Source organism: Coregonus lavaretus (assembly GCF_964263955.1).
Source record: "Coregonus lavaretus genome assembly, chromosome: 11".
Lineage (NCBI taxonomy): Eukaryota > Metazoa > Chordata > Actinopteri > Salmoniformes > Salmonidae > Coregonus > Coregonus lavaretus.
The window spans coordinates 16,333,565-16,405,653 of record NC_139998.1 but is presented as its reverse complement, the minus strand read 5'-3'; the positions used below and the strand labels follow the sequence as shown (position 1 = coordinate 16,405,653).

Sequence of the window (72,089 nt, the reverse complement as noted above, 5' to 3'; positions counted from 1 at the left end):
CAGCTGTAAAGCAAAGAATTCACTGGCTTTCAAAACATCTCCTGCCATGTCACTGATGCGTCGTGAAACAGTGTTGTTTGATGAAGGCATTGTCTGTATAGTTTTTTTGGCCTTTCCCCCAGCCATATCCACGGCAGCAGGAAAAATTAAGTCCTCCACAATAGTATGGGGCTTGCCTGTCCTAGCCACTCAGTAGCTCACCATATAAGACGCTTCTAGCCCCTTCTTATTAATGGTATCTGTTTCTTTTATACATGTCTTGCTACTCGAAAGTTGTCTTAATTCTCGCTCAAAAAACTCCTGTGGCTTATTTTTCAAATTGGCATGTTTAGTTTCTAAATGTCTGCCCAAGAGTGACGGTTTCATCGAGTTGTGAGATAGTACTTTTGCACATATAACACACTGTGGCTGAGGAAAGGCACTACTCCCAATATAAGTGAACCCCAAATCAATGTAGTTCGCATCATATTTGCGCCTCTTCGATGGTCCAACGTCCCAGTCTGTTGTTTGGTGCTTTCCCAGGTAAGGGGGCAGTAGCTCTTCGGCTGCATCAGATTCACAACTGCCAGTGTCCATGCTAGCTGGGCTAGCAACAAATGTAGAATTACTGATGCTAGCATTGGATGTGCTCGTGGAAGCAGAACAACTTGTGTCGTCGACAGGTGCAGGTGTAGTACTGCTGGTAGTAGCAGTACTACCAGTAGAGCTGGTATGTGTCTCTATGGACACGGGCCTTACTTTTTTTAACCATTTATTTTCGAACAAACGGAATGAGCAGCAGCTACGTTTGGCTACATACGGACCGTTAGTGGAATTCCCCCGAGAGAGTAATGGTTAATGTGATTGGATGTTAATTATTTGACATTGTGACATTTGACATTGTGTTGTTATTTCGCTGAACACTAGATGGTTTAATTGTATTTTTGGCAGTGAAACGAGGCTACTCAGGCGAGAAAAAAACATCACCCAAATGTATAGCCCCGTTGGAAAATCTAAATGGACTTGTTGAAAATGTGAATCACATTTTTATTTGGCATACTATCCCAGTTTGGGAATAGCCGGTTTAGTACATAGCCTCACATGTGAATCCTTAAAGAGATGGGTGGGGCTAAAGCTTAAAAGGGTGTGAACGATGCTGAAGGGGTGTAGACAAAGAAGAGCTGTCCAGTAGGTACCAAAACATTCAAGGGCCATTTTCTCAAAAGGGAGGTTACAATTTTATCAACATTCAAAGCAGAATTACTTTCCCATTGTTCCTCAACTGCAGTGTATGATATGCCATTTTCTAGCTCTGAGTCTCTACTAAAAAACACAATTTCAAATTTTGCTACAGAAGACCGAATCAAGCCGGTCGGTCACATATACAAAGCATGGAGCTAAATTCTAAGCATAACACTTAAAGACGCAGCTTGTGGGACAAGAGTCATTATAAATTTACATTTCTTGGAAACATTGAAATGGTTTGTGAATTGAAATGCTTTTCACCTCTATTTGTGAATAAATGACTAACTGGTTGCCCCTCTCCCGGGACTAGGCGTCCAAGTCATTAAAAGGTTGAATAGTTTGGTGTGCGTATGTGTGAACGGGGAGGGATATGGTCTGGAGAAAGAACACTTTGGATAATTAAGACTAATTAGTTCTCAGCGACGCCTCTCTTTCCTGCTCAGGGAGGAGGACAGCATGACATGTTTTTAGTGGATGACTTTCAACATCACCTTCCATGGAGGAAGTCTCTCAGCACTTTAGATGGGAGACTGATTTACTTTAACTATAAGTGTAGCCTAATATCTGTAAGCTAAAGATTTATAAAAAGAGCAATTAAAAACCTTGGTATGAGATACGTACTGTTTAGCATATTAGTAAAAAAAACACTCAAACTAATCTCTCATTAAGGCCTTTAACAGAGTAGCTAATTTGGTTCTAGGTGCCGAGATTACAATCAAACTGACATTACGTTTTTACAACTATTATTCTAGTTGGTCTCAAACGGTGTCAAATGGAACAGTAATATTATCCTTGCCCATATTGTTTGGTGGTTACGACATACATGCTTCTAATATTCAAACAGTTGTAATAATTTTTGCAATCATATAAATGTCAAGACAAGCCTAAACCTCTAACCCCCAATATTTTTTGGAACTGTACTAAGATAGGAGTGTAACATTTTGCTTTACAGCTAAACCACTATTGGATTTTCTTAGATATTCAAAAGAGAAAAGAAAAGCAACTTGAAATTGTTATTAAACATATGTCTATGGTTATGCCGAAAATAATGGCATAAAGGTCTAAAATTGCACTGGATTTGCAAAACATCTTATGATCAACATTTGGAGCTTCAGGCAGCCAACACAAATCAATATCAAATATTTCACAATGGCTGTTTAATCTTCTTGGTATAGTGGTTGTAAGAAAAATCTATTGCAAGCAAAACGTCAAACAGGACCATCCTCCTGATGTTAAACTTCTGGGATGACAAATCCACTGAAATCCCCCCCAAAAATCGTTTATTTTTCCAACAAAGAAACAACCATGCATTTTCATACTGAATGACATTGATTTTGCCTGATTTGTAACCTTGTATTTAGATTGTCAGCTTCCAAGATACTGGCCAAGGATATACAGTTGGTGACATAGCCTCTGTGCTGTGGAAACGTATAGATGATAAATTACCATACTGGGAGGATGGAGTGAGTGAAATATGTGTCCTATTTGTTTAACTTGGAAAATGCGCTAATCTTAGCACATTTTGGAATCCAATAATATTTCCATCTTTGACAATATGCATCTCATCTCTTACAAACAATTAGTCTGAATGTGTTTTAAAAAAGAAATGGCCTTGCTACTGGGAATTAGATTTCCAAGGCATTGCAATAATGTTTTATGAAGAAATGTTTCCCTGAATGATGTATACTGCTTACTGCCTGCCAATTCATGCCCCTGCTCTGGTTAACTGAATGAACAAATCCAGCTGGGGTCTGTTTTGGACTGCTATGGATTTTCAGAGGTTTGTAAAAATGTCCTCTAACGCTGTGACCTGGAGGAGAAGTTATAAATGCTACCCTACTCAGGCCCAATGGGTGCAATGCAAATCCACACAGCTCTAAATGGTACCTAGTTGTACTGCATAAACTATATTCAGACAGCCTTTCTGATAATTTCACACACCCATTCCCAACTTCTGTAAAAATTCTCATTGACAAAGCATGAATTAGAAGGCATTTATTTTCCCATAAAGCATCTTCTTCACAACACAGATCTGTAACATGGGCAACCACATCGGCCCAGATCTCTGCTCTGTGGTTCTGCTCTTGTTTCTGCTACATGGAAGACTTCCATGATGTCATAGAGTCAATGACGTAGACCGATATCATCTCCAGAGTGATGGGGGTTGTTTACACACACAATGGAAAAGTCCTTGTCGGTTTTGTAAATGTGTCAAAGTTTAATGTCACGCTCATAAAACAGGATGAGGTCTGGTTTGGATTATGGTCTGATCTGACACTAGTATTGCAAAACCATTCCTTATAACAGGTTTTTAATGGCTGAATTTGTGGCACCTACAGCAAATATACATACATGTTATACATGTCGTCCTCACTACATGCTCACACACTGACACACACTTAATCACAGTCATACTTTACACACACACACGCACGCACGCACGCACACACACACACACACACACACACACACACACACACACACACACACACAGATCCCTCTGGGACTAATGAACTGATTTGCGTGTTTGCTTTGGCTCATTCGACCTTCCTCATTAATCAAACAGGGAGGAAACATCCCCTGGGCCTTTGAACGCTCACGTAAAGAGTCCAAGCACAAATAAAAGTGAGACTCTGAAGAAAAGAAAACACAGTGAAAGTTTGCCTCAGAAAGGCTGAGCTGGTGAACTTCAGCAGCGTGGCTGGTGTTACTGCTCACGTAGATTTATGAGATAAATGATTGTCCAGAGTGTTCTCTGTAATGCATATCCACACTACTCATCACCAATAGGCCGGGAGAGAGGGACGCCAGCCCTGGAGACCATACAGCTGGCCTCCCAGATCACCTTTCAATACCACACTGAAAGCCCTGCTCTCTGAACTGCTAATGTTTGTGTAAATAACTTGAAAAGGAAATGTTCTGTTCACCACAGAATGTTAATCGATTTAACTAAACAATGTATTGAATCACTGCATAGCCAGCCAAGAGTATATGAGAGACTAACATTTTCCTTTATAGAATAATTTGGATGACATTGCATTTCACTGTAAAAGCATTGATGTCTTGATTTTGTTTAGTGGCAGCAGAGAGATGAAATACAGAATGCTTGCTAATGCCTTTAGATCATTTGTGTAACCCACTGTTTGGTGGGTAAGCTACACATTGGAGCTGGTGTGATGCCTTTGATGCGTTTGATGCTTTTCCCATTGAGTCAGCAGGGCAGAATGCACCTTGACCCACATCTTCCAGTAAACCTTAGACAGTCAACACATTGTAACTGGAATACAAGGACAGTCAGGATCCTATATTTAAGCACATCCTATTGCTCATTTCCTTGTTTTTCACCTTGGCCAAACAAGAGTCATATAACAATCTGACGCTTTTCGGCCACAAAAATGTATTCACTAAAATCAATTGATTTCACATTTAAAAGTTCAACTTCCCTTCATTACTTAGTAATTTAATTATAGTCTGCTGATAATAGACTGGGTACATTGACTTGTTAGTTCATTATTAAATAGATCTAATGACCTGCAAACGCTAAATTATGACGACTAATTGACCCTCTGTAACCATAGAATACTAAGGATGCTTGTTTTGAAGGGGTCTGTTGAAGTTCATTGCAAAGGGAGGGACCTACCTTCTAACAATCATCTCCTAATGTCTGTGAAGCAGTGTCAGTCAGGCAGTCAGTGGTGAGACCAGATCACATGGCAGTGAGTAGCTCAACATTCCCAAACCACAGAAAAGTTGTTTTGATTTAACCACTATTGCATGTGACTTCAGAATTATCTTCGATACGATACAAGTCTCCTTCCCGAAACTCTTGAGCCTTGGCGTGAGATGCCTGTTACCAAATCAGTTTGTCAGCATTTAGTCAGCCAGTGCTGGCACAAGCAGACATTGCCTAAGTCTATAATATAATACTCAGTGAACGTCAAGATTCTTTCATTCACTTTCTTGTTCGAAGGCGTAGCACACTCACTAGACTTTATTATGCTCTCACTCAAACTTGAGTGTTTTTGTTTCCATGGCTTAGTGGGAATAACAACAGATGCCATGTGCTATTTCATAAATCAGGCTACAGTATAACCACTCTATATTTATGCAGGACACAGTATTAGAAGTTGTGTTGAGTGCTGTGTAACAAGTGGCTCTTGTAATGGGGAATTTCATAATATATGAATGTCTGGACTTACAGTATGTTGCATAATTTGTCTAGACTTATTTTGCATAATTTAACACACAAAGCGCTCAACCTAAGCTTGTGGCGGGACTGTGTTGACCTGCTAGATGTCTTTGTTTCTCTGAATGGTTGAAAGAGATTACAACACTATAGCGATGGTGGAGATCAGAGGACATAACAAGAGAAACAAGCATATTTCACTTCATTTCTTCATCAATGCTGAATCTCAAATAATACGAGCTTTGAGGTTTTGCATGAAATACTTCTCTCAACCCCTGGGTTCCACATAGGGAATTCCTCTCCCTGTATGGGGACATTAGACTTGGAACCAGCACTAACATCATTACTTAAACTGCATTAGAGCCTCAAAAAGCAATCCTAGCATTTAGCACTGGACTAAGATTTCATTACTGATGCTTTATTTGATATAAACAACTTAGACGTCTACGAGGCCACAAATCGATGACTGCAAGCATCCCCATCAATCTCCTCCTAACCTCCCCTCTCATCTCGGCTCCTCACCAACTCACCCTGCCCAACACACCATCCATCCCTGCTAACGGCCTCCTCATAAAGTCTATCCCTCTCTTGAACTGTGTTTGCCTGACACATACCATTTACTCCAGCCTAAAGCGTTGGCGCCAAGTGCACAGCTGTGAAAACAATAATTTCACATGTATTTCCCAATTTAAGAACTTGAAATCATTTTAGATTTGGGGTCCTGTGTATGTGTACTTGTGTAGGCTTAGGGAGGACAGAGACTGAGTGGATCATCAGATGGAGACAGATATGATAAGACTGGTCCACTGGGGACCAGAGATCAGAGAACACCTGTCAGAGAGAGAGAGAGAGCAAAAGAGAGAGAGAGAGATCTCAAAAGTAAATTACAGAAAGACAGAACCATTTTAACTTAATTTCAGTGACAGCCTTTTAGAACATAGATTACTGTCAATACTGCATCTATGCAAATCACTGTTTGTCAAATAACTGGCATTGCTTTAGTGTGCATGTGTATATGTGTGCTCTAATGTGTGTGTGCATAACGGCTGACCTGGCCATATCATCCAGGTTCTATGTGATAATGCTCTGTTTGGCCATTAAAAATGGGATTTCCTCCTTGGCCAGCGTGTCAGGAAACAGGCCCAAGTCCCAGATCCCAGCAGGAGATGCAGTCGTATCCAAAGTAATGGCCTTGGACTGAGGCTTCACAGCCCATAATAGTGCTTCAAGGTCACTCTCACTGAGGCTTTAACCGTTAATACCCTTAACCAGGAAAATGATGAGTTCAGGACTAGGTTTAAGTGATAGATTTGAACGGGCCATAAATTTAAACATGCCCGGGCAGCTCTGACATTGAAGAGGTAAAGGAAAACAAACGACACTGGTTTTTTTTCTTCTTTTGTTTTCTTGCCTGTCACCTTGGGTATGATGTAATGGCCCTCTCTGTGTCTCTTTCTATCTCTTTCTCTTTCTATCTATCTCTCCTATTTTTCTCTTAATGTCTCTCTCAGGAAGCAAGACAACAGTAGGCAGGCCCAGGTGGATGAGAGGAAGTTGTGAAAGCTGGGACAGAGCAGAGGAGGATCCAAGGAGAGAGGAGTAGGAAGAAGAGACCTTGGACCTGAGTAAATAAAGTACTGGCTGGCTAGAGGTCTGGACTCATATCCATAAAGTTTATCAGAGTAGGAGTGCTGATCTAGGAACAGTTTGACCTTTCAAATAACAATAAATGCACATGTGGGGGGGGGGTTCTGATACTAAATCAGTACTCCTACTCTGAGGCGCTTTATGAATACGGGCCCTGGTGTCTTGTGTGCTGAGAGGAGGTGAGAGACGCTGGAACCTCGTGGAGCCTCTGGCACTGCAGCAGGATCATCTATCTCCCCCGGAGAGCGGAGGAGGAGAACTGTGGGGGGATGAGACCAGGATGTTGAGGAGAGCTTCACGGTGGAAAGGGTAAACAATACAGTGTGGTTCTCAGAATTTCCCCTATATTCGCCCTTTGAAGTCTCCTTTCTTAAATGAAATACAAAGGAAAGGAAAGTATTTACAGTACACTTGTAGATGGGAATCATAAAAATTAAGACTAAATCAATATAATATTGTTCACAAATCCCAAATATTTGGTGTCTCATAACGGTTTAACCACTGAGAACCTTTGTGTAAAATATGTTCCCTTCGACGGAAATGCTTGTACAGAGGCTGAGGGGCTCAGTGTGAGATGAAGTTATCTTTATAAAAAAGAATGACAGAAACAACATACAACATTATCATCCATCCACACCAAAGATTTCATATTTCATATTTCCCTTAGTAGATATGGAGGAAAGTCATTATTTGAGTAATCTGAACTGCGTCAAGGTAGAGTATTGTACATATTTGACAAATCTGTCTACTTTGGAATATTGTTTTGGACACATGTATTTTCCGAGGTTTAATATAGAAATGTTGTTGTTAAGTCTGTGGGGGATTTAATATTGTAGCGAGTAAAAACCATTATGGAAAAAACAAGTCATTTGTCAGAGTAATTGTGCTCAGTCAGTGCAGTATCCAGCATATTTCCACAATGCTATTTTCGGTGCATATTTGATACAGCAAATATGGCCTGTCCTAGAAAGTCACGTTTCTACTGGAGTCTGTGGGGATTTCTTTACTTCTTCATGCGGCTAATTACGGTGATCATTCTGCTGTCTATGAAGAACAGATGGACAATGGGTTTGATGGTCATGCTTGGTGAAGTGTGAGTGCATAAAGGGACATTTGTTCAGTCCAAAAATTCAGTGATGGGAGTTGGTAGGGTTTAAAAAGGAATGGTGGAGGCAGGAGGGGGAGGAGGGTTTCACCAACTGAATTTGTCCTAAGGATAGAGTACTGTAATGATGACAGATGGCTTCTGTAGAGATGATGATCTCTCTGGAGCCAGATTGGGTAGTGCCTACTGTGTACTGTAGCTAGGATAAAATGTGCTGACATGTAGTTTTCAGCCCACCATGAAGCATCACTATATGAGAATTATGAATTATATTGGTTTACCTTAAGTTACAATATGCTGTTCTAGATAGATTTAGGCATATTATTCCCAAAACAGTAGACTATTTGCGTGATTTTCCAATGAGAATCATATTTGCTAATCTTGAAAATATACTCACTGTACTTCTATTTGTGTGCTATTGCTTTATAAATAAATAATACGCCATTTAGCAGACGCTTTTATCCAAAGCGACTTACAGTCATGCGTGCATACATTTTGTGTGTGGGTGGTCCCGGGGATCGAACCCACTACCTTGGCATTACAAGCGCCGTGCTCTATCAGCTGAGCCACAGAGGACCACAATGCTTATGAAGCAAACAGATAATCAGTGGCAATTGTAGTTGAGGGAATTAACTTGAAAGGTTATATTATGTTGTCTACTGTCATCTAGTGGACATTTGAAGGTAGCATTGATGGTCTCAGTACATTTTCAAACAGATCCTAAAGGAGAACGGTTAATTTAAGTTGTAGTTTTTGACTGGCAGTATTAGAATTGACTGGGAGTCATCTGGCATTAGTTTGAGAAGACTGCCATCTTCTGGCACATTGCAGTAGGACACAGAAGTTGATTCCGTATGTAATCTTGTCAACCAGATGTTGTGTGCATGCTGGCCAGCTAGCTACTTAACGGTAACAGTATGTCAGGAGAGACTACTTCAGTAGAGGATAGAAGCAGAGAGGCTCAAAGAGCGTGGCAATATTACAGTAGAAGTGCCTGAGCTGGGTGAAAATGTGGACAAGAGGCAGTGGCCCTGGCAATATAACTGTGCTTCCATGAAAAGTTCCTTAGATAACACATTGCAATTGATTCATCATAATGATTTAAGGGTTTGTTCTTACCATATGTTTCCCCCTTATGGTTTTGTTGCATAACTACAGTTCTATAATTCTGTCAGTACTGATGAATGTTGCTCACATATTTTAGTTCTTCAATAGACAACTTAAGTACTCTTCCATATTTTCTACATTTAAGGACACAGCTACAGTGGAGAGAACAAGTATTTGATACACTGCCGATTTTGCAGGTTTTCCTACTTACAAAGCATGTAGAGGTCTGTAATTTTTTATCATAGGTACACTTCAACTGTGAGAGACGGAATCTAAAACAAAAATCCAGAAAATCACATTGTATGATTTTTAAGTAATTAATTTGCATTTTATTGCATGACATAAGTATTTGATACATCAGAAAAGCAGAACTTAATATTTGGTACAGAAACCTTTGTTTGCAATTACAGAGATCATACGTTTCCTGTAGGTCTTGACCAGGTTTGCACACACTGCAGCAGGGATTTTGGCCCACTCCTCCATACAGACCTTCTCCAGATCCTTCAGGTTTCGGGGCTGTCGCTGGGCAATATGGACTTTCAGCTCCCTATTGGTTTCAGGTCTGGAGACTGGCTAGGCCACTCCAGGACCTTGAGATGCTTCTTACGGAGCCACTCCTTAGTTGCCCTGGCTGTGTGTTTCGGGTCGTTGTCATGCTGGAAGACCCAGCCATGACCCATCTTCAATGCTCTTACTGAGGGAAGGAGGTTGTTGGCCAAGATCTCGCGATACATGGCCCCATCCATCCTCCCCTCAATACGGTGCAGTCATCCTGTCCCCTTTGCAGAAAAGCATCCACAAAGAATGATGTTTCCATCTCCATGCTTCACGGTTGGGATGGTGTTCTTGGGGTTGTACTCATCCTTCTTCTTCCTCCAAACACGGCGAGTGGAGTTTAGACCAAAAAGCTCTATTTTTGTCTCATCAGACCACATGACCTCCCATTCCTCCTCTGGATCATCCAGATGGTCATTGGCAAACTTCAGATGGGCCTGGACATGCGCTGGCTTGAGCAGGGGGACCTTGCGTGCGCTGCAGGATTTTAATCCATGACGGCGTAGTGTGTTACTAATGGTTTTCTTTGAGACTGTGGTCCCAGCTCTCTTCAGGTCATTGACCAGGTCCTGCCGTGTAGTTCTGGGCTGATCCCTCACCTTCCTCATGATCATTGATGCCCCACGAGGTGAGATCTTGCATGGAGCCCCAGACCAAGGGTGATAGACCGTCATCTTGAACTTCTTCCATTTTCTAATAATTGCGCCAACAGTTGTTGCCTTCTCACCAAGCTGCTTGCCTATTGTCCTGTAGCCCATCCCAGCCTTATGCAGGTCTACAATTTTATCCCTGATGTCCTTACACAGCTCTCTGGTCTTGGCCATTGTGGAGAGGTTGGAGTCTTTTTTATTGAGTGTGTGGACAGGTGTCTTTTATACAGGTAACGAGTTCAAACAGGTGCAGTTAATACAGGTAATGAGTGGAGAACAGGAGGGCTTCTTAAAGAAAAACTAACAGGTCTGTGAGAGACGGAATTCTTACTGGTTGGTAGGTGATCAAATACTTATGTCATGCAATAAAATGCAAATGAATCACTCATCACAATTCTGGATTTTTGTTTTAGATTCCGTCTCTCACAGTTGAAGTGTACATTTATTTCCTTACACTGTAAGCAGTTTTTGGACAAGGTACAACAGCAACTCATGCTTTAATTTTGTTTACCTGGCAACTGTTTCAAATGCTAACTTTTTTGCAATTAATGTTCAACAAGTGTTTAAAGGAGTTGATTGTTTAATTCTAACATTAGATTATTCAAATATGTAATACAAATCTCCAAACGTATTTTTGTTTTGTTTTATAGCAGTATTAAATGCTCCAGGGCTAATTTCATTAACATTTTGGCATGATTTTCTAGAATTAGAAAATAAATACTTCAATAGTTTAAGCGTATGTTGCAGAACAGTGATTCATTTTTTTCCTTCAGAATAATGACCCAAAAAAATCAATCTTAATGGGGTTAGTCATCAGTGACGGAGTTCACAAGCCACTGACAGAGTTGAAAACAGATACTCAACACAGACATATTTTTGCCTTTGTCCTCCTTTCTTTTTTAAGACATGTTTTTGCCTCTAAAAATGAAAGTTCAATACAAAACAATTCTAAAATATTTTTAAGATCCCCCAAAAAACAACCATTCTATTAGAACTTTCAACACTCTGACCGAGCTGACGTTAGACAAAAATCTGACAGGGTTGATGTTTTACAACGTTGACAACAATGTAATTTTCTTCTTAATTGAAGTTGTATACACAGTAGCAATTTAGATTTTCCACAATTGCTTTATAACTATAACATTTGAACGATATTATATACGCGATCGATTGTCTGCTAAATGACTAAAATGTAAATGTAAAATGATAAAAGACAGTACTGCGCAGCCGTCTTCATCGACCTGGCCAAGGCTTTCGACTCTGTCAACCACCGCATTCTTATTGGCAGACTAAATAGCCTTGGTTTCTCTAATGACTGCCTCGCCTGGTTCACCAAATACTTCTCAGAGTTCAATGTGTCAAATCGGAGGGCCTGTTGTCTGGACCTCTGGCCGTCTCTATGGGGGTGCCACAGGGTTCAATTCTCGGGCCGACTCTATTCTCTGTGTATATCAATGACGTCGCTCTTGCTGCTGGTGACGCTCGGATCCACCTCTATGCGGAAGACACCATTTTGTATACATCTGGCCCTTCATTGGACACTGTGTTAACAAACCTCCAAACGAGCTTCAATGCCATACAACACTTCTTCTGTAGCCGCCAACTGCTCTTACCACTAGTAAAACTAAATGCATGCTCTTCAACCGAACGCTGCTTGCACCCGCCCACCCGACTAGAATCACTACTCTCGGCGGGTCTGACCTAGAGTATGTGGACAACTACAAATACCTAGGTGTCTGGTTAGACTGTAAACTCTCCTTCCAGACTCACATTAAGCATCTCCAATCAAAAGTTAGATCTAGAATCAGTTTCCTATTTCGCAACAAAGCCTCCTTCACTCATGCTGCCAAACATGCCCTCGTAAAACTGACTATCCTACCGATCCTTGACTTTGGCGATGTCATTTACAAAATAGCCTCCAACACTCTACACAGCAAATTGGATGTAGTCTATCACAGTGCCATCCGTTTTGTCACCAAAGCCCCATATACTACCCACCATTGTGACCTGTACGCTCTTGTTGGCTGGCCCTCACTACATTTACATTACATTTACGTCATTTAGCAGACGCTCTTATCCAGAGCGACTTACAAATTGGTGCATTCACCTTATAGCCAGTGGGATAACCACTTTACAATATGTTTATTTATTAATTTTTTGGGGGTGGGGTAAGGGGGGGTAGAAGGATTACTTTATCCTATCCCAGGTATTCCTTAAAGAGGTGGGGTTTCAAGTGTCTCCGGAAGATGGTGAGTGACTCCGCTGTCCTGGTGTCGTGAGGGAGCTTGTTCCACCATTGGGGTGCCAGAGCAGCGAACAGTTTTGACTGGGCTGAGCGGGAACTGTGCTTCCGCAGAGGTAGGGGGGCCAGCAGGCCAGAGGTGGATGAACGCAATGCCCTCGTTTGGGTGTAGGGACTGATCAGAGCCTGAAGGTATGGAGGTGCCGTTCCCCTCACAGCTCCGTAGGCAAGCACCATGGTCTTGTAGCAGATGTGAGTTTCAACTGGAAGCCAGTGGAGTGTGCGGAGGAGCGGGGTGACGTGAGAGAACTTGGGAAGGTTGAACACCAGACGGGCTGCAGCATTCTGGATGAGTTGTAGGGGTTTAATGGCACAGGCAGGGAGCCCAGCCAACAGCAAGTTGCAGTAATCCAGACGGGAGATGACAAGTGCCTGGATTAGGACCTGTGCCGCTTCCTGTGTAAGGCAGGGTCGTACTCTCCGAATGTTGTAGAGCATGAACCTACAGGATCGGGTCACCGCCTTGATGTTAGCGGAGAATGACAGGGTGTTGTCCAGGGTCACGCCAAGGCTCTTCGCACTCTGGGAGGAGGACACAATGGAGTTGTCAACCGTGATGGCGAGATCATGGAACGGGCAGTCCTTCCCCGGGAGGAAGAGCAGCTCCGTCTTGCCGAGGTTCAGCATGAGGTGGTGATCCGTCATCCACACTGATATGTCTGCCAGACATGCAGAGATGCGATTCGCCACCTGGTTATCAGAAGGGGGAAACGAGAAGATTAGTTGTGTGTCGTCTGCGTAGCAATGATAGGAGATGCCATGTGAGGATATGACAGAGCCAAGTGACTTGGTGTATAGCGAGAATAGGAGAGGGCCTAGAACTGAGCCCTGGGGGACACCATATTCGTCGCCAAACCCACTGGCTCCAGGTCATCTATAAATCACTGCTAGGCAAATCCCCGTCTTATCTTAGCTCACTGGTCACCATAGCAACACCCACCCGTAGTCTGCGCTCCAGCAGGTATATCTCACTGGTCATCCCCAAAGCCAACACGTCCTTTGGCCGCCATTCCTTCCAGTTCTCTGCTGCCAATGACTGGAATGAATTGCAAAAATCTCTGAAGCTGGAGACTCTTATCTCCCTCACTAACTTTAAGCGTCAGTTGTCAGAGCAGCTTACCGATCACTGCACCTGTACACAGCCTTTCTGAAATTAGCCCACCCAACTACCTCATCCCCATATTGTTATTTATTTTGCTAATTTGCACCCCAGTATCTCTATTTGCACATCATCTTTTGCACATCTATCATTCCAGTGTTAATACGAAATTGTAACTATTTTGCACTATGGCCTATTTATTGCCTTACCTCCATAACTTACTACATTCGCACACACTGTATATATATTTTCTGTTGTATTTTTGACTTTATGTTTTGTTTACCCCATATGTAACTCTGTGTTGTTGTTTTTATCGCACTGCTTTGCTTTATCTTGGCCAGGTCGCAGTTGTAAATGAGATCTTGTTTTCAACTGGCTTACCTGGTTAAATAAAGGTGAAATTAAAAATTAAAAATGTAAATGTAACATATTTGAACCAAAATTCATATTCTCTCTTAATCTATCAGGCAGATGGAGTTGACAAATTATGGTTGTGATTCCAATATTATTTGTTTAAATCTACCATGAGTGGTCCTGTTCCAGTACATGTACAGTGGCTTGCAAAAGTATTCACCCCCCTTGGCATTTTTCCTATTTTGTTGCCTTACAACCTGGAATTAAAATGTAGTTTTGGGGGGTTTGTATCATTTGATTTACACAACATGCCTACCACTTTGAAGATGCAAAATAAAAAAATTTGTGAAACAAACAAGAAATAAGAAAACTTGAGCGTGCAAAACTATTCACCCCCACCAAAGTCAATACTTTGTAGTGCCACCTTTTGCAGCAATTATAGCTGTAAGTCTATTGGGGTATGTCTCTATAAGCTTGGCACATCTAGCCACTGGAATTTTTGCTAATTCTTCAGTGCAAAACTGCTCCAGCTCCTTCAAGTTGGATGGGTTCCGCTGGTGTACAGCAATCTTTAAGTCATACCACAGATTCTCAATTGAATTAAGGTCTGGGCTTTGACTTTGCCATTCCAAGACATTTAAATGTTTCCCCTTAAACCACTCGAGTGTTGCTTTAACAGTATGCTTAGGGTCATTGTCCTGCTGGAAGTTGAACCTCCATCCCAGTCTCAAATCTCTGGAAGACTGAAACAGGTTTCCCTCAAGACTTTCCCTGTATTTAGCGCCATCCATCATTCCTTCAATTCTGACCAGTTTCCCAGTCCCTGCCGATGAAAAACATCACCACAGCATGATGCTGCCACCACCATGCTTCACTGTGGGGATGGTGTTCTCGGGGTGATGAGAGGTGTTGGGTTTGCGCCAGACATAACGTTTTCCTTGATGGCCAAAAAGCTCAATTTTAGTCTCATCTGACCAGAGTACCTTCTTCCATATGTTTGGGGAGTCTCCCACATGGCTTTTGGCAAACACCAAACGTGTTTGCTTATTTTTTTCTTTAAGCAATGGCTTTTTTTCTGGCCACCCTTCCGTAAAGCCCAGCTCTGGGGAGTGTGCGGCTTAAAGTGGTCCTATGGACAGATACTCCAATCTCCGCTGTGGAGCTTTGCAGCTCCTTCAGGTTTATCTTTGGTCTCTTTGTTACCTCTCTGATTAATGCCCTCCTTGCCTGGTCTGTGAGTTTTGGGGGGCGGCCCCCTCTTGGCAGGTTTGTTGTGGTGCCATATTCTTTCCATTTTTTAATAATGGATTTAATGGTGCTCTGTGGGATGTTCAAAGTTTCAGATATTGTTTTATAACCCAACCCCGATCTGTACTTCTCCACAACTTTGTCCCTGACCTGTTTGGAGAGCTCCATGGTCTTCATGGTGCCCCTTGCTTAGTGGTGTTGCAGACTCTGGGGCCTTTCAGAACAGGTGTATATATACTGAGATTATGTGACAGATCATGTGACACTTAGATTGCACATAAGTGGACTTTATTTAACTAATTATGTGACTTCAGAGGGTAATTGGATGCACCAGATCTTATTTAGGGGCTTCATAGCAAAGGGGGTGAATACAGTCGTGGTCAAACGTTTTGAGAATGACACAAATATTAATTTTCACAAAGTCTGCTGCCTCAGTGTTTATAATGGCAATTTGCATATACTCCAGAATGTTATGAAGAATGATCAGATGAATTGCCATTAATTGCAAAGTCCCTCTTTGCCATGAAAATGAACTTAATCCCAAAAAACATTTCCACTACATTTCAGCCCTGACACAAAAGGACCAGCTGACATCATGTCAGTCATTCTCTCGTTAACACAGGTGAGAGTGTTGACGAGGACAAGGCTGGAGATCACTCTGTCATGCTGATTGAGTTAGAATAACAGACTGGAAGCTTTAAAAGGAGGGTGGTCCTTGAAATCATTGTTCTTCCTCTGTTAACCATGGTTACCTGCAAGGAAACACGTGCCGTAATCATTGCTTTGCACAAAAAGGGCTTCACAGGCAAGGATATTGCTGCTAGTAAGATTGCACCTAAATCAACCATTTATCGGATCATCAAGAACTTCAAGGAGAGAGGTTCAATTGTTGTGAAGAAAGATTCAGGGCGCCCAAGAAAGTCCAGCAAGCGCCAGGACCATCTCCTAAAGTTGATTCAGCTGCGGGATCGGGGCAGCACCAGTGCAGAGCTTGCTCAGGAATGGCAGCAGGCAGGTGTGAGTGCATCTGCATGCACAGTGAGGCAAACACTTTTGGAGGATGGCCTGGTGTCACGACGCCAGGACAGCGGAGTCACTCACCACCTTCCGGAGACATTTGAAACCCCACCTCTTTAAGGAATACCTGGGATAGGATAAAGTAATCCTTCTACCCCCCCCCCCCCCCCCCCCAAAAAAAAATTGTAAAGTGATTATCCCACTGGCTATAGGGTGAACGCACCAATTGGTGAGTCGCTCTGGATAAGAGCGTCTGCTAAATGACGTAAATGTGCCCTTGAGCAAGGCACTTAACCCTAATTGCTCCTGTAAGTCGCTCTGGATAAGAGCGTCTGCTAAATGACTAAAATGTAAAATGTAATGTAAAATGTCAAGAAGGGCAGTGAGGAAGCCACTTCTCTCCAGGAAAAACATCAGGGACAGATTGATATTCTGCAAAAGGTACAGGGATTGGACTGCTGAGGACTGGGGTAAAGTCATTTTCTCTGATGAATCCCCTTTCCGATTGTTTGGGGCATCCGGAAAAAAGCTTGTACGGAGAAGACAAGGTGAGCGCTACCATCAGTCCTGTGTCATGCCAACAGTAAAGCATCCTGAGACCATTCATGTGTGGGGTTGCTTCTCAGCCAAGGGAGTGGGCTCACTCACAATTTTGCCTAAGAACAAATCCATGAATAAATAATGGTACCCACAAATTCTGATAAACTCCAAGCATTGATTATGCAAGAATGGGCTGCCTTCAGTCAGGATGTGGCCCAGAATTTAATTGACAGCATGCCAGGGCGGATTGCAGAGGTCTTGAAAAAGAAGGGTCAACACTGCAAATATTGACTCTTTGCATAAACTTAATATAATTGTCAATAAAATCGTTTGACACTTATGGAATGCTTGTAATTATACTTCAGTATACCATAGTAACATCTGACAAAAATATCTAAAAACACTGAAGCAGCAAACTTTGTGAATACCAATTCTCAAAACTTTTGACCATGACTGTACATATGCACGCACCACTTTAATTTTTTTCATTTCACTCCACCAATTTGGACTATTTTGTGTATGTCCATTACATGAAATCCAAATAAAAATCAATTTAAATTACAGGTTGTAATGCAACAAAATAGGAAAAACACCAAGGGGGATGAATACTTTTGCAAGGCACTGTAATGAGGACATGAATAAGGGGTCCTTATGGTATAGCTGACCCTGCTCATTCCTGATTCATTTTGGATTTTACCGTTTTGAGCTAAATATTATATTTAAAGTCGCAAAGTATTTTTGTATCCTTTATTTAATTATGAAAGTCAGTTAAGAACAAATTCTTATTTACAATGACGGCCTACCAAAAGGAAAAAAGGCCTCCTGTGGGATGGGGGATAAAAAAATAATAAAAAAATACAAATATAGGACAAAACACACATCACGACGAGAGAGACACCACAACACTACATAAAGACAACAACATAGCATGGCAGCAACACATGACAACACAGCATGGTAGCAACACAACATGACAACAACATGGTAGCAACACAACATGGCAGCAGCACAACATGGTAGCAGTACAAAACATGGTACAAACATTAATGGGCACAGACAACAGCACAAAGGGCAAGAAGGTAGAGACAACAATAAATCACGTGAAACAGCCACAACTGTCAGTAAGAGTGTCCATGATTGAGTCTTTGAATGAAGAGACGGATATAAAACTGTCCAGTTTGAGTGTTTTTTGCAGCTCGTTCCAGTCGCTAGCTGCAGCGAACTGAAAAGAGGAGCAACCCAGGAATGTGTGTGCTTTGGGGACCTTTAACTGAATGTGACTGGTAGAACGGGTATTGTATGTGGAGGATGAGGGCTGCAGTAGGTATCACAGATAGGGGGGAGTGAGGTCTAACAGGGTTTTATAAATAAGCATCAAACAGTGGGTCTTGCGACGGGTATACAGACATGATCAGTTTACAGAGGAGTATAAAGTGCAGTGATGTGTCCTATAAGGAGCATTGATGGCAAATCTGATGGCCGAATGGTAAAGAACATCGAGCCGCTCGAGAGCACCCTTACCTGCCGATCTATAAATTACGTCTCCGCAATCTAGCATGGGTAAGATGGTCATCTGTATCAGGGTTAGTTTGGCAGCTGGGGTGAAAAAGGAGCGAAACCAAGTCTAGATTTAACCTTAGCCTGCAGCTTTGATATGTGCTGAGAGAAGGACAGTGTACCGTCTAGCCATACTCCCAAGTACTTGTATGAGGTGACTACCTCAAGCTCTAACCTCTCAGAGGTGGTAATCACACCGGTGGGGAGAGGGGCATTCTTCTTACCAAACCACATTACCTTTGTTTTGGAGGTGTTCAGCGTTGGACACTAAGAAAGCTTTGTGTAGAGCGTTTAACACAAAACCCGGGTAGGGGCCAGCTGATTATAAGACTGTATCATCTGCATATAAATGGATGAGAGAGCTTCCTACTGCCTGAGCTATGTTGTTGATGTAAATTGAGAAGAGCGTGGGGCCTAGGATTGAGCCTTGGGGTACACCCTTGGTGACAGGCAGTGGCTGAGACAGCAGATGTTCTGACTTTATTCACTGCACTCTTTGAGAGAGGTAGTTAGCATACCAGACCAAAGCCCCTCAGAGACAATACTCCTTACCCGGCCCACAATAATGGAATGGTCTACCGTATCAAAAGCTTTGGCCAAGTCAATAAAAATAGCAGCACAACATTGTTTAGAATCAAAGGCAATGGTGACATCATTTAGGACCTTTAAGGTTGCAGTGACACATCCATAACCTGAGCGGAAACCAGATTGCATACCAGAGAGAATACTATAGACATTAAGAAAGCCAGTCAGTTGATTATTGACAAGTTTTTCCAACACTTTTGATAAACAGGGCAAAATGGAAATTGGCCTATAACAGTTAGGATCAGCTTGATCTCCCCCTTTAAATAAAGGACGCACCGTGGCTGCCTTCCAAGCAATGGGAACCTCCCCAGAAAGGAGAGACAGGTTAAAAAGGTCAGAGATAGGCTTGGCGATGATATGGGCTGCAACCTTAAAGAAGAAAGGGTCTAAACGATCTGACCCAGATGTTTTTTTGTGGTCAAGTTTAAGGAGCTCCTTTAGCACCTCGGACTCAGTGACCGCCTGCAGGGAGAAACTTTGTAGCGGGGCAGGGGAAAAAGAGGGAGGAGCATCGGGGCTAGTCGCATTAGAAGGGGTGGGAGATGAGGGAATTTTGGACGGGCAAAGAGGCATGGCTGAGTCAAATAGCAATCCTAACTTAATGAAGTGGTGATTAAAGAGCTCAGCCATGTGCTCCTTGTCAGTAACAACCACATCATCAACATTAAGGGACATGAGCAGCTGTGAGGAGGAGGGTTTATTCTCCAGGTCTTTAACCGTTTTCTAGAACTTCTTGGGTTAGACTCACAGAGAGAGAACTGCTCCTTAAAGTAACTAACTTTGGCATTCCGGATAGCCTGAGTGCACTTATTTCTCATTTACCTGAATGAGAGTCAGTCAGCCTGAGTATGCGTGTGCCGAGCCTTTTGCCAAATGGAATTCTTGAGATGGAGTAACTCTGCCAGATCACGGTCGAACCAGGTGCTGAACCTGTTTTTAATTCTAATTGTCTTTATGGGAGCGTGTTTGTTAACAATACCACTGAAAATATCCCAAAAAAAGGTCAAAGCATCTTCGACAGAGGGGAGCAAGCTGATTCTATACCAATTTACAGACGCCAGGTCATGAAGGAAGGCTTACTCATTAAAGTTATTTAGCAAGCGTCTATGTCAAACCAGAACAGGTCGTTTCACTGAGCAGCCATTACGAACACAGGCTGTAAAACAGTGATCACTAAGGTCATTACAGAAAACACCAGACTGATACCTATCTGGATTATTTGTGAGGATAACATCAAGGAGAGTAGCCTTTTATGGGTGTTTGGAGTCATACCTTGTGGGATTGGTAATTATCTGAGAAAGATTTAGGGAGTCCCATTGCTTTAGGACTTGGTCAGGTGGTTTAAGCATGTCCCAGTTTAGGTCACCTAGCAGAACAAATTCAGACTTAGTGTAAGGGCCCAGGAGAGAGCTTAGGGCATTTAGGGTACAGGACGGTGCTGATGGTGGATGATAACATCCAGCAACAGTCAACAAAGAGCTATTTGAAAGTTTAATGCTTAAAACCAGCGAATCAAATTGTTTGGGGACAGACTTGGTGGAGATAACCGAGCACTGAAGGTGTTCCTTGGTAATGATTGCCAGTCCACCACCTTTGGAAGATCTGTCTTTCCGAAAAAGATTATAACCAGAAAGGTTAACATCAGACCAACACATCTGGATTGGAGCTGTGAACCCAAACTTTCAATTGATCAATTTGAGGTAATAAGCTTCTAGTGTTAACGTACAGAAAACCCAGGCTTTTACAAGAGCAGATATCAGAGAACATGTCAGAATTGGGGCTAGCAACAGTAGATGGGCCAGGGTGTACATGCACATTTCCAGATATCATCAGCAGTAATACAATTAGGGCACGGCAGAGGACAGGGAGCGCTCTGCAGTGTTGATTTATGACATTTGAATGTGCATTAGATGGCAACAAGATCATATTGTACAGCAATTTCATCAGGTAACATGAATAAAAAGCCGGCGAGAGGTGGTTAGAATAGGATGGGAGGCCAAGAGTCTGTGTAACCAATAGAGAGTCAGAGTCCTGAGTGTGGGAACAAACATAGTCTGTCCCACGGTTGGGTAAACAAGCAAGTTCATAGTCAACAAAGCATGCAGGAGTCATGGGGCAAATAGCATAAAGCACGAGAAAAACGACTTGGGGCTAACCATTGTAAGTTCACAGTCACTCGCCCCAACAGTTTTATTTGTATTTCACCTTTATTTAACCAGGTAGGCTAGTTGAGAACAAGTTCTCATTTACAAATGCAACCTGGCCAAGATAAAGCAAAGCAGTGCGATAAAAACAACAACAACACAGAGTTACATATGGGATAAACAAAAATGTACAGTCAATAACACAATAGAAAAATAGAAAATCAATATACAGTGTGTGCAAATGTAGTAAGTTATGGAGGTAAGGCAATAAATAGGCCATAGTGCAAAATAATTACAATTTAGTATTAACACTGGAGTGATAGATGTGCAGAAGATGATGTGCAAATAGAGATACTGGGGTGCAAATGAGCAAAATAAATAACAATATGGGGATGAGGTAGTTGGGTGGGCTAATTACAGATGGGCTGTGAAAAAGGGGCAGTGATCGGTAAGCTGCTCTGACAACTGATGCTTAAAGTTAGTGAGGGAGATAAGAGTCTCCAGCTTCAGAGATTTTTGCAGTTCGTTCCAGTCATTGGCAGCAGAGAACTGCTTTTGCTGTGGGGATGACCAGTGAGATATACCTGCTGGAGCGCATACTACGGGTGGGTGTTGCTATGGTGACCAATGAGCTAAGATAAGGCGGGGATTTGCCTAGCAGTGATTTATAGATGACATGGAGACAGTGGGTTTGGCGACGAATATGTTGTGAGGGCCAGCCAACAAGAGCGTACAGGTCACAATGGTGGGTAGTATATGGGGCTTTGGTGACAAAACGGATGGCACTGTGATAGACTACATCCAATTTGCTGAGTAGAGTGTTGGAGGCTATTTTGTAAATGACATCGCCGAAGTCAAGGATTGGTAGGATAGTCAGTTTTACGAGGGCATGTTTGGCAGCATGAGTGAAGGAGGATTTGTTGAGAAATAAGAAGCCGATTCTAGATTTAACTTTGGATTGGAGATGCTTAATGTGAGTCTGGAAGGAGAGTTTACGGTCTAACCAGACACCTAGGTATTTGTAGTTGTCCACATACTCTAGGTCAGACCCGCCGAGAGTAGTGATTCTAGCCGGGTGGGCGGGTGCAAGCAGCGTTCGATTGAAGAGCATGCATTTAGTTTTACTAGCGTTTAAGAGCAGTTGGAGGCTACGGAAGGAGTGTTGTATGGCATTGAAGCTCGTTTGGAGGTTTGGTAACACAGTGTTCAATGAAGGGCCAGATGTATACAAAATGGTGTCGTCTGCATAGAGGTGGATCTGAGAGTCACCAGCAGCAAGAGCGACATCATTGATATACACAGAGAATAGAGTCGGCCCGAGAATTGAACCCTGTGGCACCCCCATAGAGACTGCCAGAGGGAGTTGCAGCGGAGGGTGCAGAGCTGGTGGCCGGGGTAGGGGTAGCCAGGTGGAAAGCATGGCCAGCCGTAGCAAAATGCTTGTTGAAATTCTCGAAATTCTTGTTGACAGTGTTTCCATGCCTCAGTGCAGTGTGCAGCTGGGAGGAGGTGCTCTTATTCTCCATGGACTTTACAGTGTCCTAAAACTTTTAGGAGTTAGTGCTACAGGATGTAAATTTGTGTTTGAAAAAGCTAGCCTTTGCTTTCCTAACTGATTGTGTATATTGGTTCCTGACTTCCCTGAAAAGTTGCATATCGTGTGGGCTGTTCAATGCTAATGCAGTACGCCACAGGATGTTTTTGTGCTGGTCAAGGGCAGTCAAGTCTGGGGTGAACCAGGGCTATATCTGTTTTAATTCTGAATTTTTGAATGGGGCATGCTTATTTAAGATGGAGAGGAAAGCACTTTTAAAGAACAACCAGGTATCCGGGAGGCAGTGCGTGTGTGATGGAGGCCAGCGAAAGCTCGGAAGAGAGGGGGGAGTGTGGCGAGGGTACCTGTACCAGACAGGAGAGACAGGCCAGGGCAGATGGTGAACAGATTGCCAGGTGGAATCCAAGCAGCAGTACAGCATGCAACGGGAGTAGGTGTCACACCCACTTGGGAGAAGCTTTTTTCGGGAGGCAGATTCTTTCTAGAAAAACCCAGCTAGCTAGTTAACATAGCTTGCAAGTCTGTCCACCATTTTATTCCCACGTGGAAAAGGAGGTCGTTAGCTAGCTATATCTCTTCAGTTTCGGCGAATGGTTCTTTACGACGTCCAAACAAAGTTGTCCTGTGGCTGTTGCATTTTGGAGATTGCGAGGAGGATATATTCTGATGTGATCAAAGCAACAATATTGTTTCTTATTGAGGTCATTTACAATTGAAGTGTCCTGGCTGCATATCAGTTCAAATAGAGATGAATCCAGGGGGTACTGTATTGTAATGACCTCTGCACAGATGGAGGGGGCTTCAAAGGCCTCTGCATTTGGGTGGGGGAGGCTGTGAAACTCTCCTGCCATTGTTGGGATCAAGGGCTTTGACACCTCTCACTTCACACCTTAGTGCTAATTGATCTGATCTGTTCTGTCCTAGCAAGCTTGGTAGCCTTAACTTAGCATTCAGTCATTATAAAGTAAAATATATAATTGTAATTAATTTTTCTTCTTGGCTTTAAAAATAGCTTCAGACTAAACATTACTCACTCAGTTCCAGGTTGGATGGTGTTTTCAGGTTTCTTGTGCTTCTTTTGCTGGTCGTTGGTTTGCCAGAGCATTTGCTGTATAGACCTTGGAAATAAGAATCTTTGGTAGTAGGAATCCTTCCAGGTTATTTTGTCCAAAATCAGGTTGTAGGTTTGGAGTTTTGATTTGGAGTGAAGGTTATGTTGTGGAGGGTAGAATCCTGTATATGTCCTTGCGGAATAATCCAAGTTTATCTATATCTATATTTTTGTAAAAACATGCTGAAAAATGCGGGAGTCCATCTGCTCATGATCTTTCTCGCTCTCTGCCATAGTCACTTCGTCACTATTGCAAGAAACTACATAACATCCTTTTTCAGAGCGAGAGAGAGGGAGAGAGAAATTTTACCTGAGATAGGTAGGTAGAGTTGAAGTTGTAAGTTTACATACACCTTAGCCAGATACATTTAAACTCAGTTTTTCACAATTCCTGACATTTAATCCTAGTAAAATTCCCTGTCTTAGGTCAGTGAGGATCACCACTTTATTTTAAGAATGTGAAATGTCAGAATAATAGTAGAGAGAATGATTTATTTCAGGCTTTATTTCTTTCATCACATTCCCAGTGGGTCAGAAGTTTACATACACTCAATTAGTATTTGGTAGTATTACTTTTAAATTGTTTAACTTGGGTCAAATGTTTCAGGTAGCCTTCCACAAGCTTCCCACAATAAGTTGGGTGAATTTTGGCCCATTCCTCCTGACAGAGCTGGTGTAACTGAGTCATGTTTGTAGGCCTCCTTGCTCACACACGCTTCAGTTCTGCCCACACATTTTCTATAGGATTGAGGTCAGGGCTTTGTGATGGCCACTCCAATACCTTGACATTGTTGTCCTTAAGCCATTTTGCCACAACTTTGGAAGTATGCTTGGGGTCATTGTCCATTTGGAAGACCCATTTGCGACCAAGCTTTAACTTCCTGACTGATGTCTTGAGATGTTGCTTCAATATATCCACATCATTTTCCTTCCTCATGATGCCATCTATTTTGTGAAGTGCACCAGTCCCTCCTGCAGCAAAGCACCCCCACAGCATGATGCTGCCACCCCGTGCTTCACGGTTGGGATGGTGTTCTTCGGCTTGCAAGCAACCCCCTTTTTCCTCCAAACATAACGATGGTCATTATGGCCAAACAGTTCTATTTCTGTTTCATCAGACCAGAGGACATTTCTCCAAAAAGGACGATCTTTGTCTCCATGTGCAGTTGCAAACCATAGTCTGGCTTTTTTATGGCGGTTTTGGAGCAGTGGCTTCTTCTTTGCTGAGCGGCCTTTCAAGTTATGTCGATATAGGTCTCGTTTTACTGTGGATATAGATACTTTTGTACCTGTTTCCTCCAGCATCTTCACAAGGTCCTTTGCTGTTGTTCTGGGATTGATTTGCACTTTTCTCACCAAAGTACGTTCATCTCTAGGAGACAGAACATGTCTCCTTCCTGAGCGGTATGATGGCTGTGTGGGAACATGGTGTTTATACTTGCGTACTATTGTTTGTACAGATGAACGTGGTACCTTCAGGCATTTGGAAATTGCTCCCAAGGATGAACCAGACTTGTGGAGGTCTACAATTCTTTTTCTGAGGTCTTGGCTGATTTCTTTTGATTTTCCCATGATGTCTAGCAAATGGCACTGAGTTTGAAGGTAGGCCTTGAAATACATCCACAGGTACACCTCCAATTGACTCAAATGATGTCAATTAGCCTATCAGAAACTTCTAAGACCATGACATCATTTTCTGGAATTTTCCAAGCTGTTTAAAGGCACAGTCAACTTAGCGTGTGTAAACTTCTGACCCACTGGAATTGTGATACAGTGAATTATAAGTGAAATAATCTGTCTGTAAACAATTGTTGGAAAAATTACTTGTGTCATGCACAAAGTAGATGTCCTAACCGACTTGCCAAAACGATAGTTTGTTAACAAGAAATTTGTGGAGTGGTTGAAAAGCGAGTTTTAATGACTCCAACCTAAGTGTATGTAAACTTCTGACTTCAACTGTAGGTAGGTAGGTACTGTAGGGAGTTGGACACAGGATTTCAGAAAGGAGGAGAGAGTAGTTGCAGTGGTGGGGTGGTCTGAGGTTTCTCCCAGTGGAGTATCTGTGCGTCGTGGTCTTGGACCTTTGGCTTTCGGTGCCTCTGCCGAGCAGTGGCGGCTCCTGAAAAAATTCTCAGGAGGGGCAATTTTTCTGATGATTTAGGTGACCTACACACATTTTAAAAAAGATATGTCCAGCAACAACATGAAGACAGGGGCAGCATATAAGTCAATACCAGAAGCATTTATTGACTGATCTGGGGAGATGGATTCCAGTTTCTGTGACAGATTATAAATAATCTCTGATGCCTTTGTTATATTAGCTTTTGGTTGAATGTACTGTCGTAGTAAATATATAATGTTATAGCTTGGTCTGACTAAAATCTTGTGCATGACCCATTTTGTGTTGGGCCTTTGTATTCAATACAATGAACAAGAGTCCTATCTTGTCAGCCTTGTCAGCAGGTGGCTAAGGATAACACCCACGCCATAGGTCTCTCAGTTCTTCCAACTCACGAGTTCTTGCCCTGAGGACACACACACACACACCCACACACACACACACACACACACACACACACATCATCACTGATAAACACACACACACACACACACACATCATCACTGATAACAAACACACACACACACACACACACACACACACTGATAACAAACACACACACACACACACAAATCCTCTTCTCTTAGGCTGAACATCTGAAGACAGAGAACCCGACTCAGAGCCAATGCAACAGTGACACTAGCCTGGAGGTGACCTCGCCCAACTCATCAGGACCAATCAGAAGATCAGAACTACTAGATTCAACCTACTTCATTTTATTGTATAAAATGTCAGCACACAATGTTTAGGGGCTCTTCTGATAAACTCCCTACGAGTTTGACGAACGGGTCCGTGCACGCGATTCCAGATATCTTTACCTCTGAATAAACTGCCTTATATTATACAATTATCCACCTTGTCCAAAAGTCTCTACTTGGTCTCCGTTCTCCAGTAAACTTGTTTGATCAACAATAGTAAGGTTCAATGACACAGAAAGCAGTTCAATGTCGGGGTACAGAGTCGCTCTCTTACCAGGATCGCGGTCCGCTCTGACCAGGGTGAAGCCGGCCGGCTCCACCTCTCTGTCCGGGACTCTGTCATCCAGCCAAGTCTCCCAGCTGTATTGGGATTCCGCTGCCAGCAGCGTTTTCATTATTTAGTCCGTTCGTAGCGGGTATGTACACGATCAACAAGATCAGTCCAAAACCGAAGATCAGTCCAAAGCAGAATGTTTGCAGAATGTTTGTAAACTAAGTCTACAAATTAAAAACATAAAATAACGCCACACTGCAGGTCGCAACATAGACGCTGCTAGCCGCCATTGTCTTAGTTACGTTCAACGTTACGTCACGTATGACGAAAGCGCGTAAGTGCATGCCCACAGACACCCATAGAGAATGTATTGAAAGCTTTGAAATGTGAAAAAAATAGATTTTACATGACAGGCTATGAGAGACTTCTGGGCGATTTTCAACCTGACTGAAATCGCCCAAAAAACGGGCGGGGCCATTTGAAGCACGACTTTAGCCTGATTTGACATTTAGTGGCTGGCAGATCAGACGTGAACACTGATAACTGCTGTTGCCGTGATATAATTGATTAGAAAAAAAATCCCTTCCTTTTCCCGTTTGGCAGTGCGTCGCCCATATCGCCCTATTGAACAAGCCGTCCCTGCTGCCGAGTCTGTCCCTGGCCACTGGGAGCGAGGTGGATGCCAGGTCACCATTATGCCCTGGAAGATGGTAATTGTTGCACTATTCTTCTGCAGTATCGACAAATGTGCCACTTATCGACGTAACAAGGGTAAGAATCTCCTCGCCCATATTAGTGTGTTCAATTGGAAATCATATACAGTTTACAGAATGTTTATATGAGCAAAGATTATGGTTAATATTGCTGTGTAATTGTAACCTGCACACATGCCATTTTAACATTTAAAATAATGTTTTGCTGCAGTGTAGCTGTCCATAAATATAATTGTTAGGAATGCTTCTCATTCCCAGATGCTATGGCTCGGAGGATCAACAGTAATTCTGCCAAAGAGCAACCATAACCATCTAAAATAATTGACACGGCTGAGAATGAGCTCATTATGGATTGGAATATGTCTCCAGTGATGGAAAGGAAGATTTAATGATCTAATTCCAGAGAAAGGACAGATTAATGATCATTATGTTGTGATAGCTGCAAAGTCCAATATCATTCCTGGTATCATATGTCAAGCTAAAGTCCTTTTACATATGCTTCTCTCTTGGCCATAGCAGGTCAGCATCGCAAACTCAGATCCAGAAGACTAACACAGAATATAGGCTTAGCATATCCCATCTCACAGAAAACTGCAATAAATAGTTATTCTAGTCATACATTTCATTCTATCCTGCTGTCCTTTATCTGTCCAGCTGTAACCTCTGATTGAGCCAAGTCATTTTCTGCTCCATTAGGGCTGAAAATTGAGATTGTAATTTCATTTTCTACTGCTGTTGAAGATTTGAGTAGACTAAAGCTGGGATAATGAGGGAATATTTGAAAAATGGTGTGAATGCACTGTATTCAGTCACTGTATCTGTAAAGCAGAAAGAAGCAGAAATTATATCATTATATCCCAGAACCCAACCCACCTTACACCAGATGGCACTAGCTGCTCTGTATTGTACCTACTTTGTGTTTTGACTGTGTTTATGAATAACAGGAGTTACACATAACTAACTAATGTTACATCCCCCCAGTATGAGTATAAATTGGGGAATTATTGTCATTAAGTCTCAGTGTGATAACGACAGTATGTGTGAACATCACTGATTGGTCTGTACACAGATCCAGCGGCAGTATCCACCAGCACAGCTGTAACATGCTGTACACGGCACAACAACCTGCAAGCTGTGTGGTGGGGAGCGTACTGGGGATATTTTGGGAGGATCTCAGACCATCTGTGTTTGTTTGGGGTTAAAGGAGAACTGATGATGTGACATTGTAAAACATGATTTTCTCTCTAGCTGTTTGGACTAGTCTGAAGTCTTCAAGTGCACATGCCCTACAGACGGACCTTACTGATGCTAAGATACCGTAGCACTGCTTCACTTGGTTGGTTCCATAGAATTAGGAAGTTAATAGGATCTATATGGTTGGTTCACTCTGTGGCTTTCATCAGTGATAATTCATCTTTATGGTATCTCTAGTTATCATCACATACTGAGCTCTCACACAAACGTTGATCTCTTACTGTATCAAAGTAACTATGTTCTTAAGTTTAAAAGTAATACTTTGAATAGTTAATTCCAGAATTATTTGTCATAATTTAGAAGGAATAGAATGGATAGATACTTTGGACAGTATCTACATAAGACCCAATGACCCTGCATTTCTGGTTCTAATATGTATGATTAATCCACAGTCTTTGACAACTTGTATGTTTAAAGTTCCATTTCAGTATAAGTGTCAGCTACTGGGGTCAATGTGTGTATTAACTATATGTAAGGGCTCCAAATATGAACTGCAGCAGGAACCCAATAGGCCCTAAATAATAAAAACCACACCACCAACAAGTTTTCAAAGCTGTCTTGAATCTGGCTGAACTAGATATTTTGTAATTTTGGTATTGGTTATTCTAGATATTGTTATGTGCTGTGTTGGGGCAACTGGATCATTCCAGAAACATGTTCTTAGATGAGTAGATTGAGGATCAATCCTGACCTCTGATCTTTTCAATCACATGGGCCACCTGCACCTGGAGGACTTTGAGCGCACTGTGTTGACCATGGTGTACATTGGCAGATTCCTTTCTCAGCTTGTACAGAGCCATCAAGCAGGACCTGACAGTCACAGCTGAGAAAAACCTCACAGCTAAATTATCTCTCTATGTTGTGGATCGATACTATACTGATAATTTATTTTATTTTACATTTTGTTTTACTTCAGTTTATTTAGTAAATATTAACTCTTTCTTGAACTGCATTGTTGGTTAAGGGCTTGTAAGTAAGCATTTCACAGTAAGGTCTACACCTGTGGTGTTCGGCGCATGTGACAAATAAAATGTGATTTGATATTGTTGCCTTCATTTCCAGGTCTCCATTGATCTCCATTTCTCACAACTTTTCTATTAATCATTATAGGTAGTGTCAAGCATGATTTCATTAGCAACCTTTGTACTTACATATCACAGAATCAAAATGACAGTTTCTGAGATACACTTTAATCATATTGCAGTTTTTTGTTTGTTTTTGTTTGATTTAAAACTCTTGGAAAGGTTTATTACTAGTGCTACCCTGGACACACTTGGAAATGTAGTATGTTTACAGCTATTAAAACATTAAAGATTTTTATTTAAAAAGCAATTTTAGTAAAATTATTATACGGTTCCTATACAGTGTGTTATCAGTAAAATACAAGTTCCATCAAAAAGAAAAAAACTAACAACAATTTACAACAATTTACTTACAAAATATGTCTGGGACTCCCGAGTTGCGCTGTGGTCTAAGGCACTGTATCGCAGTGTTGTGGCGTCACTACAGCCTGGGGTTCGATCCCAGGCTGTGTCCGGGAGTCCTATAGGACGGCGCAGCGCCGTCCGGGTTAGGGGACGCTCTGGCGACTCCTTGTGGTGGGCCGGGAGCCTGCAGGCTGACTCAGGTCGTCAGTTAAACAGTGTTTCCTCCGACATATTGGTGCAGCTGGCTTCCGGGGTAAGCAAGCGGGTGTTAAGTAGCACGGCTTGGCGGGTCATGTTTCGGAGGACGTATGACTCGACCTTCGCCTCTCCCAAGCCCGTTGGGGAGTTGCAGCGATGAGGCAAAATTGTAATCATGAAATTGGGGAGAAAAGGGGGTAAATGCCAAAATATTCCTGCCAAAAGTTAATTTAGAAAATGCATAATCAAATCTTTACAAGAAGTGAGTAGAAAATATTAGACGAAATAGAACAGAACAGGAGGTCCATGTCACAAGAGCTGCCTCTGTTATTGTTGTTGTTTTAGCCAGTGTTCATAGGGCCACTGATCTGATGATAAGCTCTGGCTTCACAGGCTGCTGCATGGTCTCCAAAGAGTCCACCTCGGTCTTGTCCTGTGAGCTGGGTGTATTTGGAGGGAGGAACGGCACATATCGAACCCAGGAGTAGGAGGAGAGACAAGAGCTGATTCCAAATGGAAGGTTGTACACCTCGCTGCTCTCCAAGGTGTTGCTGGAGTCATCAAGGGGGATCTTGTTCCAGGCTTTGATGCCCCGCTCCTGCAAGGTTCCTGTGTCGCCCAAAGCAGTGGAGATAGAATGCTTCAACTCATCCATAAGAGACTGAGAACAGGCTATGATATTGTAGACATGAAAGAGGAGGACTAGTGTATTTTACTCTATGTGAAACAGTTGGATAGATACAGTGTTCCCCATCCTCCCATACTGGAGACGTAACATAGTAAAACCCAGGACACTCAAATGAGTGTGATATGTTACGTTTGGTATGGTACTGTATGTATGAATATGTGGATGTCCTTCATCAATTAAAATTCACATTTGTTACAAATTTCAATTAATACAATATGTTACGAATTTGCAATACGTAAGATATGTTGGAAAATGCCATTTGTTGTTGCTAACATTAGCTAGGTGGCTAATGCTAACGTTAGCTGGGTGGCTAACATTAGGGTTAGGGGTTAAGGTTAGGGTTAAGGTAAGGGTTAAGGTTAGGAGTTAGGATAAAGGTTAGAGGTAGGGTTAGCTAACATTCTAAGTAGTTGCAAATTTGCTAAAATGCTAAAGTTGTCCGTGATGAGATTTGTGTAGTTGCAAAGTAGCTAAAAAGTAGTAAGTACAGTGGGGAAAAAAAGTATTTAGTCAGCCACCAATTGTGCAAGTTCTCCCACTTAAAAAGACGAGAGAGGCCTGTAATTTTCATCATAGGTACACGTCAACTATGACAGACAAATTGAGGAAAAAAAATCCAGAAAATCACATTGTAGGATTTTTAATGAATTTATTTGCAAATTATGGTGGAAAATAAGTATTTGGTCACCTACAAACAAGCAAGATTTCTGGCTCTCACAGACCTGTAACTTCTTCTTTAAGAGGCTCCTCTGTCCTCCACTCGTTACCTGTATTAATGGCACCTGTTTGAACTTGTTATCAGTATAAAAGACACCTGTCCACAACCTCAAACAGTCACACTGCAAACTCCACTATGGCCAAGACCAAAGAGCTGTCAAAGGACACCAGAAACAAAATTGTAGACCTGCACCAGGCTGGGAAGACTGAATCTGCAATAGGTAAGCAGCTTGGTTTGAAGAAATCAACTGTTGGAGCAATTATTAGGAAATGGAAGACATACAAGACCACTGATAATCTGGGCCTCCACGCAAGAGCTCATCCTGTGGGGTCAAAATGATCACAAGAACGGTGAGAAAAAATCCCAGAACCACACGGGGGGACCTAGTGAATGACCTGCAGAGAGCTGGGACCAAAGTAACAAAGCCTACCATCAGTAACACACTACGCCGCCAGGGACTCAAATCCTGCAGTGCCAGACGTGTCCCCCTGCTTAAGCCAGTACATGTCCAGGCCCGTCTGAAGTTTTCTAGAGTGCATTTGGATGATCCAGAAGAGGATTGGGAGAATGTCATATGGTCAGATGAAACCAAAATATAACTTTTTGGTAAAAACTCAACTCGTCGCGTTTGGAGGACAAAGAATGCTGAGTTGCATCCAAAGAACACCATACCTACTGTGAAGCATGGGGGTGGAAACATCATGCTTTGGGGCTGTTTTTCTGCAAAGGGACCAGGACGACTGATCCATGTAAAGGAAAGAATGAATGGGGCCATGTATCGTGAGATTTTGAGTGAAAACCTCCTTCCATCAGCAAGGGCATTGAAGATGAAACGTGGCTGGGTCTTTCAGCATGACAATGATCCCAAACACACCGCCCGGGCAACGAAGGAGTGGCTTCGTAAGAAGCATTTCAAGGTCCTGGAGTGGCCTAGCCAGTCTCCAGATCTCAACCCCATAGAAAATCTTTGGAGGGAGTTGAAAGTCCGTGTTGCCCAGCCACAGCCCCAAAACATCACTGCTCTAGAGGAGATCTGCATGGAGGAATGGGCCAAAATACCAGCAACAGTGTGTGAAAACCTTGTGAAGACTTACAGAAAACGTTTGACCTGTGTCATTGCCAACAAAGGGTATATAACAAAGTATTGAGAAACTTTTGTTATTGACCAAATACTTATTTTCCACCATAATTTGCAAATAAATTCATTAAAAATCCTACAATGTGATTTTCTGGAATTTTTTTCCTCATTTTGTCTGTCATAGTTGACGTGTACCTATGATGAAAATTACAGGCCTCTCTCATCTTTTTAAGTGGGAGAACTTGCACAATTGGTGGCTGACTAAATACTTTTTTTCCCCACTGTAGTTGCAAAGTTGCTAATTAGCCATGATGAGATTCGAACATGCAACCTTTGGGTTGCTAGACTTTTCTTTTTGCCATATGTAACCATTTGTCTTATGTAATCATACCAAACGTAACATATCATACTAATTTGAGTTTCCCTGATTTTTGTTTACCATGTTACATCTAGTCTATAAAACCAGGCTGGTCCTCCTGAGTAGAAGCTTACCTGGAATGGTGTTGTCAAGGAAGAACCCAAAGAAGCCTCCAATAAACATGCTGGTTGTCAGAAGCACCTGCAGCAGTTGGTCCAGCTCGACCACACCTGACAAAGAGAATACAGTTCATCACACTGGGCCAAGTCACATACTAGAGGAACCTCAGATCTCAGCAGCATGGCCTCCACTTGCCCTCCATGTTGTTCTTATGTTGAGCTTTTCCACCCAGCTTTTTTGTAAGGAATTGTGATTTTTTTGTCATAGTGTTTCATGCATTATCTGCTCTGATACCTGTTGCTATGGCATCCGGGTTCTTGAATATCCAATTTGGAATGACAAGCCCGGAAAACATGGAAAATCCAAAGATAAACATGTTCCGGGAGGAGTTCATGTCTGCATACTGTCAAATGATAAGTAGAGAGGAGTTGACAGAGAAAAGCAACCAAGTCATTGGGGTTGTTTTGATTCTAATAACTTTCAAAAAAATTACCAAAAACAGATTCACAGATTTCTTGCTTATTCCCTCCTGATTCCAGGAAAAAACTGTGCATTTTTAAATAGCTACCTGAATTTTGCTAAAATCCGTTAGAGTTACTAGTTACTTGTCCAACATTTTTATCTCCAACGTAACTTTTGTATTACCCAAACAGAGTAATGTAATCTGATTACTTTGAGTTACTTTTGGATTACCTTCCCCTTAAGAGGCGTTAGAAGAAGACAAATACGATACATCAAACACATTTGGTGTGTCATCATAGTGCTCTCTGAGATTCGTTCAGGTGGAACAAACTTAAACTTCTGCCTTTTTTCAATGATTAATTGAATGTCATTGAGAAATCAATGAATTTTTTACAAACATCCTTTCTGAATTTAAAAGTAATCCAAGAAGTAATCTAGTTTTTCAAAGGTATCTGTAATCTGATTACAATATTTTTGCAGGTAATTTAACTGATTACAGTTATGTAATCAGGTTACATGTAACTGATTACATGTAATCGGTTACTCCGCATCCCTGCCTACGAGTCAGACTAAAAAAGCCTTCATATGCAAAATGTCTCTATAGTGGCCATTGTACTATACAATGTGTAAATACAACTGCATTTACCTGCAGATTTGAAACTCCAGCTGCAGATATGACCCCAAACATGACCAAGAACATTCCTCCAACCACAGGTGTGGGGATGGTGGTGAAAATGGCTCCAATTTTACAGAATAGTCCCATGATGATCATCAAGACGCCACCAGCAACGATCACCATCCGACTGCCAACCTGAGAAATAAATAAATAACCATGTCTGTTGAGACTGTATACCAGCCAATAGCTAGTATACCTTCAATATTGATATGATTTATCTATATTATGCTTAAAATCATATTGCAGTCAACATCTAAAACCAGATCGTAATAATGAAAAATAGCCTCTATTCCATCTCACCTTGGTTATGCCCAATGCGCCCACATTCTCACTGTAGGAGGTGGTTCCGTTGCCCGTGCCCCAGGCCCCAGCCAGCAGACAGCCAAGCCCCTCAATGCCAATGCCCCTGTTGATGGCATGCTTGGGGGGTGGAGGGGCCCCTGATAGCCTGGCACAGGCGTGGTAGTCCCCCACCGACTCTATCATGGAGGATATCACCCCAGCCAAGATCCCTACCACTCCCGCCAGGCTCACAGTTGGTAAGCCCCACTGACCTGAGATTGGAATCAGAATCAGGGGTTCCAGTTAACATACAATACATTAGGGTATTTCTATTAATATACATATCGATAAACCATACATATTTGTTACCCATACAGCACTAAATACTAAAGGTTGGGTTAGGACCGTGATAAGCCCTGTTTTTTCTGACCATGTGACCCGACAATGTGACCGGACCAGCAAAAACTTGATTATCAGGTAATGGAGTAGTTGCTTATGATCCCACTGAGCAGCTGTGCTTTGTACCTGGGTATGGGAATCTGAACCAGGGGGCCTGGCCTATGACATCCCCCTTCAGGTCTGTGCGAGCCAGGTAGCCGTACTGCTCTGGCTCTGGGGGCAGGACGTTAGAGATGGTGAAGATGTAACAGATCAGCCATGACAGTGTGATGCCAAGGAGCACCTGAGGAAGAAGTCACACACAGTACATGCAAATATTACACCAGTCATTATCAGGACCAGGAGTTTTTCCAGACCACAGGAACTGACCAGGGAAAACTTCGGGCCCTATAAGGTCAATAAGTGAACAATGAACAGCTTTGAGTCTTATCGAGCATAGTGGATATTTTTGCGGTGTTGGAGGTGTAACTGCGGCATGAGCTGACAAATCAGTGAGTGGCTGCTCGTGTGGCACCAACCACTCCCTTCCTTATTATTCCTACCGCGTTAGAAGTTCAAAATGGCGAATGAAAGTGTAGGCTCTATCAATGATAGAATTTATGACAGGCTAATGCATGTTTTCATGTTAATTTGGATGGGGGGATTTATAGCCTATCAGTCTAATCACGGTGTAGACAATAGAACATCACGCATTTGAGTGTTTGAACTTGTGTCTTGAATTTGTCGGTTATAAAGTCGGGTGTAGCTTGTGGATTTGACAGCACATTTCCACCTCCGACTCCTCCAAAACAACCGCTATGCAGATGTCGGCTAGGGCAGATCTGATATAATCTAGCCCTTTATTTTCCAATGGATTTACAGGTAGAAGCTGGAAGATGTAGATCCTGGAGGTGTGGAGTTTCTTGGTCTTGCTGTATGTGGGGAATGGTACAGGGATGTGTCGGAGGTACTGGGAGAACAGGGTGATCAGAGCAGTTGTCCTGTAGGAGAGAAAAAAACTCTGTTCACAAAGCAGAATGCGCCACCCAGTGGTGCATTTAGAATGGGTAAGACTCTTCAGTATGTAGCCTACAGTCAGGTCCAAAATTATTGGCACGCTTGATAAACATGAGCAAAAAAGACTATAAAATAAATAATACAAATACTGAGCTATATTGTATGCAAATAAAATGGGGAAATTATAATATTTTATACTAATACAATTGCTCAGAGAAATACATTTAGTTTAACAAGCAATAAAATATAAAATGGCAAAAAGATAGGGGTCAAAATGATTGCCATCGTTGTTTTCAGTACTCCAGCACCCTCCCCTTGCGAAGATAACGACACTGAGCCTTTTTCAAACATGTTTTATGAGATTGGAGAACACATTGGGAGGGATCTTAGACCATTCCTCCATACAGAATCTTTCCAGATCCTTGATCCTTCATCTGCGCTTATGGACTGCCCTCTTCAATTCAAACCGCTGATTTTCAATGGGGTTCAATTTCAGAGACTGAGATGGCCATTGCAAAATGTTGATTTTGTGGTCAATTAACCATTTCTTTTTGGATTTTCATGTGGGCTTGGTGTAATTGTCTTACTGGAAGATCCACTTGTGGCCAAGTGTCAGCGGCCACAAGTGGCAGAGGCTTCCAGGTTTTTAGCTAAAATGTATTGGTACTTCTAAGTTGCCACCCAGTGTGTGGCACAGTGTGAGAACCGTTTGCTTAAGCCCAAGTATAATCAGTCCTCTCCTGTGTCTAGTGTGGTTCAGTCTCAGGCCTCTTGTGAAGGTACAGGTGCAAACCAGTCTGAAGTAAAAGCCCTCATTTAAGCCCAGCAGAGCCAGCTAGAGCTTGTAATAAAGGAACTTGGGTCCTCAAACGCAGCGTCAAACAGTGAGCTATCCCCCAGATTCTAAAGGAATCCAGATGGTAAACCTATTTGTTTCAGGTGTGACCAGGTACTGTAGAACACATAGCACGTTCCTGTTCAGCTTCAGTACGTCCCAAAAGGGCCCAGTTAGAGAAACAAGAAGAGGTGGTCCAGTCGGGACCACTGCCGTCAGAGCGTTCAGGGTATAGCCCGGGAACGTTAAAGATATAACATGGTAATGTGAACCGATTCTTTTTAATGTTGTGCATTTAATAAAGTATTGAAGTTTTAATATTGCTGTTTTGGAAGTGAGCCAAGGTTATAATTATTGTTTGTATTTTGGAGAGAGTTGGAGAAGCCTTTCACTGCTCTCACTGGGTTATTAGTTTGTGTCCCTTGCATTAGATAGGTAGTTAGGATTTCGGTTTTCTTTGTCTAGTCCACCTGGGCAAATTATCTGGTATTCGGGCAAAAGATTTGGGATTGTCCTGGCGGGCGGACTAGTTTAATTGTCTTTATTATATGTTCGTTTGTCTACCATTTTTATTTAGTCACCACTTCCCCAGAGACCTCCAGGGCTGGCTGTATTTAGCATGGAGCGATTTAGTTCAGAGAGCAGAGGGAAGTCCCATTAATACACGTGTGCCTTTGCAGGCTAATTATCACAAGTGCTATTCTACAAAGAGTATTTTACCACGAGTGTGCTATTCTACAAAGAGTGTTTTACCACGAGTGTGCTATTGTTCAATGAGTGCTTTATCAAGAGGGTGCTATTATTTCTTGCCCTGCTGCTGACTTGTGTTTGTGTAATCCTAATATGTAATGTTGCATACAACGTTTGAAAGGTCTATAATTTTCATCAAACACAATCAAAGTTAACATAAGCCCTAGATGCCTTCAATTGCCCAACTTACAGGCATGCCCAATGTAGGTATCTTTTTTTAACAATGAGATGTTGCGCTCTAAAGGGATAATTTGGAATAACATGATGATAAATAATCGAAAGAAACATGTATAGTTATTAGCCCAATGGTTATAAGTATTTAGGCATGTCATGTGAAATAGGCCTCGTGAAATCATTGTCAAACGCACAAGAGATACTGTCGCATGTAGGTCTAGATTATTTATGGATTGATCATATAAAAACATAAATATCACAACATTATATTAACAACTCCAAAGCAATTACATGTGGCGCAGGAACCACTGACTAACTATATTTTTGTATTTCTTTCATTAGTCCGCTGTTAATACAGTCCCAATATGTTTTGCATGTCAACAGTCAAGTTTTGAAGATTTTTGCATCATGATGTTAAAGTGCACGAATGAAAGAAATACAAATATATAGTTTTTAAGTGGATTTTTACTTTAACTGGTTAGGACAGCTCTTGAGGTCTCCTAAATATCTGTCGACTAGGTGGGACGCTGATGACTAAAGAGGCTTCATGCATAGCTTTTATTTTTACCCATATGAGTAGGAGTAAAATGTCTCTCTCTCAGCACTTATGACAAATGTTCTACTCTGAGACCCTTTGTGGATATGGGCCCAGTTCAACAGTTGATGACGACAGGCTTGTGGGGAGTTCCGAGTGAAACCATACTGAGAGGTACACACATAGTTGAGATGCCCCAGTGGTTCCCTGCGCTCATTCCAGCCGAGTCATACAGGGACAGGCCAATCAGAGAGATGGTGGGAGCGATGGTGAGGGGGCCAATAAAACGCATGAAGAAACCGATGAGGCCTGAGAAACCCACCAGCACCTGGAACAAAGAGCCCACCATGATGGAGCCCTGCAGCTGTAGAGGAATACAAACACACCACATGAGCAAATACATATCAATAAACACGAGCAATACTATTTAATCCTATTTAATGTGAAACACATTCATGTGTATACAATATGTACACTACCGGTCAAATGTTTTAGAACACCTACTCATTCAAGGGTATTTCTTCATTTGTACAATTTTCTACATTGTAGAATAATAGTGAAGACATCAAAACTATGAAATAGCACACATATGGAATCATGTAGCAACCAAAAAAGTGTTAAAACAAATCAAAATATATTTTATATTTGAGATTCTTCAAATAGCCACCCTTTGCCTTGATGACAGCTTTGCACACTCTTGGCATGATCACAACCAGCTTCATGAGGTAGTCACCTGGAATGCATTTCAATTAACAGGTGTGCCTTCTTTAAAGTTAATTTGTGGAATTTATTTCCTTCTTAATGCATTTGAGCCAATCAGTTGTGTTGTGACAAGGTAGGGGGGGTATAGAGAAGATAGCCCTATTTGGGAAAAGACCAAGTCCATATTATTTCAAGAACAGCTCAAAAAAGCAAAGATAAATAACAGTCCATCATTACCTTAACACATGAAGGTCAGTCAATATGGAACATTTCAAGAACTTGGAACGTTTCTTGAAGTGCAGTCCCAAAGACCATCAAGCGCTATGATGAAACTGGCTCTCAGGAGGACCGCCACAGGAATGGAAGAACCAGAGTTACCTCTGCTGCAGAGAGTAAGTTCATTAGAGGTACCAGACTCAGAAATTGCAGCCCAAATAAATGCCTCACAGAGTTCAATTAACAGACACATCTCAACATCAACTGTTCAGAGGAGACTGTGTGAATCAGGCCTTCATGGTCGAATTGCTGCAAAGAAACCGCTACTAAAGGACACCAATAAGAAGAAGAGACTTGCTTGGGCCAAGAAACATGAGCAATGGACATTAGACCGGTGGAAATTTGTCGTTTGGTCTGGAATCCAAATTGGAGATTTATGGTTCCAACCGCCGTGTCTTTGTGACACATGGTGTGGGTGAACAGATGATCTCCGCATGTGTAGTTCCCATCGTAAAGCATGGAGGAGGAGGTGTTATGATGTGGGGGTGCTTTGCTGGTGACACTATCTGTAAATTATTTAGAATTCAAAGCATACTTAACCAGCATGGCTACCACAGCATTCTGCAGCAATATGCTATACCATCTGGTTTGGGTTTAGTGGGACTATCATTTGTTTTTCAACAGGACAATGACCCAACAAACCTCCAGGCTGTGTAAGGGCTATTTTACCAAGACAGAGAGTGATGGAGTGCTGCATCAGATGACCTGGCCTCCACAATCCCCCGACCTCAACCCAATTGAGATGGTTTGGGATGAGTCGGACCGCATAGTGAAGGAAAAACAGCCAACAAGTGCTCATCAAATGTGGGAACTCGTTCAAGACTGTTGGAAAAGCATTCCAGGTGAAGCTGGTTGAGAGAATACCAAGAGTGTGTAAAGCTGTCATCAAGGCAATGGGTGGCTATTTGAAGAATCTCAAATATAAAGTATGTTTTGATTTGTTTAACACTTTTTTGGTTACTACATGATTACATATGTGTTATTTTATAGTTTTGATGTCTTCACTTGTCACGACTTCCTCCGAAAATGCCTCCTCTCCTTGTTCGGGCAGGCTTCGGCGTTCGTCGTCACCGGCTTTCTAGCCACTGCCACTCCTCATCTCATCATTCCATTTGTTTTGTCTTGTTTTTACACACACCTGGTTCACATCCCCTCATCAGTACCTATATAAGTATTCCCTCTGCCCCCCATGTCTTTGTGTGTGATTGTTTATTGTGGAGGTGATGATAGCTCGGTGGAGCTTTATATATTTGTATCGTCGGGATATTCACACGTGTGCTTTGTTTTCTCCAGTGCGCCATTATTACCGCACTGTAGTGTTTTACGCATTGCTGCGTACTGCTGTATTTGCTGAATAAACAATTTATTCTGTGATTTACCCTCCTGCGCCTGACTCCGTCAAAATCACCCGCTACAGAATCACACACCCAACAGCATGGAGTCAGCAGGAGCGGGGAATATGCCTGGAGTCGTAAAGCGGGTCCGGGAGCATTCCAACATGTTAGCCAGCTTGGGCGACCGGATCCACACCCCAGCACCCAGAGGTATTCACCTATCTCGACTGAGAGAATACGACGGGACAGCGGCCCGCTGCCAGGGTTTCCTCCTGCAGCTGGACCTCTATTTTTCCATCAGCCAGGCTCCATCGGAGCGGGAGAAGGTGTCCGCCCTCATCTCCTGCCTCTCGGGGAAAGCCCTGGAGTTGGCCAACGCGGTCTGGAGTGAAGGAGGAGATGATTTGGACAACTACGGGGCGTTCGCTCGCATCTTCCAGGCAGTCTTCGATCATCCCCCCGGGAAGAGAGGCGGACGAGCGTCTGATCCATCTGAGGCAGGGGACAAGGACCGCGCAAGATTTTGCCCTGTAGTTTAGAACTCTAGCGGCTAGGTCCGGGTGGAACCAGCTGGCCCTCATCGACCACTTCCGATGCAGCCTGCGTGAGGGCGGCCGAAGGAAGCTAGCCTGCCTGGATACCACGTTGACTTTCAACCAACTGGTGGACATGGCCATCCGATTGAACAACCTGCTGGCTTCGAGAGGACGTCCTGGAAGGGGCTTGCCCGTTTCACCCACTTTCAACATTTACATTTACATTTTAGTCATTTAGCAGACGCTCTTATCCAGAGCGACTTACAGTTAGTGCATACATTATTTTTATTTTCATTTTTTTTCATACCCCCCATGGGAATCGAACCCACAACCCTGGCGTTGCAAACACCATGCTCTACCAACTGAGCTACATCCCTGCCGGCCATTCCCTCCCCTACCCTGGACGACGCTGGACCAATTGTGCGCCGCCCCATGGGAGGAGGAACCACGTTCAACCAGGATCACGTTCTGATGGAGCTGGGTGGTGCAGCGATCTGGGAGAACGGAGGACGACAGATCCAGTGTCACTCTTGTGGCAAGAGAGGACATTCTGCTGCACACTGTCGTCAGAGTTCTTCTGGGTCTGGAGGCGGCAGGCAGGGCACTCTCTCGTCACCCCAGGTAGCGCAAACCCACACTCGTTCAGAGACCTCTAATGTGCACTTCACCATACACGTCAACTTCCCTGATTACACGGTAGTACCCCAGTGTAAGGCGCTGGTCGATTCAGCCGCAGCTGGGAACTTTATGGACAGGTCTTTAGCTAATAGTCTACAGTGAGGGGAAAAAGTATTTGATCCCCTGCTGATTTTGTACGTTTGCCCACTGACAAAGAAATGATCAGTCTATAATTTTAATGGTAGGTTAATTTGAACAGTGAGAGACAGAATAACAACAAAAAAATCCAGAAAAATGCATTTCAAAAATGTTATAAATTGATTTGCCTTTTAATGAGGGAAGTAAGTATTTGACCCCTCTGCAAAACATGACTTAGTACTTGGTGGCAAAACCCTTGTTGGCAATCACAGAGGTTGGACTTTTCTTGTAGTTGGCCACCAGGTTTGCACACATCTCAGGAGGGATTTTGTCCCACTCCTCTTTGCAGATCTTCTCCAAGTCATTAAGGTTTCGAGGCTGACGTTTGGCAACTCGAACCTTCAGCTCCCTCCACAGATTTTCTATGGGATTAAGGTCTGGAGACTGGGTAGGCCACTCCAGGTCCTTAATGTGCTTCTTCTTGAGCCACTCCTTTGTTGCCTTGGCCGTGTGTTTTGGGTCATTGTCATGCTGGAATACCCATCCACAACCCATTTTCAATGCCCTGGTTGAGGGAAGGAGGTTCTCACCCAAGATTTGACGGTACATGGCCCGTCCATCGTCCCTTTGATGCGGTGAAGTTGTCCTGTCCCCTTAGCAGAAAAACACCCCCAAAGCATAATGTTTCCACCTCCATGTTTGACGGTGGGGATGGTGTTCTTGGGGTCATAGGCAGCATTCCTCCTCCTCCAAACACGGCGAGTTGAGTTGATGCCAAAGAGCTCCATTTTGGTCTCATATGACCACAACACTTTCACCCAGTTCTCCTCTGAATCATTCAGATGTTCATTGGCAAACTTCAGACGGGCATGTATATGTGCTTTCTTGAGCAGGGGGACCTTGCAGGCACTGCAGGATTTCAGTCCTTCACGGTGTAGTGTGTTATCATTTTTTACATTTTTAGTCATTTAGCAGACGCTCTTATCCAGAGCAACTTACAGTTAGTGAGTGCATACATTATTTTTTTATTTTTCATACTGGCCCCCCGTGGGAAACGAACCCACAACCCTGGCGTTGCAAACGCCATGCTCTACCAACATCCCTGCCGGCCATTCCCTCCCCTACCCTGGACGACGCTGGGCCAATTGTGCGGCTCCCCATGGGTCTCCCGGTCACGGCCGGCTACGACAGAGCCTGGATTCGAACCAGGATCTCTAGTGGCACAGCTAGCACTGCGATGCAGTGCCTTAGACCACTGCGCCACTCGGGAGATTGTTACCAATTGTTTTCTTGGTGACTATGGTCCCAGCTGCCTTGAGATCATTGACAAGATCCTCCCGTGTAGTTCTGGGCTGATACCTCACTGTTCGCATGATCATTGCAACTCCACAAGGTGAGATCTTGCATGGATCCCCAGGCCGAGGGAGATTGACAGGTCTTTTGTGTTTCTTCCATTTGCGAATAATGGCACCAACTGTTGTCACCTTCTCACCAAGCTGCTTGGCGATGGTCTTGTAGCCCATTCCAGCCTTGTGTAGATCTACAATCTTGTCCCTGACATCCTTGGAGAGCTCTTTGGTCTTGGCCATGGTGGAGAGTTTGGAATCTGATTGATTGATTGCTTCTGTGGACAGGTGTCTTTTATACAGGTAACAAGCTGAGATTAGGAGCACTCCCTTTAAGACTGTGCTCCTAATCTCAGCTCGCTACCTGTATAAGAGACACCTGGGAGCCAGAAATCCTTCTGATTGAGAGGGGTCAAATACTTATTTCCCTCATTAAAATGCAAATCAATTTATAACATTTTTGACATGCATTTTTCTGGATTTTGTTGTTGTTATTCTATCTCTCACTGTTCAAATAAACCTACCATTGAAATTATAGACTGATCATTTCTTTGTCAGTGGGCAAACGTACAAAATCAGCAGGGGATCAAATACTTTTTTCCCTCACTGTATGTCAAAGCACTTGACAGTCGACCATTAGGGTTAGGTTTTGTTAGGGAGGTTACAGCACCAGTTACGATGATTATGCAAGAGACCCCTAGAGAGCAAATCACCTTTTATATTATTGAGTCCCCTGATTTCCCTGTTGTGTTGGGTCTTCCCTGGCTATCACTACACGACCCCACCTTTTCATGGCCGCAGAGGGTTCTCACAGGGTGGTCACGAAAGTGTCAGGGTAGGTGTCTAGCTGTTTCTGTTGGTGCAACCATGGTGGAAAGTCCAAAGAGTACCTCCACCGTGCGCATTTCCCCCAAATACCTTGACTTGGCGCATGCGTTTTCCAAAACGCAGGCAACCAAATTACCACCCCATCGGGCGGGGGATTGCGCTATGAACCTCCGGTTAGACGCTGTGCCTCCCAGGAGTCATGTATATCCCCTGTCGCAGACTGAAACAGAGGCTATGGAGACATACGCCAGGGGTTCATATTTCCCTCCAATTCGCCCGCCTTTTCAAGTTTCTTTTTCGTGAAGAAGAAAGACGGAGGTCTGCGCCCTTGCATTGATTACCGTGCACTTAATCAAACTACCATTAGTTATAGTTACCCTCTACCCCTCATCTCCTCTGTTATCGAATCAATGCATGGGGCGCGCTTCTTCACGAAATTCAATCTCAGGAGTGCGGACAACCTGTTGTTTGTCCGGGAAGGGGACGAGTGGAAGACAGCATAAAGCACAACCACGGGGCATTATGAATACCTGGTGATGCCTTACGGGTATTCCGTAATGCTCCATCGGTCTTCCAGTCCTTTGTGAACGAGGTGTTTCGGGACATGCTTGGTCGCCGTGTGGTGGTCTACATCAATGACATTCTGGTGTATTCCGCTACGCGCACCGAGCATGTGTCCCTGGTTCGCAGAGTGCTGGGCCGACTGTTGGAGCATGACCTATATGCCAAGGCAGAAAAGTTTCTGTTCTTCCAACAGTTCGTCTCCTTCATAGGATCACCACCTCAGGTGTGGAGATGGAGGGAGACCGCATTTCAGCCGTTCGTAATTGGCCGACTCCAACCACGGTAAAGGAGGTGCAGCGCTTTATTGGCTTTGCCAATTACTATCGGAAGTTTATCCGGGGCTTTGGCAAGGTCGCAGCTCCCATCACCTCTCTGTTGAAGGGTGGGCCATCCCGGCTCCACTGGTCTGCTGAGGCTGACAGGGCTTTCAGTAACCTGAGGGCTCTGTTCACATCAGCCTCGGTACTGGCCCATCCCGATCCATCATTGCTGTTCGTAGTGGAGGTGGATGCGTCCGAGGTAGGAGTAGGCGCTGTCCTATCCCAACGCTCGGGCATGCCACCTAAGCTCCTCCCCTGTGCCTTCTTATATTTTTGTATAGCCGGGATATTCACCCATGTGCTTTGTTTTCTCCAGTGCGCCATTATTACCGCACTGTAGTGTTTTACACATTGCTGTGTACTGCTGTATTTGCTGAATAAACAATTTATTCTGTGATTTACCCTCCTCCGCCTGACTCTGTCAAAATCACCCGCTACATCACTGTTATTCTACAATGTAGAAAATAGTAAAAATTAAGAATGAGTATGGAGATGATTGTGGGCTACAGGAAAAAGAAGAGGACCGAGCACGCCCCCATTCTCATCGACAGGGCTGTAGTGGAGCAGGTTGAGAGCTTCAAGTTCCTTGATGTCCAAATCACCCACAAACTAACATGGTCCAAGCACACGAGGACAGTCGTGAAGAGGGCACGACAAAACCTATTCCCCCTAAGGAGACTGAAAAATTTGCCATGGGTCCTCAGATCCTCAAAAGGTTCTACAGCTGCACCATCGAGAGCATCCTGACTGGTTGCATCACTGCCTGGTATGGCAACTGCTCAGCCTACGACCGCAAGGCACTACAGAGAGTAGTGCGTATGGCCCAGTACATCACTGGGGCCAAGCTTCCTGCCATCCAGGACCTTTATACCAGGTGGTGTCAGAGGAAGGCCCTAAAAATTGTCAAAGACTCCTGCCACCCTAGTCATAGACTGTTCTCTCTGCTACTGCACGGCAAGCGGTACCGGAGCGCCAAGTCTAGGTCCAAGAGGCTTCTAAACAGCTTCTACCCCCAAGCCATAAGACTCCTGAACATCTAATCAAATGGCTACCCAGACTATTTGCATTGCCCCCCCACTCCTCTTTTACGCTGCTGCTACTCTCTGTTTTTTAGCTATGCATAGTCACTTTAATAACTTTACCTACATGTACATATTACCCCAATTACCTCGACTAACCGGTGCCCCCGCACATTGACTCGGTACCGGTACCCCCTGTATATAGCCTCGCTATTGTTATTTTTACTGCTGCTCTTTAATTATTTGTTACTTTTATTTCGTATTATTATATATTGTATTTTCTTGTGATTTTTTTTTTGGTATTCTTTCTTAAAACTGCATTGTTGGTTAAGGGCTTGTAAGTAAGCGCATGTGACAAATACATTTTGATTTGATTCGATTTTTTGATTTGTTCTAAAACGTTTGTCCGGTAGTGTAGATAGTGGAGTATCAAGAGTTATCAAGAAATGATAAAACATGGTTACATTTGCTCTCTTTCTTTCTTTACATTTACATTTTAGTCATTTAGGAGAACCTTTATGTTTAGTAATGTGTCACTCACCTCTCGCATGCGGCTCTGCCACACCTCTATGTACTCAGGAGAGGTGGTGTTGACCAGGGAAGCATTCTGGGTCCAGGCAGGGCACGTCCACTCTGGCATTGAAAGCATAGCCATGGAGGGAGCCAGCAAGGCAAAGGTACCCCCCTGAACAATGGGCAGTCTGAGGGATAGGGAGAGAGATAGATAGGGGAGGAGGGAGATAGAGGCAAATTGCAGAGATCAGATGTTCTGGCTAGAATCTTTAGACTATTACATAAGGAATTCTTCCACTTTGTAGTATAATCAGAAACAGACTTGTCTTGTGAAGCAGGAGTTGTAGGTTATGGTTGGACATCCTCTTGTTCTACACAGATCTGGGACTAGGTTGATGCTTATTTTCCACCATAATTTGCAAATAAATTCATTAAAAATCCTACAATGTGATTTTCTGGATTTCTTTTCCTAATTTTGTCTGTCATAGTTGACGTGTACCTATGATGAAAATTACAGGCCTCTCTCATCTTTTTAAGTGGGAGAACTTGCACAATTGGTGGCTGACTAAATACTTTTTTCCCCCACTGTATTTGAATGCAGCAATTTATTTAATGGAATGAATCTGATGTATGGTTCATGAGGAGAAGATGATTGCAGATGATTTTGAGCATTAGCATTACATACAGATGTAGGATCTTAATTTGAGCCAATTTGCTACAGCAGGAAAATAAAAGAGTGATCCAATTAAGATCCTACATCTGTAAGCCATTGTGGAGTGGAGTTACAAAGTATTTAAATGGACAAATAAAATCAGATTTCCTTATTATCAATAACTCAACCAATCCTACATTAAGAGATGTACCATGTTATTTGGACTTATGGTTAATGAGAATACGTTTTTCAAAAGGTTTTCCAAAATGTCCAAGATGGAGGAAAATTTAACCTGACGGTCCATATGGGTCCTTGAGGCAAAACACCTACATACAAAGTTTCAAGTCTCTAGGACAAACGGGGTGGCGGATATGAGGGTTTAAGTGAGGCTGCTTATTACAGCGCCACCTATAGGCCAATCAGTGCCATTATTTTTGACCACGTTACTCATGTCCTCTAGTTTCCGTGTTCCAAATTAGAAAAAAGTTACCAGTCTATGCTTGAGTTATTTGACCATGTCAGCTTTGCTGTGAACCCCTAATTACAAATAGTAATGCAAGTCCTTTATACTACAAAATATTATGTGTATGCATTGTTTAAAGTAGTTAGGGCAAGCAAATTGTCTTGTCCCAGTAGTGACATTATCTATTATTTTGAATGCTGGAAAGTAAACAAAAGTATTTCAGATATTGAATAGATTAATAAAACAAAGAAGGCAACTACAATACCTTTTTTGTTTTACAAATAGAATGTGTCCCTTAGTTTTATGTAATTGGTGTTACCACCTTGAAAATCACTCATTAGAAGGATTTACAAGGACCTTGAGCATTCCCTGAAGTGGCAAACGGTTATTGCGGGAGGGATCTACATTAAAGAAAATTATTAGCTAATCACACATACATTTCAGGATTCCATTGCTGATATGGGGTGTCTAAATTCTAAGTGTCATTGGTGTTACTAAATGTAAATGGAGGGAAATTGCATTGTGAGCAAAATGACTAACGAAATCACATTTTGTAAATTATTTTTAAAGGCCTCAATTTAAGAAAAGCCTTAATAACCTCAAATGTGTCATTGGTGTTACCGTCGTTACTACTCCTACTGGTGGCACAATGTTATCATAATGGTAACAATTATTTAAAGTCATTAAGCTGCATATTAGTTGATTTAGAATGGGATGATGTACATTTATAGGCCATGATGTAAAAAAAAAAATTGTGTATGGGTGGTCCTCTGTAGCTCAGCTGGTAGAGCACGGCGCTTGTAACGCCAAGGTAGTGGGTTCGATCGCCGGGACCACCCATACACAAAAAAAAAATTATGCATGCATGACTGTAAGTCGCTTTGGATAAAAGCGTCTGCTAAATGGCATATTATATTATATTTAAATGACAAATCTAGAAAAATGAAGTACATTTCTTCCAAAAGGCCCAAATGCCACCACAAATCAAGAACGGCCCAATAACTATACTCTTGAAAGTGTATTACCAGATTATATCAGCTCATCATGGTTTGGACATAGATGACATAGATGACATAAAAACAAACCACCACCTACAGTAATTACAGCAGTTAACCTAACCTCCACAAGCTTGACAACTACAGTGCCTTCAGAAAGTAGTCACACCCCTAGACTTTTTCCACATTTTGTTGTGTTACAAAGTGGAATCAACATGGATTTAATTGTAATTTTTTTGTCAACAATCTACACAAAATACTCTAATGTCAAAGTGGAAGAAACATTCTATCATCTTTTTTTAATGGAAAATAAAACACTAATGTATTTTGATTACGTAAGTATTAAACCCCTGAGTCAATACATGTTAGAATCACCTTTGGCAGCGATTACATCTGTGTCTTTCTGGGTAAGTCTGTAAGAGCTTTGTAAATTTGGAATGTACATAAATTGGCTCATTATTCTTTAAAAAATTATTCAAGCTCTGTCAAGTTGGGTGTTGATCATTGTTAGACAGACATTTTCAAGTCTTGCCATAGATTTTCAAACTGATTTAAGTCAAAACTGTAACTAGGCCACTCAGGAATATTAAATGTAATCTTGGTACGTAACTCCAGTGTATATTTGGCCATGCGTTTTAGGTTATTGTCCTGCTGAAAGGTGGATTTGTCTCCCAGTATCTGTTAAAAAGTTTTCCACTAGGACTTTGCCTGTGCTTAGCTATATTCCTTTTCTTTTTATCCTAAAAAAAACTCCCTAGTCCTTGCAGATGACAAGCATACCCATAACATGATGCAACCACCACCATGCTTGAAAATTTGAAGAGTGGTACTCAGTGATGTGTTGTGTTGGATCTGCCCCAAACATAATGCTTTGCCACATTTTTTGCAGTATTACTTTAGTGCTTTATTGCAAACAGGATGCATATTTTTGAATATTTTTATTCTGTGCAAGCTTCCTTCTTTTCAGTAATTTAGGTTAGTATTGTGGAGTAACTACAATGTTGTTGTTAAGCCATCCTCAGGTGTCTCCTATCACAGCCATTTAACTTTGTAACTGGTTTAAAATCACCATTGGCCTCATGATGAAATCCCTGAGCGGTTTCCGTCCTCTCCGTCAACTTAGATAGGAAGGACGCCTGTATCTTTGTAGTGACTGGGTGTATTGATACACCATCCAAAGTGTAATTAGTAACTTCACCATGCTCAAAGGGATATTCAACGTCTGTTTAAAAAAAAAAATGTTTTACTCATCTACCAAAAGGTGCCCTTCTTTGCGAGGCATTGGAAAACCTCCCTTGTCTTTGTCATTGAATCTGCTTGAAATTCACTGCTCAACTGAGGGACCTCAAAGATAATTGTATGTGTGGGGTACAGAGATGGGGTAGTCATTCAAAAATCATGTTAAACACCATTATTGCACACAGAGTAAGTCCATGCAACTTACAGTATTATCTGGCTTGTTAAGCAAATCTTTACTCCCAAAGTTATTTAGACTTGCCATAACAAAGGGGTTGAATAAACAAAGGGGTTGAATACTCTTTGACTCAAGACATTTCAGCTTTTCAGCATTTTTTATTAATTTGTGCAAATATCTAAAAACATAATTCAACTTTGACATTATGGGGTATTGTGTATAGATCAGTGACACATATTTTTTGTATCAATTTAAAATTCAGGCTGTAACAACAAAATGTGGAAAAAGCCTAGGGGTGTGAATACTTTCTGAAGGCACTGTATATACTTCACCACTTCTGCAAGCATATGACCAAGCAAATATCTTCTATTGACCCTTTGCCAATTCAGGCTCAAGGACCTAGAGTTGTGTGAGTGGGGGAGCTGAGCTCCAGTAGCAGTGCTTCAGTTAGAACTAAATGTTTTCATTTTGAGATTCAGCTCTTGATGGCTTTAATTTCACAAAGACCCAGTGCCCAGTCGAGAATATGCTATTGTGTGAGGCTAATGCAGCACACTGACCTGAAAAACTGTCTCCGAAGGTCAACAGAGGCTTAGAAAGAGACATGAGAGCTCATACTATACAACCTAGTTAATCAGATGGATCAGCTAAATCAATCTAATTTACAATAAACGATAGTCTACTGCTGGATCTCCTGGAAAGCATGACAACCAAATCAGATATTGTGTTTCGCCTTAAGTAAAATTCCAGGAGATTGCCATGGATTTTATGACAATACAACAAAGAAACGCCTAGCCTCGCCTCTATGATGTCTGGCAATTCATGACTAGTAGATTCCCTTGTTGTGGGCTGCATGTTACAGTATCATGGTTGGATGGCTCCACCTTTATGTTGCCCAGGATATCTTATCAAGGTCTATCTTTATTGACCAAATAAAAGTTTGACTCCCTTGTACCTTGTTCTCCCTGCTTTTGGCCCCATTTATGTCAACAGTCACTATGTTGCTGTTGAAAAATTTGTCCAAAGCCATATCCAACCAACCATGGCTCCACTCACCTGATTCCGAAGGTGACCTGCAGCAGGGTGCACACACCTGACACAAAGAAGATGGTGCTGATGAGGTGACCCTGGGTCAGGCTGTCATGCTGCAGACACAGACCCTGAGACAGGATCAGAGGGATGGCGATTATCCCCCCAAACGCTGTCAGTAAATGCTGAGGAGAGGGAGGGATGGATGGAAGAGAGGAAGAAGAGATGCACTCATGAGGGTTAAATCCACTGAGAATAATGAGGCCAAGATGAGCAGATGAAATCACAGGTACAGGAACAGTATTTGCCATCAGCCTCAACAAAACTCACGCAGTTGAATCTCTAAGATTATATTCTTGAGGCCCTCATGTGACTTTGTGATGTTATTTTTCATTTGAGGCCAAATTCATCCTGGGAAACTAGGTTAGTTTGACTGTTCATCCAATTGATTCCATTGGCTAATCAAATCAATGGAATCCCGAGGATTACTTTTACCCATTTTTCTCCCCAATTTCATGATATCCAATTGTTACAGTCTTGTCCCATCGCTTCAACTCCCCTATGGACTTGGGAGAAGCGAAGGTCAAGAGCCATGCATCCTCCAAAACACGACCTTGCCAAGCCGCACTGCTTCTTGACACACTGCTCGCTTAACCCGGAACCCAGCCGCACCAATGTGTCTGAGGAAACACTGTCCAGCTGGTGACCGAAGTCAGCTTGCAGGCGCCCGGCCCGCTACAAGGAGTCACTAGAGCGCGATGGGACAAGTAAATCTCGGCCGGCCAAACCCTCCCCTAACCCGGACGACCCTGGGCCAATTGTGCGCCGCCTCATCGGTCTCCCGGTCACGGCTGGCTGTGACACAGCCTGGGATCGAACCCGGGTCTGTAGTGATGCAGTGCTTAGACCGCTGCGCCACTCGGGAGGCCCAACCTCTCCAACCTCAACCAGTGAGGAGTGAACCCTGCGGCCTCCAATAAGACAGAGTAGGACTTGGACTTACCTGGATGCCAAGGATGATGCATAGGTACCAGGGTGGGACGTCTGTGACACGGTAGGCCACTTTGTTCTTGTCATCCTCCTCAGAGAGTTCAGAGACCTCTCCATTCTTCTCCAGCTCACAGAAACGCCCATTAATCTACAGGACAGAAAGCAAGGTCTCATTCATTAAGGTAATGGAAAACATTTCAAAACATTCTGCAACGGAAAAGGAAAATTAGTGTCTCTTATTGGGCAATTCCAGGCTGTCCCTCTCTGTTTCAGTCCATTTTCTTCTGTTTAATCCCAAATGGGCTGACTCACAGGCATAATATTACCCATAATACAGGAATAATATTACCAATAATACAGGCATAATATCACTCATACTACAGGCATAATATCACCTATAACAAAAGCGTAATATCACTTATAACTAGGGTTGCAAAGCTACCAGTAATTTACCAGTTAACGGAATCTTTAGTAATTGACCCTTCGCTAAGCCTCGCCCCCCTTCGTTACTGTTGCAACTTCGGACAAAAATTTTCCGGGAAGACCAATTCCCCATTCAACCACTGGCGAAATGCCTTCACAATGATGTCAAACTGTGTTCACAGTAGCAAGTATTCCTGGAGCACTTTTAAATTATTTTTCCATTTAAATATTTATTTTTGGAAGAAAACAGCCACAGCCTGGCTTTCATGTGATTTAAACGTGAGCTTGTCCGAGGTGTTGGACTCGACGACAGTTGCTATTAATTGGAGCACTGCGAGTGGTTGCCCAAAATTCTGGGGTGGGGCTTAGCGAAAGGTCAATTATCAGGTAATCTATGATCATCTATGGTAATTTTGGTTGTTTATCCTTAAATAAATAAATAAAAATGTCACATACAGTATAGTATTCATTTTTTATATCTGTTTCCATATTGTCCATGAGTTTCTAGTGGACAGACCATATGGTTCAAGAGAAAATAGCTTAATTAATGAAAAAAACATCTAATCAACAATGGCATTATTTTCGATTAACTCTGCAACTCTTCCAACTATTGATTTTTTTCACCTGCCACTAGTTTGGCAGCAAAACATTTACAACAAAGACATATTGAATAGTAAAATAAATCAAAGTGTGTAAAAAAAGATTAAGGATATATCTTGCTGATACCCTCATATTAAACACCAATGGTATTCACTAAATTGATGGTTTATATTTAGGATCATGTTTTCCAGCTTTGTCATTCTATTATTTTATTTTTTAGATATTTTACATGTGATAAAGCCACACAGAGGGCCAGAGATAAATACAGACACGTGATAATCTGAAGTACCCAAAAGGGCCACTAGATGTCTTGTGATAAATTACATAAAATCCTTGAAAGTTACCAAAATGCTTGTAGTTTACAGTAATATACCCTCTGTTTGCAACCTTACCCATAACACAGGCATAATATTACCCATAACACAGGCATAATATTACCCATAACACAGGCATAATATTAACCATAACACAGGCATAATAGGCTATTATCCACAACACTTATAATACAGCAATAATATCATCCATAATAAAGGCATAATAGAACTCATAACACAGGCACGATATCACTCAAAACACAGTCATAATATCATCCATCACACAGGCATAATATCACTCATCACACAGGCATAATATTACCCATAATATAGCATAATATCACTCAAAGGGGTTTCCAATGATTTACTGAAAGTGTATTTTTGTTTGTTGACAGTCAATATTAAGACATTTTGGAAACCCATGTCACGTACAGTAGTTGTGCACCAACGCTAGCCTATCAGTGCTAGCTGAATAGATTGCCTCAGAGATGCATGTAGACTGTTGGCATGCATTAGCAGTAATACTGGCCAATAATTGGCCAATAACACATGACTTCTAATGTTTGAATAAGACAACACTGCAGTCAATGATTTGCACCAGAGAGCCAAATAAGATAGTTATGCATAAGGGACTAGAATGTTGAGGCTCAGGTGATCGTCCCCGCTGTTCCATAAGAAAACAACACTTCTCAGCCTACTAAGAATGAGCAGCTTCATTCTGCTTCACCAGACCCATACTAGAGTACAGATTCTTTCATTAATGTGACTGTTGGGTTGAAATAGCATGCATGTAAACAAGACCCATTCAAAGGTGCTCAAGTCACTCAGTTCTTATGAATTCACTCTGACTTTTGGGAAACGATAAACTCACTATTCTAGCAAGTTTTTACAATGGTAGGCATACGCAATCTGGAAAGCACCACCTGTGTTATGCTATGGTGGTTTGGTAAGAGGAAGAGATCAATACATCACCAAGGCTGAAAATCAGTGGGAATTTGTTTCTTTGTTTGAGTTTACACATTAATCTATGTCAAAACCTATACATGTAATAGGTTGCACTTGCAAACGTATGTAGCCCTAAAAGTTTCCAGCCTTACAGCCAGTAAATGTTGATAGGTCCAATAACAACATAATCTCTACTCATAGTCACAGCAGAAAATGTCAACATAATCCTCCAGCATTGGAATAAATCTGTACATACTCACAGCAAATGCGTAGTTTTCAAGACCATTGCTTTCCTTCTCTGGAGACATGGCTCCAGTCTGGACTCAGCTAGGATGTTAGGTCCTGTGAGTTATGAGTGAATAGTCTCAACAAGAACTGTAGAGTCAAACCTTTAAGGGCACTACCTCTACCTCTCTTTCACCGTCTCTCACAATGTTGAACTATTGGAAACAATAACACAATAAGAGACATTGGAACCATAAACAATCTACTGTAGTACCCATTTGTACTGTATAATGTATTGTAGAACTGCCCCAAGTTATCTACAAAAGATAGTGATGTCTACCCAATACATTACATTTCTATCCAAGTGTTAAGAAATGTCCCCTTGGTAAATAAACCTGTCCACTCACCTGACTGTGTGTTTGCCTCTAGTAGTGTCTCTGTTGGCTCTCTACTTTCACTTCAGTGATAATCACTTGAAAGATAATTATTTGATATACCTGGCCAGGTATTTAAAATATGACTGGCCACCCTTAATTGCCCCTCCCCCCATTCTCATTGGATCAGAGCGCTGTCAATCTTGCTCAGATTGGAAAGAAAAGAGTTCGGGAGCTGGCTTTAGGACCATGTGGACGCCTTGGAGCGGGCGCAAAGGCTTTGATTGACTAGATGGCTTTAGGACTGTGGAGAGCGCAGATGCAGTGAGGGAACACTGAACAGCGCGACTTCTCTCTCAGTTGAGTTGACGAAAGCAGTGAAGAGATGGAAGATGGCTAGGTGACTGCTGTTTGACTTGACAGGAAACTAAACTAGAGTTTTTGTAGGATAGCAGGAAGCTGTTCAAGCATTGGTGCAGTGTCCCTTGACCCTGATATGCTTTTAATCCCTGAGCTAGTGTGTAGTAGTGTGTAGCAGTTAAATTAGTGTGTAGCAGCTAATTGCTGTATGGCATGTGTTTGTCCTAGAATGTTATGTACAGGTAACTGCCAAAATAAAGGAAACACTTGAGTAAATGAGGGATACAAGGTATATTCAAAGCAGCAGAATTTTGCATTTTTCAAACACCTGGAATCTAGAGCCATAATGAGTATGTTTAATTCTATGTCAAAAATATGTCTGTTTTTCTGTATATCTAAGCATACCTCTTGATCTGTCTGATTTCTCATGACTGGTGGATCTTTTTTTTAAAGAAATGTAATATTCTTCTTTGCATCTCTGCTCAAATCTGGGTAAAAGATTGAAAGGAATGTGTGTCTTATTCAGTACATTTAGTTATTGCTTGTTTTTCTAAAGTCTACCAACCTTGCCAGCAGGCATGCCAGCTAAGATACAGGTAACTGCCAAAATAATGGAAGCACTTTAGTAAATGAGGTATACAAAGCATATTGAAAGCAGGTGCTTCCACACATGGTTCCTGAGTTAATTAAGCAATTAACATCCCATCATGCTTAGGGTCATGTATAAAAATGCTCGGCAGGCCATTATTTGGGCCATTACTCGGCAGGCCATTATTTGTTCTTTAAAAGTAATTTCCTCTCAATCTTAAATAGACATGCCCCATTCAAAAAATACAGAACTAAGAACAGATATAGCCCCTGGATCTCCTCAGACTTGACTGCCCTTGACCAGCACAAAAACATCCTGTGGCGTACTGCATTAGCATCAAATAGCCCCCGCGATATGCAACTTTTCAGGGAAGTTAGGAACCAATATACACAAGCAGTTAGGAAAGCAAAGGCTAACTTTTTCAAACAGAAATTTGCATCCTGTAGCACTAACTCCAAAAAGTTTTGGGACACTGTAAAGTCCATGGAAAATAAGAGCACTTCCTCCCAGCTGCCCACTGCACTGAGGCTAGGAAACACTATCACCACCGATAAATCTACAATAATCGAGAATTTCAACAAGCATTTTGCTACGGCTGGCCATGCTTTCCACCTGGCTACCACTACCCCGGCCACCAGCTCTGCACCCTCCGCTGCAACTTGCCCATGCCCCCCCCGCTTCTCCTTCACACAAATCCAGACAGCTGATGTTCTAAAAGAGCTGCAAAATCTGGACCCCTACAAATCATCTGGGCTAGACAATCTGGACCCTTTCTTTCTAAAACTAGCCGCCGAAATTGTCGCAACCCCTATTACTAGCCTGTTCAACCTCTCTTTCGTAACGTCTGAGATCCCCAGAGATTGGAAAGCTGCCGCGGTCATCCCCCTCTTCAAAGGGGGTGACACTCTAGATCCAAACTGTCATGGGTGCACTTCAGCCACGCTCAAGGTCCTAAAAGATATTATAACCGCGATCGATAATAGACAGTACTGTGCAGCCGTTTTCATTGACCTGGCCCAGGCTTTCGACTCTGTCAACCACCGCATTCTTATTGGCAGACTAAATAGCCTTGGTTTCTCAAATGACTGCCTCGCCTGGTTCACCAACTACTTCTCAGATAGAGTTCAATGTGTCAAATCGGAGGGCCTGTTGTCTGGACCTATGGCAGTCTCTATGGGGGTGCCACAGGGTTCAATTCTTGGGCCGACTCTTTTCTCTGTGTATATCAATGACGTCGCTCTTGCTGCTGGTGACTCTCAGATCCACCTCTACGCAGACGACACCATTTTGTATACATCTGGCCCTTCATTGGACGCTGTGTTAACAAACCTCCAAACGAGCTTCAATTCCATACAACACTCCTTCAGTAGCCTCCAACTGCTCTTAAACACTAGTAAAACTAAATGCATGCTCTTCAACCGAACGCTGCTTGCACCCGCCCACCCGACTAGAATCACTACTCTCGACGGGTCTGACCTAGAGTATGTGGACAACTACAAATATCTAGGTGTCTGGTTAGACTGTAAACTCTCCTTCCAGACTCACATTAAGAATCTCCAATCCAAAGTTAAATCTAGAATCGGTTTCCTATTTCGCAACAAAGCCTCCTTCACTCATGCTGCCAAACATGCCCTCGTAAAACTGACTATCCTACCGATCCTTGACTTCGGCGATGTCATTTACAAAATAGCCTCCAACACTCTACTCAGCAAATTGGATGTAGTCTATCACAGTGCCATCCGTTTTGTCTCCAAAGCCCCATATAATACCCACCACTGTGACCTGTACGCTCTTGTTGGCTGGTCCTCACTACATATTCGTCGCCAAACCCACTGGCTCCAGGCCATCTATAAATCACTGCTAGGCAAATCCCCGCCTTATCTTAGCTCATTGGTCACCATAGCAACACCCACCCGTAGTCTGCGCTCCAGCGGGTATATCTCACTGGTCATCCCCAAAGCCAACACCTCCTTTGGCCGCAATTCCTTCCAGTTCTCTGCTGCCAATGACTGGAACAAATTGCAAAAATCTCTGAAGCTGGAGACACTTATCTCCCTCACTAACTTTAAGCATCAGTTGTCAGAGCACCTTACCGATCACTGCACCTGTACACAGCCCATCTGAAATTAGCCCGCCCAACTACCTCATCCCTATATTGTTATTTATTTTGCTCATTTGTACCCCAGTATCTCTATTTGCACATCATCTCTTGCACATCTATCATTCCAGTGTTAATACTAATTGTAATTATTTTGCACTATAGCCTATTTTATTGCCTTACCTCCATAACTTGCTAAATTTGCACACACTGTATATATATGTATTTCTGTTGTATTTTTTTTGACTTTGTTTTGTTTTACCCCATATATAACTCTGTGTTGTTGTTTTAATCGCACTGCTTTGCTTTATCTTGGCCAGGTCGCAGTTGTAAATGAGAACTTGTTCTCAACTGGTTTACCTGGTTAAATAAAGGTGAAATAAAAATAAATAAATAAATAAATACCATGGCTATGCCCCCATAGGATGACAATGCCCCCATCCACAGGGCACGAGTGGTCACTGAATGGTTTGAGGAGAATGAAAACGATGTAAACCATATGCCATGACCGTCTCAGTCACCAGATCTCAACCCAATTGAACACTTATGGAAGATTCTGGAGCGGCGCCCGAGACAGCATTTTCCACCACCATCAACAAAACACCAAATAATGGAATTTGTCATGAATGGTGTCTCATCCCTCCAATAGAGTTCCAGACACTTGTAGAATCTATGCCAAGGCGCATTGAAGCTGTTCTTGTCACGGTTTCGGCCGAGGCTGCCTCTCTCCCTTGCTCGGGCAGGCTTCGGCGTTCGTCGTCTCCGGAATACTAGCTGCCACCGTTGCATGTTTCTATGTTCGTTTGCTTTTGTCTGATTGTTGTACACCTGTTATCGTTTAGTGTAATTAGTATCCTTTAAGTTCTCGTTGTGTTTGTCTAGTGTTGTGTGTGATTGTTTTACTGTCGTGCCGGTAGGCTGTATTTCCACTGTTTGCTCGGTTGAGCATTTTTCTCCATTTGTTTGGAGTGTTTTGCGCACCTGTTTGTGCACCCGTTGTTATTCGCCTACGTGCGGAGTTTTGCCTCTGGGCATTTATTTCGTGATTGTTTTGTTGTGCTCTACTAAAGTCTTTTGGACTAACGTTCTGCGTCCTGCGCCTGATTCTACCACCACACCCACCTACATCTACCTTGACAGAATCACACACCATACTCGATGGAATCAGCAGGAGCCGCAGCAGCACAGGCGACGTTGGAGGACAGGGTTCGTGAGCAGAATGACCAGATCCTGCGGATGGGGTCCGCACTGCAGGAGGTGATCACCACCATCCGAGGCTGGGAGACCCGAGGGACTCCTCCACCGCCATCCTCCCTGCCCGCACCATCGGCCACTCAGCCCATTCCCGCTCCGGAACCCCGAGGAGTTCGACTCTCGCTCCCGAGGGCCTACGATGGGACCGCGGCCGGGTGTCAGGGATTCCTTCTCCAGGTGGAGCTTTACCTGGCCACCGTGCACCCGGCGCCCTCGGGACACGAGAGTGTGTCCGCCCTGATCTCCTGCCTTTCCGGGAAGGCGTTGGAATGGGCCAACGCAGAGTGGAGGAGGATCGACGCTAACACCATCACCTACGACGAGTTCTCCCGCCGCTTCAGGGCAGTGTTTGACCATCCCCCGGAGGGGAAAGCGGCGGGGGAGCGTCTGGTCGGCCTCCGGCAGGGGAAGAGGAGTGCCCAGGAGTTCGCCTTGGATTTCCGTACCCTAGCGGCGGATGCAGGGTGGAATGAGCGGGCTCTCATCGATCACTACAGATGTAGTCTACGCGAGGACGTTCGTAGGGAGCTGGCCTGTAGGGACACCAGCCTCTCGTTCGACCAGTTGGTCGACATGTCCATCAGGCTGGATACCCTGCTAGCTTCCCGCGGACGTTCCGAGGGGGGTCCGTCCATTTCACCCTCCAGCGCCTCTGAGCCGTGCCCCATGGAGCTCGGGGGCGCTGGCGCTAGAGAGAGGAGGGGTCGGCTTACGAGGGGGTCCATCTCCTGCACCAACTGTGGTCGGGGAGGACACACCGCGGCTAGGTGCTGGGGATGGCCTCCTCGGGGAGAGAACGACAGGTCCCGCACTGGGGAGTCCTTCCAGGTGAGTAGGCGCCCCACTCACCCAGAGCTCTCTGTTGCACATTTCTGTATATCTGTGCGTTTTCCACAGGTAGCACATCATTCCCAGCATAAGGCGCTGGTAGATTCAGGCGCGGCTGGGAATTTTGTTGATAAAAAGTTTTGTTTAGCCTTAGGGATTCCCCTTCTCCCTGTGGACGTTCCCTTCCCCGTTCATGCCCTAGATAGCCGTCCGTTGGGTGCGGGCTTGATCAGGGAGGTCACTGCGCCACTTAGGATGTGTGCGCAGGGGGGTCATCAGGAGATGATCCAGCTATTTCTGATCGACTCGCCTGCGTATCCGGTGGTGCTGGGCATGCCCTGGTTGAGTACCCATAACCCATCGATTTCGTGGCAGGAGAGGGCTCTGATGGAGTGGTCTGCCCAGTGTGTGGGTCGATGTTTAGGTGTTTCCATAGGGGCTACCTCGGTGGAGAGTCCAAACCAGGTGCCCGCATTGCACGTTCCCCCTGAGTATGGGGATTTGGCTATTGTGTTCAGTAAGTCGAGGGCGACGCAGTTGCCTCCCCATAGGCAGGGAGATTGTGCGATAGACCTCCAGGCAGGAGCTGCGCTCCCACGGAGCCATGTGTATCCTCTGTCTCAGGAGGAGAAGAGAGCTATGGAGACGTACATAGACGAATCTCTGAGACAGGGATACATACGGCCTTCCACTTCCCCTGCGTCCTCGAGTTTCTTTTTTGTGAAGAAAAAGGATGGAGGATTACGCCCGTGCATTGATTACCGTGGTCTCAATCAGATCACGGTGAAGTACAGTTATCCACTCCCGCTGATTGCGACCATGACGAAGTCATTGCACGGGGCGCGTTTCTTCACTAAATTAGATCTCAGGAGCGCGTACAACTTGGTGCGCATTAGGGGGGGCGATGAATGGAAGACAGCCTTTAGTACCACCTCGGGCCATTACGAGTATCTTGTCATGCCATACGGGTTGATGAACGCTCCTTCAGTTTTCCAATCATTCGTGGATGAGATCTTCAGGGACATGCAGGGGCAGGGGGTGGTCGTGTACATCGATGACATTCTCGTGTACTCGCCTACCCGAGTCGAGCATGTGGCCCTGGTGCGCCGAGTGTTGCGGAGACTGTTGGAGCACGACCTGTATGTCAAGGCAGAGAAGTGTCTGTTCTTCCAGGAGTCGGTCTCCTTTTTGGGTTATCAGTTGTCTGCGTCAGGGGTGAAGATGGAGGTAGACCGGGTGTCAGCCGTGCGTAATTGGCAAACGCCAACTACTGTGAAGGAGGTGCAGCAGTTTTTGGGGTTTGCGAATTATTACCGGAGGTTTATCCGGGGTTTTGGACAGGTGGCAGCTCCCATAACGTCTCTTTTGAAGGGGGGTCCGGTGCGTCTGCAGTGGTCAGCCGAGGCGGACAGGGCGTTTGGGAGGCTGAAGGACCTGTTTACCTCGGCTCCGGTGCTGGCGCATCCGGATCCCTCTTTGCCATTTCAGGTAGAGGTGGACGCGTCAGAGGCCGGTATAGGAGCCGTGCTGTCGCAACGGTCCGGCGCGCCACCTAAGCTCCGCCCCTGTGCTTTTTATTCCAAGAAGCTCAGTCCGGCGGAGCGAAACTATGACGTGGGGGACAGGGAGTTGTTAGCCGTGGTACAGGCCCTAAAGGTGTGGAGGCACTGGCTTGAGGGGGCTCAACACCCTTTCCTCATTTTGACGGACCACCGTAACCTGGAGTACATCCGGGCAGCGAGGAGGCTGAACCCTCGCCAGGCGAGGTGGAATATGTTTTTGACCCGTTTCACATTTAAGATCACGTACATCCCTGGGTCACAGAACGGTAAGGCAGACGCACTGTCTCGGCGGTATGACACGGAGGAGAGGTCCGTGGAGCCCACTCCCATACTGCCGGAGTCTTGTCTGGTGGCACCGGTAGTGTGGGAGGTCGATGCTGAACTCGAGCGGGCGTTACGCACCGACCCTAGTCCACCTCAATGCCCGGAGGGTCGGAAGTACGTTCCGCTCGAGGTTCGGGATCGTTTGATCTATTGGGCTCACACGTCACCCTCCTCTGGACACCCTGGTATCGGCCGGACAGTGCACTGTCTTAGTACCAAGTACTGGTGGCCCACGTTGGCGAGGGATGTGAGGGTTTATGTTTCCTCCTGCTCGGTGTGCGCCCAGTGTAAGGCGCCTAGACATCTGCCTAGGGGTAAGTTACTACCCCTGCCCGTTCCACAGCGACCATGGTCTCACCTCTCGGTGGATTTCCTCACAGACCTTCCTCCTTCACAGGGGAATACCACTATACTGGTCGTTGTGGACCGGTTTTCTAAGGCCTGTCGTTTGCTCCCTATGCCGGGCCTTCCTACTGCCCTGCAAACCGCCGAAGCACTATTCACCCATGTGTTCCGGCACTACGGGGTACCCGAGGATATTGTGTCTGATCGAGGTCCCCAATTTACCTCCAGAGTCTGGAGAGCTTTTATGGAGCGGTTGGGGGTCTCGGTGAGCCTCACCTCGGGTTACCACCCGGAGAGTAATGGGCAGGTGGAACGCGTGAACCAGGATGTGGGTAGGTTTCTTAGAACATACTGCCAGGACCGGCCGGAGGAGTGGGCAAGGTACGTTCCCTGGGCCGAGATGGCCCAGAATTCCCTACGCCATTCCTCCACTAACCTAACCCCTTTTCAATGTGTGTTAGGTTACCAGCCGGTTCTGGCACCTTGGCAGCAGAGCCAGATCGAGGCTCCTGCGGTGGATGAGTGGGCGCGGCGCTCGGAGGAGACATGGAACGCTGCACACGTCCACCTGCAGCGGGCCCTCCGACGTCATAAGGCGAGCGCCGATCTCCACCGCAGTGAGGGACCGGTGTACGCACCTGGTGATCGAGTCTGGCTCTCTACCAGAAACCTGCCCCTCCGCCTGCCCTGTCGGAAACTGGGTCGGCGGTTTGTAGGGACATTTAGAGTCCTGAGAAGGTTGAACGAGGTGTGTTACAAAGTACAACTACCTGTTGAGTATAAGTGTATTAACCCCTCGTTCCATGTGTCTCTTCTCAGGCCGGTGGTAGCTGGCCCACTCCAAGAAAGTGAGATCAGGGAGACTCCTCCGCCCCCATTGGACATCGAGGGGGCACCGGCGTACTCCGTACGGTCCATCTTGGATTCGAGACGTCGGATGGGGGGTCTCCAATATCTAGTGGAGTGGGAGGGGTACGGCCCGGAGGAACGGTGCTGGGTGCCGAGGAGAGACATTTTGGACCCGTCTCTCCTGACGGAATTCCATCGGGGGCACCCGACGCACCCTGCTCCGCGTCCTCCTGGTCGTCCCCGAGGCCGGAGTCGGCGCACGTCTGGAGCCGCGCGTCAAGGGGGGGGGTACTGTCACGGTTTCGGCCGAGGCTGCCTCTCTCCCTTGCTCGGGCAGGCTTCGGCGTTCGTCGTCTCCGGAATAGTAGCTGCCACCGTTGCATGTTTCTATGTTCGTTTGCTTTTGTCTGATTGTTGTACACCTGTTATCGTTTAGTGTAATTAGTATCCTTTAAGTTCTCGTTGTGTTTGTCTAGTGTTGTGTGTGATTGTTTTACTGTCGTGCCGGTAGGCTGTATTTCCACTGTTTGCTCGGTTGAGCATTTTTCTCCATTTGTTTGGAGTGTTTTGCGCACCTGTTTGTAGGCCCGTTGTTATTCGCCTACGTGCGGAATTTTGCCTCTGGGCATTTATTTCGTGATTGTTTTGTTGTGCTCTACTAAAGTCTTTTGGACTAACGTTCTGCGTCCTGCGCCTGATTCCACCACCACACCCACCTACATCTACCTTGACAGTTCTGGCAGCTCGTGGTGGCCCAACAACCTATTAACATGCTTTATGTTGGTGTGTCCTTTATTCTGGCAGTTACCTGTATGTCCCTTATTGACTGAGGTGAATTAAGCTACTGCAGCCAAGGTAATAATGCCAGGAATAATTTGTGCTTGTTTTTGCTGTTCTCCAAATAGCATTTTAGAGCTATTAAATTGTGTAGAAATACAGTAGGCCTAAATCAGCTTTCTAAAAATGTATTGGAGGGGGTGAGAAATCCTTGGAGAGGAGTTATTAATTAAATTGTATCTAACCTGAATATTTTCCCTATTTTCATTTTCAAATGGATTTATTTGAATAAATGAGGGCAGATACAAATTAACAGTTGAAACAGTTATTCAATACAATGCATCGTAGTTTAAGTTAAGGTGTGATGGGTGATTTGAAGTAGTCAGGCGCAGGAAGGAAAATCACATAATAACAGGATTTATTCCGGAATACAGAGTTACGCAGTAATTCGTCAAAACAGTCCAGTGCGCAAAACAGGCGCACTGGAACTAACAAGGCACACGGGGAAAATAACCCAGCAATACAAAACACAAGGAGCTCAACCGAGCTTCACTCTCCTCACAATAAACAATTACACACAAAGACAAGGGGGCAGAGGGAACACGTATACAGGTACTGATGAGGGGATATGAACCAGGTGTGTGTAATAAACAAGACAAAACAAATGGAATAATGAGATGAGGAGCGGCAGTGGCTAGAAGGCTGGTGACGACGAATGCCGAAGCTTCGGAGGAAGCTGACACCGGCCTCGGGGACGGCCAGGAGGATGCGGAGCAGGGCGAGCCGGATGGCGACGGTGGAAATCCCGCAACAGGGAGGGATCGAGGATATCCCTCACCGGGACCCAGCACCGCTCCTCCGGACCGTACCCCTCCCACTCCTCAAGGTACTGAAGGCCCCCCACCCGACGCCTCGAATCCAGGATGGAACGGACGGAGTACGCCGGGGCCCCCTCGATGTCCAAAGGAGGCGGAGGGACCTCCCGCACCTCAGACTCCTGGAGCGGACCAGCCATCACCGGCCTGAGGAGAGACACATGGAACGAGGGGTTAATACGATAATCTGGCGGGAGTAATAACCTATAGGTAACCTCGTTTATTCTCCTCAGGACTTTGAACAGCACCACAAACCGCGGGCTCAGCATCCGGCAGGGCAGGCGGAAGGGCAGATTCCGGGTTGAGAGCCAGACCCGATCACCTGGTACAAAGACCTCACTGCGGTGGCGGTCAGTGTTGGCCTTCTGACGACGCACGGCGCGTTGGAGGTGGACGTGAGCAGCATTCCACATCTCCTCCGCACGCTGAAACCAGTCATCCACCGCAGGAGCCTCGGTCTGGCTCTGATGCCACGGTGCCAGAACCGGTTGATAACCTAATACACATTGGAATGGCATTAGGTTAGTGGAGGAGTGACAGAGAGAGTTCTGGGCATTTCTGGCCCATGGCAAGATCACCGACCACTCCCCCGGCTAGTCCTGGCAGTAAGACCGCAGGAACCTACCCACATCCTGATTCACCCGTTCCACCTGCCCATTAGACTCGGGGTGAAAACCAGAGGTCAGGCTGACCAAGACCCCCCAAACGTTCCATGAATGCCTTCCAGACCCTGGATGTAAACTGGGGACCCCGGTCAGAGACTATATCCTCTGGTACCCTGTAGTGCCGGAAGACGTGTGTAAACAGTGCCTCCGCAGTCTGCAGGACCGTGGGGAAACCGGGCAGAGGAAGGAGGCGGCAGGCTTTGGAAAAGCGGTCCACAACGACCAGGATGGTAGTGTTACCTTGAGAGAGGGGAAGATCAGTAAGGAAATCAATACTGAAGTGGGACCATGGCTGTTGTGGAACTGGTAAAGGCTGTAACTTACCCGCTGGGAGACATACACCCTCACGTCCTTAGCCAAGGTAGGCCACCAGCACTTTCCGGTCAGGCAGCGCACTGTACGACTGATACCTGGGTGACCAGAGGAGGGGGACGTGTGTGTCCTGTAGATCAGACGGTCACGGAGAAGAGCAGGAACGTACTGCAGCCCAGCTGGACACTGGGGTGGAGATGGCTCTGTGCATAATGCCTGCTCTATATCCGCATCCATCGCCCATACTACCGGCACCACAATGCAGGAGGCCGGGAGTATGGGGGTGTTGTCTCTGGGCCACTCCTCTGTGTCGTACAGCCGTGACAGTGCGTCTGCCTTCACGTTCTTCGTACCCGGGATGTATGATAGTGCAAAATCAAACTGGGTGAAGAATAGGGCCCACCTGGCCTGGCGAGGGTTCAGCCTCCTCGCTGCCCGAATGTACTCCAGGTTACAATGGTCCGTCAAAACGAGTAAAGGGTGTTTCGCCCCCTCGAGCCAGTGCATCCACATTGTCAGGGCTCAGACAACAGACAACAGCTCCCGATCACCAACGTCGTAGTTCTGCTCCGCCGGGCTGAGCTTCTTGGAGAAGAAGGAACAGGGGCGGATCTTGGGTGGCGTGCCGAGCGTTGAGATAGGACCGCGCCTATCCCTACCTCGGATGCATCCACCTCCACTACGAACGGTAGTGATGTATCGGGGTGGGCCAGTACCGGGACTGAGGTGAACAGACCCCTCAGGTTACTGAAGGCCCTGTCAGCCTCAGCAGACCAGCGGAGCCAGGATGGCCCACCCTTCAACAGAGATTTGATGGGAGCTGCGACCTTGCCAAAGCCCCGGATAAACCTCCGATAGTAGTTGGCAAAGCCAATAAAGCGCTGCACCTCCTTTACCGTGGTTGGGGTCGGCCAATTACGCACGGTTGAAATTAGATCTCCCTCCATCTCCACACCTGAGGTGGTAATGCGATATCCGAGGAAGGAGACGGACTGTTGGAAAAACAGACACTTTTCTGCCTTGGCATAAAGGTCATGTTCCAACAGTCGGGCCAGCACTTTGCGAACCAGGGACACATGCTCGGCGCGCATAGCGGAATATATCAGAATGTCATCGATGTAGACCACTACATGAGCCAGCATATACATATATCGCTTATATATTGCTTATATATCGCACAGAGTATACCATACATTAGGAACACCTTCCTAATATTGAGTTGCACCTTCCCCTTTTGCCCCCAGAACAGCCTCAATTCATTGGGGCATGGACTTCAAGATGTCGAAAGCGTTCCACAGGGATGCTGGCCCATGTTGACTCCATTGCTTCACACAGTTGGCTGGATGTCCTTTGGGTATACAAAACAGTAAGAGCACTCTTTCCATGACATAGACCATCCAGGTGAAAGCTATGATCCCTTATTGATGTCACTTGTTTAAATCCACTTCAATCAGTGTAGATGAAGGGGAGGAGACAGGTTAAAGAAGGATTTTTAAGCCTTGAGACAATTGAGACATGGATTGTGTATGTGTGCCATTCAGAGGGTGAATGGGCAAGACAAAAGATTTAAGTGCCTTTGAATGTGGTATGGTAGTACCAGGCGCACCGGATTGTGTCAAGCACCGCAACGCTACTGGGATTTTCACACTCAACAACTTTGGGAATCATTGGAGTCAACATGGGCCAGCATCCCTGGGGAACACTTTCAACACCTTGTAGAGTCTATGCCCCGACGAATTGAGTCTGTTCTGAGGCCAAAGGTGAAGACCTGCAGTCAATTTATGCAATACATTAGGAGATAAAGCATTCACGTTCTTCATTTCACCTGTCACATTATTTTACATTATGAAGCTTACCATAGTCCCCCAGAACAGTTGAGCCAGTCACGTGTTTGTTTGTAAATAGTACAACACGAGAAAGTGTGAGCAGGTGAGTCCAGCTGTGTATTGACAGGGGTCCTGTTTTATATTGAAAGTAAACTGTGTTTTTTTGCTTCAGTAGAGTGATCAGGGACGTGTAACTATAGTTTTCCTTCACAGACAATACATTAGTGCAACACATTTGGCAGAAAAAAGCTTTATTTTCATCAGATGACAACAGAAGTGCACTGCTATTTGGCTGGCAGCCACACAAGTAAATGAGCTTACAATGAAAAAGCAAGGTATTTTTTGCAAAAACGATGCATGGCCATCATATTTCTAAAGATTATCATAGAAGAAATGTAGCCAGCTACCTTTCCTTATGTTTTGCTTGAAGTTAATCTTGAATTTTACTGGAGAAAAGTAGGCTGGCTACACCAAGAAAAGTTCTGGAGAAAAGTAGCTACACATCAGTCAGTGCGCTGTCTGCAGATAGAATGCCCATTGGTGAATGCTCATCGGAGTGGATAAGTGCAGCTGAAGCACAAAATTAGCCATATGCCGAGCAGAAATTACAATATGAAGCATTTTAGAAATGTGTTTTAAAAAAGCAGCAAGAGATTTCTTATGTGTTGTATCTTTTTTTTTCTGTGTGAAAAATGAAGAATTCTGCATTAACGCAACCACTGATTTAAACTTAGTAGTTATCTAAGTAAGTTACTGAATTAATATGGTGACAGGGCATCATCTTGTGTAAGCTTTCTGCCGTGTTTGAGAAGTCAAAGCCCTTTGGATGAGTTATCTGTACAGCTGCCACTGCTAACTTTTGATTTCCTTGCATTTTTTCTCCTCTCTGTTCTCGACCAGTCTGCTCCTCCTTCATCTTCTCAGAGCAGAGCAGGCAGGACTGTTGCCCTAGCGACTTCAGACTCCACACAGACACAGTGTTTACACATGCTGCTTCAGAGCCAGTTCTGTTCTTCCTTCAGACAAGCATGTGTCAAAACTTTGTTCATTTGCACAATGTCTCTCGTTCACATTCGCTTGTAAATGTCCAAACTCACCAAAAATGACATTCATGGCTCCTACCTATGTATAACTTAATGAGCTGGATTGCCTGTCTTTGCAATTCATTTATTTTCGATTGAGCTTATTAGCATATTTAGCTTGGAGCCTCCATGGAAATTCGATATTACTTGTGCTAATTTTGTTAGCAAAGAGGAGGACTTGTGTTGTCTAACGTTTTTGAGGTCTGGGGAGGATATGAGCCAACATTCATTATGTCTAATCTAGTCTATACCTAATCATTAATATATGTGAAACAGTTGGATAGATATTCCCCCGTCCTCCTGGCTGGAAGCTTACCAGGAATGGTGTTGTCAAGGAAGAACGCAAAGAAGCATCCAACAAACATGGTTGTCAGAATCACCTGTAGCAGTTGGTTCAGCTCGACCACACCAGACAAAGAGAATACAGTTCATTACACTGGGCCAAGTCACATATTAGAGGAACGTCAGATCTCAGCAACATGCCCTCCACATGCCCTCTATGTTAAACTTCTGTTGAGCTTTTCCAAAAGTTTTTTTGTAAAACAATGAACAGGGAATGTAGACAACTGTCCAAAACATTTTGAGTCTCCAGATTTGAAACTCCAGCTGCAGATATGACCCCAAACATGACCAAGAACATTCCTCCAACCACAGATGTGGGGAAGGTGGTGAAAATGGCTCCAATTTTACCAAACAGTCCCATGATGATCATCAAGACGCCACCAGCAACAATCACCATTTGACTGCCAACCTGCAAAAATAAGAACAATGTCTGTTGAAACTGTATTTCAGCCAATAGCTTTTATACCTTCCATATTCCCAAAAACATTTATTCATCTATAATGTGCTCAAAATCATATTGTAGTTTAATATCTAAAAACAGATCATACTATTGAAATATAGCCTCAATCCCATCTCACCTTGGTGATGCCCACATTCTCACTGTAGGAGGTGGTTCCGTTGCCCGTGCCCCAGGCTCCAGCCAGCAGACAGCCAAGCCCCTCAATGCCAATGCCCCTGTTGATGGCATGCTTGGGGGTGGAGGGGCCCCTGATAGCCTGGCACAGGCGTGTAGCTCAGTTGGTAGAGCATGGGGCTTGCAACACCAGGGTTGTGGGTTCGATTCCCATGGGGGGCCAGTATGAAAAAAATAAAAATATGTATGCACTCACTAACTGTAAGTCGCTCTGGATAAGAGTGTCTGCTAAATGACGTAAATGTAAAAATGTAGTCCCCCACCGACTCTATCATGGAGGATATCACCCCAGCCAAGATCCCTACCACTCCTGCCAGGCTCACAGTTGGTAAACCCCACTGACCTGAGATTGGAATCAGAATCAGGTGATCCAGTTAGTATATGCAATACATTACAAAAATATAAATGCAACAATTTCTAAGATTTTACTGAGTTACAGTTCATACTGTATAAGGGAATCAGTCAATTGAATTAAATTCATTAGGCCCTAATCTAAAAAAAAAAGTAGGGGCGTGGATCAGAAAACCAGTCAGTATCTGGTGTGACCACCGTTTGCCTCATGCAGAGCGACACATCTCCTTCGCAAAGAGTTGATCAGGTTGTTGATTGTGGCCTTTGGAATGTTGTCCCACTCCTCTTCAATGGCTGTGCGAAGTTGCTGGATATTGGCGGGAACTGGAACACGCTATCGTACAAGTCGATCCAGAGCATCCCAAACAGATCAATGGGTGGTGATATGTCTGATGAGTATGCAAGCCACGGAAGAACTGGTACATTTTCAGCTTCCAGGAATTATAGATCCTTGCGACATGGGGCCATGCATTATCATGCTGAAACATGAGGTGATGGCGGCGGATGAATGGCACGACAATGGGCCTCAGGATCTCGTCACGGAATCTCTGTGCATTCAAATTGCCATCGACAAAATGCAATTGTGTTCATTGTCCGTAACTTATGCCTGCCCATACCATAACCAAACTGACACCATGGGATACTCTGTTCACAACGTTAACATCAGCAAACCGCTTGCCCTCACGATGCCATCTGCCCAGTACAGTTAAAAACGGAATTCATCCGTTAAGAGCACACTTCTCCAGCGTGTCAGTGGCCATCGAGGGTGAGCATTTGCCCACTGAAGTCGGTTCCAACGCCAAACTGCAGTCAGGTCGAGACCCTGGTGAGGACGACGAGCACACAGATGAGCTTTCCTGAGACGGTTTCTGACAGTTTGTGCAGAAATTATTTGGTTGTGCAAACCCACCGTTTCATCAGCTGTCCGTGTGGCTGGTTCCGGGTGGCTGGTCCAGCTCTCCTGGTGGCTGGATGTGGAGGTCCCGGGCTGGCATGGTTACACGTGGTCTGTGGTTGTGAGGACGGTTGGACGTAATGCCAAATTCTCTAAAATGACGTTAGAGAGAGGCGGCTTATGGTAGAGAAATTAACATTAAATTCTCTGGCAACAGCTCTGGTGGACATTCCTGCATTCAGCATACCAATTGCACACTCCCTCAAAACTTCAGACATCTGTGGCATTGTGTTGTGTGACAAAACACCATTCAAACTTTAAAACGTGCAGACCGGTCTGAATAGTGTGCTATTATATAACTTTTGGATAACATTTATACATTTTAAACTATTATACGTTTTGTCCTTCTTTTTGTCCTCCATCCACTTTCATGAGGTTTCTTCAACATTCTAAAGGTCCCATTGTTACAAACTCCCAGACTTCCAACATTCTATTCACTGTAAACAATGTAACTTTTGACACAAAATCAGCTACTTTGACCACTTTCCCAAGAACTTAAACAATAGAGCATATGAAATCTTAGTCTGTTTCTCTGCTATTCAAATCTGAAATCAGAATATAATTATATTATACCAATCAAAATATATAGCTGTTTTAGTAATCGCATCAACTACATTTCCTCTTAGCTTTTACAAACAACTGAAAGTTTGTCCACTTTCCCAACAAGTTAGACAGAAACTTAGAGGGTATGACATATTTGTCT

General features: G+C 44.0%; 1 protein-coding gene across 2 annotated transcripts; it reads right to left on the bottom strand.

The window, feature by feature from the left end:
* Positions 1–30,212: 30,212 nt before the first annotated feature.
* On the bottom strand, positions 30,213–55,561 carry LOC311137723 (solute carrier family 23 member 1-like). Of its 2 annotated transcripts, none has more exons than XM_084172283.1 (13): positions 55,392–55,561; positions 55,020–55,199; positions 52,491–52,625; positions 51,515–51,672; positions 46,963–47,122; positions 38,923–39,104; positions 36,310–36,430; positions 35,577–35,733; positions 35,070–35,323; positions 34,740–34,904; positions 33,926–34,034; positions 33,646–33,741; positions 30,213–31,278 (listed from the first exon to the last, which is right to left on the bottom strand). In XM_084172283.1, exons 2-13 carry the CDS (start codon positions 55,065–55,067, stop codon positions 31,022–31,024), a joined length of 1,842 nt encoding a protein of 613 aa, XP_084028409.1. In that variant the 5' UTR covers positions 55,068–55,199; positions 55,392–55,561; the 3' UTR covers positions 30,213–31,021. The 2 variants fall into 2 exon arrangements, with proteins under 2 accessions (XP_084028409.1, XP_084028410.1); XM_084172284.1 differs by having other exon boundaries at positions 55,020–55,101.
* Positions 55,562–72,089: the final 16,528 nt, after the last annotated feature.

Excerpts from the sequence above, each read along its gene's own strand:
- LOC311137723 (XM_084172283.1), bottom strand. The coding sequence starts at position 55,067 with ATGTCTCCAGAGAAGGAAAGCAATGGTCTTGAAAACTACGCATTTGCT. Across the intron at positions 35,324-35,576 it reads GTTCAGATTCCCATACCCAG|GTCAGTGGGGCTTACCAACT; the intron begins GTACAAAGCACA and ends TTCCAATCTCAG. Across the intron at positions 34,035-34,739 it reads CTGGAGTTTCAAATCTGCAG|TATGCAGACATGAACTCCTC; the intron begins GTAAATGCAGTT and ends ATCATTTGACAG.